The sequence below is a fragment of the Lactuca virosa genome, chromosome 5 (assembly GCF_052849685.1).
Source record: "Lactuca virosa cultivar CGN04683 chromosome 5, Lactuca_virosa_CGN04683_v6, whole genome shotgun sequence".
Classification (NCBI taxonomy): Eukaryota; Viridiplantae; Streptophyta; class Magnoliopsida; order Asterales; family Asteraceae; genus Lactuca; species Lactuca virosa.
Genome location: NC_136430.1, coordinates 119,119,622 through 119,191,710, shown reverse-complemented (window position 1 = coordinate 119,191,710; position 72,089 = coordinate 119,119,622). Strand labels below are relative to the sequence as shown.

The 72,089-nt window shown below is 39.1% G+C and overlaps 3 protein-coding genes across 3 annotated transcripts; 2 read left to right on the top strand and 1 right to left on the bottom strand.

The window, feature by feature from the left end:
• Positions 1-38,583: 38,583 nt before the first annotated feature.
• Positions 38,584-43,215, top strand: PTR2 (peptide transporter 2). The gene is made up of 5 exons (XM_079050785.1): positions 38,584-38,769; positions 39,583-39,685; positions 39,768-39,985; positions 41,022-41,578; positions 42,269-43,215. Exons 1-5 carry the CDS (start codon positions 38,719-38,721, stop codon positions 43,092-43,094), a joined length of 1,755 nt encoding a protein of 584 aa, XP_078906911.1. The 5' UTR covers positions 38,584-38,718; the 3' UTR covers positions 43,095-43,215.
• A 583-nt stretch (positions 43,216-43,798) lies between these two features.
• LOC145111674 (GDSL esterase/lipase At5g42170-like) lies at positions 43,799-46,424 on the bottom strand. The gene is made up of 6 exons (XM_079047931.1): positions 46,235-46,424; positions 45,968-46,098; positions 45,611-45,844; positions 44,394-44,649; positions 44,138-44,140; positions 43,799-43,989 (listed from the first exon to the last, which is right to left on the bottom strand). Exons 1-6 carry the CDS (start codon positions 46,422-46,424, stop codon positions 43,799-43,801), a joined length of 1,005 nt encoding a protein of 334 aa, XP_078904057.1.
• A 13,715-nt stretch (positions 46,425-60,139) lies between these two features.
• On the top strand, positions 60,140-60,733 carry LOC145111672 (uncharacterized). The gene has a single exon (XM_079047929.1). The coding sequence runs from the start codon at positions 60,140-60,142 to the stop codon at positions 60,731-60,733; it is 594 nt and encodes a 197-aa protein (XP_078904055.1).
• The last annotated feature ends 11,356 nt before the right edge of the window (positions 60,734-72,089 follow it).

Below are 72,089 nucleotides of genomic sequence, written 5' to 3'. Positions count from 1 at the left end.
GGCATCCCTCTTCCAAATTGTGAATTATTGTGTTGGGTCCTAGCCTTGATATTTCATTTGGGTGTTATCTTGAAAATTTCCTATCTAATAAAACTTGTCCTTCTTCTTTTTCAGATGTCTTCTTCAAACAACGTTTCCGACTCCTCAAACAACAACTCCTCCAACACTTTCTTGCTCTTGAGCATCTGCGCGAAGGTGACATTCGATGGGTCCAATTTCAATGATTGGATCCGCAACATTTGAATCGCCTTGCGATTCGAAGACAAAGAGTATTTCCTCGATAAGGAACTGAACGAGATTGATGAGTCCAAGTCAACTCCCGAAGAAATTGTTGAACATAAGGCCCATGTTAAGGACGCGACAAAGGTGTCGTGCATCATGGTCTCCACTATGACTCCAGAACTGCAGCGGTTTGATGAAGACTACTGGCCTTACGAGATGTGCCAAGACTTGATGGAAAAGTACCATCAAAGAGCACGTCAAGAGAGGTACGAGATAGTCATGCAATTCATCACGATCACGATGAAGGATGAAGAGTCCATCACGACCCACCTACAACGTATGCAGAGATACGTTGATCGTCTGCTCAAGCTGAACGTGAACTTTGACGAAGAATTGGCTATTGACATAGTCCTACACTCTTTGCCTCCCTGCTATGATCAGTTCAAAATGACTTATCATTTGATCAAGGACGAAGTCACCTTGAGCAAACTTCACGGTCTACTGAGAGATGTTGAAAGTGGTCAAAAAGGGAAAAATGTCGTTCCCACTCCTACTGCTGCCACGCCTGTCCTGGCCATTGGACAAGGAAAAGGGAAGAATATGAAAGCTCCCTCTAAATTGATCTGGAAAGGAAAGTCCAATGAAGGGTCCTCTAGTGGATCCAAAGCAAAATCTGGTTCTGCATATCCCTCTTCAGATCCGAATAAAGCAGCGTGCAATCATTGCCAAGACAAGGGGCATTGGAAGAGAAGTTGCCCGAAGTACTTGCAAGATATCAAGGATGGGAAGATAAAGCCCACCTTCGCATGTTTTTATACTATTCTATCTAAAAACTCATCATATGCTAGTTCTTGGGTCCTTGATACAGGGTGTGGTTTTCACATTTATTCTGATTTGCATGGACTAAGAAGAAGTAGGGATGTAGAGCATGGAAAGATGAACCTGATAATGGGGAATAGGAAATCGTCGCCTGTCACTAAGATCGGAGTTTATTCTTTAGTGCTTAGTAGTGGGTTAGGATTAGATTTGAATGATTGTTGCTACTCGTCAGAAATGACAAGGAATATTATTTCTTTTCATGGTTTGTACATACAAAGTTTTAGATTTTCATTTAATAATGAAATTGGTTCTATTAATGCTTATTATAATGGTTCATTTTAATTTGAAGCATTGTCTTGTAATGTTGTATATGAAATTGTGATGGTTGTAGATAACATAGGAAATAATGTGTTGCATATCGATTCGTCTAATGGTTTAGACAATGAATGCTTGTGGCATTGTCGTCTTGGACATGTCAACAAAAAGCGCATAGCCCAACTCCAAAAGGATGGAGTGTTGGAGTCATTTGACCTAAATTCAGATGACACGTGCGAATCTTGTTTACTTGGAAAGATGACTAAATCACATTTCACTAGTACTTGTGAAAGAGGTGAGGGATTGTTGGATCTCATACACACAGATGTGTGTGGGCCCTTCAGATCCACCACAAGGGATGAAAACCGCTTCTATGTGACTTTTACCGATGATTATAGCAGATATGGATATATCTACTTAATCAAGCATAAGTCAGAAACATTTGAAAAGTTCAAAGAGTTTAAGCAAGAAGTGAAGAATCAATTGGACAGGAACATAAAGATGCTCAGATCTGATAGGGGTGGTGAGTATCGTAGTATCGAGTTCCACGAGTACCTTCAGGAATGTGGAATTGTTTCACAATAGACACCTCCTAGGACACCGTAGCTGGTGTGGCTGAGAGGCGCAATCAAACCTTGTTAGACATGGTTCGTTCCATGATGATTTGAGCTTCGCTTCTGATATCGTTCTGGGGGTATGCCTTAGAGACTTCCGCCCATATCCTTAATCTAGTCCCGACAAAGAAAGTTGCCAAAACACCTCACAAGATGTGGACAGGGAAAGTTTCCTCGTTGGCTCATATCAAGGTTTGGGGTTGTGAAGCTTTCATAAGACGAGAGACTCACGCTAATCTTGAACCTCGAAGTGAGCGGTGTATTTTCATCGGCTATCCACAGAAATCCTTTGGATATCTTTTCTACATACCTAGTGACAACGTGGTATTCGTAGTAAGGATAGGGGTTTTCCGCGAGAGAGAACTCATATGCCAAGAGGACAGTGGGAGTTAAATTGATCTTGAAGAGCTTCAAGAGTCAAGTGATGAAGGAAACTCTAACACTAGCGCTCAACCAAAGGAAGAGATTCATGTTGAACCGATTGACGAGTCATTACCTCTTAGACGTTCCACTCGAGTTAGAATGGCACCGTAGTTTTCTGGTTTTCATATTACTACGGAAGGTGATACGTTTATGAGTGATAGTACACTGGTAATTTTGGATGAGCCTACTAACTACAAGGAAGCCATGGCGGGCCCTCAGTCTGCAAAATAGAAAGAGGCAATGGACAGCGAGATCCAGTCCATGTATGACAATCAAGTTTGGAACTTGGTTGACAATGTACCATGTCGAAAGACAGGTGGGTGCAAATGGATCTTCAAGAAGAAGACCGACATGGATGGAAAGGTGCATAGGTTCAAGGCACGGCTGGTTGCGAAGGGCTTTACTCAAACCCCAGGGGTTGACTATGATGAGACCTTCTCACCAGTGGCCAAGATCAAGTCTTTCAGGGTTATGTTAGCAATCGCTGCGCTTCATGATTATGAAATCTAGCAGATGGATGTCAAAACCGCTTTCCTTAATGGGAAGTTGGCTGAAGATGTTTACATTTGTCAGCCAGAAGGTTTTGTGGACACTAAATACCCCAATAGAGTGTTCAAGCTTGAGAAATCCATTTATGGATTGAAGCAAGCATCTCACAGATGGAATCTTTGCTTCGATGAGAAAGTTAAAGAGTTTGGTTTCTCTAGAAATGATGATGAGTCATGTGTTGGATTAGGTGTCTAAGCGCATAACTATAATTGGTATGTACTTGACCCGAGAGTAGCATGGTCCATTTTGGGTTGCATTTACCAGAACAATCTGATAGGATGGAGATTTGAGAAAGAGGTTATTTATGATTTATTGATATATTATGAGTATAATATATTAATTGAGGAATCATATTATTTAATTAGTATTGATCAAGAATTAATTTGGAATTAATTTAGTGATCAAAAGAGACTAATTAAATATACAGGGGCTGATTGTGTAAATCAATGATACATATAGGTTGGGCTAATAATCCATGATTGATTAGTGATGGGCTAAGCTTATGTAAGGATCCATATAGTGTTAGTCCATTACAAGCCTAAGAGTAAGAATTAGGGTTTACACATAACCCTTGGAATTCTTCACTATATATATATATATATATATATATATATATATATATATATATATATATATATATATATATATAACCCCTTGGCCTAAAATCGGATACACTAGTCTTCTTAGAGAAACTATAGCCGATTTTGAGTGCCTCCAACCTTTCTCTCAAGTTCTCCAATTGTTGGTGGTGTTTTGTGAACCATTTGAGGCATCACACTTGAGGTGCTAAGTTCTTAAAGGCCAAATACAACAAGCTACAACAAGAGGTATTCTTGTAACTAGTTTTTATGATTCATATACCAAATTTTGTATGCTAGTTAGGCTTCATGCTTTGGAAAACAATATTGCATGTATAATTAGAGAAGAATTAGATCCAAAGCATTAGGGTTGTATGTGCACCATAAGGTTGTTATAGTGCTCAAAACCCATCAGTGGTATCAGAGCCTATGGTAGTTTTCTGTTATATTGATTCATGGTTGATTGTTTAAACTTGAAGAAAAATGAAAAACTGTTTCTACCAGACTGAACTCGATGAGTTCATTAAGGAACTCGACGAGTTCATGATGAACTGAACGAGTCCAAAGCCTGGCTCGACGAGTTTCACTGTCTGGTGGCAGGTTTTCGGGTTTTTTTGGCCTAAATTGGATTAGGATCATTACCACAAACTATTTTATATCACAAAATTCATTTTTTCTGATATGGTAGTGATTATCCTCATCCAGTTAAAAGATAATTGTTAGTTTATATGATAATTACTTGTAAATTGTTGATTTAATATTATCTTGCCCTATGAGTTAGATTAGATCAATGACAAATTACATGATAATTTTATTGGTTAAAATTGATCTAAATGCTTTTAAAGAATTTCATAACTTGTCCTCAAGTTATGGAAAATGAAAAGTCTCATTCATAAAAATGCATTAACTCATAAGTTATGGAAACCAAGAGTTTTGAAGAGTTTCAAAACTTGCCCTCAAGTTTTGGAATTTGTAAAGTCTCATTCTTGAAACAATTTAATTCCAAACCCTAGGATTTTAAAAGTTTAAAATTCAACCCTTATATTATTATAGTATTAAAAGTTTGATAATTATATATATATATATATATATATATATATATATATATATATATATATATATATATATGTATAAGACAAGTCAGTCTTACCGTTAGTAGGCCTCATTCACGAAGCCAATCTATAAGGGGGTATAAGGATACTGCCTATAAAATGGTGGTTTAATGGGTGTCCACTCTCACCCACCGCTTCCTTGATTGGTGGAGGGTCGTTAGCCGAACAGGTAGGATAGGACATTAATTCTCATTAAAAGTATAATGATAATTATAAAGTAACTAAATGTTTTATTAAATTCCCAATCTTAGTTACTTTAGGAAAAATGTGAAAATGATGATATTTCATGAAATTGCACTTTGCACCTTGCCAAGTCGTTAGTGGAGTGTGTGTGGTTAACTGGCGCACTAACTTGGACTAACAAGGGTGGAAAGGGGTAGCTTGATGTTTGTCATGGATCAATGGAGCGTGTGTGGTTAACCAGCACATTGATTAGGTGATAAATGACATCAAGAGTACCAAGCACATTTGCATGGTTATTCACACCTTGTTTGTGATCCTCGGTATCCCACTCACAAACTTGAAGGGCATAATCGAGATTTAAACATGTCATTGAAAAGTTCAATGCATCTCAAAAGAATCTAAGAATTTCAATCCAATTAAAACTTAATAATCAATTTTGTTTTTCATGGTGGAAATTGGTAAATCGTCGTTTACCTACCTTCAAATATTTTGCAATTGGATTACGACATCCCTCTTCCGAATTGTAGAATATTGTGTTGGGTCCTAACTTTAATATTTCATTTGGGTGTTATATTAAGGATTCTTATCTAATCTAAACTTTGTTTTTCTTTTTCAGATGTCTTCCAACACTGCTTCTGGCTCACACCCTTCTGGCTCTTTCTCCCTCATGAACTTGTGTGGGAGGGTTATCTTTGATGGTTCGAATTTCAATGATTAGATTCGAAACATTAGGATGGTTACTCGTTACGAGGACAAGGAATATGTCCTCGACAAAGAGCTTAAGGAGGTAGATGAAGCCACTGCTACTCCTAAAGAGGTTGCTGAATTTAAGGCACGTGAGAAGGACGCCACAAAGGTGTCATGCATCATGCTTGCCACTATGACAGCTGAACTTTAAAAGTCCTATGAGGACTACTACCCTTTCGAGATGCACCAAGACTTGATGGAAAGATACCATCAAAGTGCTCGTCAGGAAAGGTATGAAATCATTGCCTCCATGATAACAACAAAAATGAAGGATGGAGAGTCCATCACGGCCCACTTGTAGAAAATGCAAAGGTTTGTGGACCGCTTGCTGAAGTTGAATGTTAACTTCGATGAATAGTTGGACATTGATATTATCCTACACTCTTTGCCTCCTTGTTATGATCAGTTTTGTATGACTTATCATATGAACAAGGAGGAGGTCACTCTTAGCAAGCTTCAAGGCCTTTTGAGAACTGCTGAAAGTAGTCTAAAAGGAAAATTTGTTGTATCTACTCCTACTCCTACTGCTGCTGCCCCAGTCCTGGCAATTGGACATGGGAAAGGGAAGAAGAGGAAGGCTCCTTCTAAGAGCCGCAATGGAAAGTCTCATGATGGATCCTCTTCTAGTGGGACCAAAGTTGGTTCTGTTAATCCCTCTACCAATCCAAAAGAAGCAGAGTGCTTCTATTGTCATGATAAAGGGCACTGTAAGAGAAGCTGCCCCAAATACTTGCAGGATGTCAAGGATGGGAAGATAAAGCCCACCCATGCAGGTATTTACACTATTCTGTCTAATAACTCGTCACATGCTAATTCTTGGGTCCTTGACACAGGTTGCGGTTTTCACATTTGTTCTGATATGCGGTGACTAAAAAGAAGTAGGGATGTGGAGCACGGGAAGATGAACTTGATCATGGGGAATAAGAAAATGTCGCATGTCACCAAGATTGAAGTTTATTCTTTATTGCTTAGTAATGGGTTAGAATTAGATTTGAATAATTGTTGCTACTCGTCTGATATGGCGAGAAACATTGTTTCCTTTCATGGTTTGTACAAACAAGGTTTTAGTTTTTCATTTGATAATGAAATTGGCTCTATTAATGCTTTTTATAATGGTGTATTTTATTTTAAAGCATTGCCTTGTAATGGTATATATGAAACTGTGATGGTTGTAGACAACTTAGGAAATAATGTGTTTCACAATGATTCTTCCAATGGTTTGGATAAGGCATATTTTTGGCATTTTCGTCTTGGACATGTCAACAAGAAGCGCATAGGCCAACTCCAGAAGGCTGGTGTGTTGGAGTCATTCGACTTAAAGTCGGATGACAGTTGCGAATCTTGTTTGCTTGGAAAGATGACCAAGTCACCCTTCACTGGTACTTGTGAAAGGGGTGAGGGTTTGTTGGATCTCATACACACCGTTGTGTGTGGACACTTCAGATCCACCACAAGGGATGCTAACCGCTTCTATGTGACTTTTACCGATGATTACAGTAGATATGGCTATATCTACTTAATCAAGCATAAGTCAGAAACCTTTGAAAAGTGCAAAGAGTTTAAACAAGAAGTGGAGGATCAATTGGGCGGGAAGATAAAGATGCTCCGATCCGATCAGGGTGGTGAGTATCTTAGTATCGAGTTCCACGACTATCTTAAGTAATGTGGAATTGTTTCACAATTGACACCACCTAGGACACCACAACTTAATGGTGTGGCTGAGAGGCGCAATCGAACCATGTTGGACATGGTCCGTTCCATGATGAGTCTAGCTTCGTTACCTGTCTCATTCTGGGGGTATGCCTTAGAGACTGCCGCCCATATCCTTGATCTAGTCCCAACTAAAAAGGTTTCCAAAACTCCTCACGGGATATGGGCAAAGAAGGTTCCCTCATTAGCACACATCGAGGTTTGGGGTTGCGAGGCTTTCGTGAGGCGTGAGACTCCTGACAAGCTCGAACCTCGTAGTGAGCATTGTATTTTCATCGGCTACCCACAAAAGTCTTTTGGATATCTCTTCTATAGACCGAGTGACAATGTTGTCTTCGTTGCGAGTAGAGGGGTTTTTCGAGAGAGAGAACTCATATGTCAAGAGGACAGTGGGAGGCAAATTGACCTTGAGGAGCTTCAAGAGTTAAGTGATGAAGGAACCTCAATCACTAGCGCTCAACCTAAGGAGGAAACTCTTGTTGAACCAGTTGACGAGTCCTTGCCTCTGAGGCGTTCCAATAGAGTTAGTGTTCCACCTATGTTATATGGTTTCCATATTACTACAGATGGTGATACATTTATCAGTGATAGCACACTAGTAAATTTGGATGAACCTAACAACTACAAGGAAGCCATGGCAGGTCCCGAGTCTGCTAAATGGAAAGAGGCTTTCGGCAGCGAGATTCAGTCTATGTATGACAATCAAGTTTGGAACTTGGTTGACAATGTACTAGGTCGTAAGACAGTTGGATGCAAATGGATCTTCAAGAAGAAGACCGACATGGATGGGAAAGTACACACATATAAGGCGCGATTAGTTGCGAAGGGCTTTGCTCAAACTCATGGAGTTGACTATGATGAGACCTTCTCACCAGTAGCGAAGATTAAATCTATAAGGGTTATGCTTGCCATAGCTGCATTTCATGATTATGAAATATGGAAAATGGATGTCAAAACCGCTTTCCTTAATGGGAAGTTGGCTGAAGATGTTTACATGAGTCATCCAGAGGGTTTTTTCAGTGCAAAATACCCTAATAGAGTGTGTAAGCTTGAGAAATCCATTTATGGATTAAAACAAGCATCTCACAGATGGAATCTTTGTTTCGATGAGAAAGTCAAAGAGTTTGGTTTCTCGAGAAGCGAGAATGAGTCATGTGTATATGTCAAAGCTAGTGGGAGTATAGTTAGCTTTCTGGTGTTGTATGTGGATGACATACTTCTCATAGGAAATGGCATCCCACCCTTGCAGGAGGTTAAGTCCTGGCTTGGGAAGTGTTTCGCTATGAAGGACCTTGGGGAAGCTGCCTATATTCTAGGGATAAGGATATTGAGAAACAGGAGTAAAATACTAATTGGACTTAGTCAAAGTACCTACTTGGATAAGGTGTTGAAACGGTTCAACATGGAGAATTCCAAGAAATGTGAATTACCTATCCTGAGCAATACCAAACTGAGTAAGACTAGAATCCGAGTACAGAGGCCGAGATAGCAGAGATGAGTCGAGTACCATATGCTTCCGCCGTTGGCTCGATCACGTATTCTATGACTTGTACTCACCCTGATGTGGCCTTTTCTTTGAGCATGGTCAGCAGATATCAAGGGAATCCTGGTAAAGCTTACTGGACTACGGTAAAGAACATTCTTAAGTACCTGCGGAGGACTAAGGACTGGGTCTTTACCCTCGGTGGGAGTGATGACTTGAGAGTGACAGGGTATAGTGACGCCAAAGGAGGCGATATGGCTGAAGAACTTCATCGGAGATCTTGGAGTTGTACCATCTATAAAGGAGCCTATGGAGATTTTCTGTGACAGCGAGAGTGCAGTCGCCTTAGCCAAGGAACCTGTAACACTCCGTTTATTTATTTAATAAATGAATAAATTAATGAACGAATAGTAGCCCTAAAATAAATAATTATATGTCGAAGGTTGGTCTCGAGGAGTTAATTGTCACACTTTAAGAGATTGGGGGTTAAAAGAGTAACATATGGACTTTATTTGAAAAGATCTTGAAGAGAGGGGGGCTGTTTGGTAAGTATTATACTCAATTTGTAAGGAATTTTAAGGCTGAGGGCTGAAAAGGTAAATATGGGATTTACTTTGAAATAATTTATAGCTGGAGGGGCTAAATCGTAAATTTTAGATGTTATTTGGAAAGAATAATGGAAGGAGGGACCATTTATGCGATTATGGGATAGATCTTAAGGGAACCGAGTATTTAACTGTTTCATTGTCTAATAACCCTAACCCTAAGGTGCAACAACTGCCACCCTCTCCATCTTCACTTCCGGTAGCCGCCATCATCATTGGAACCCTCATCAGCCACCGGTTGCATCACCGAGTCCGGCAGCCCGGTTCCGCCTGCTGCCTTGTCGACAAGCATTACCGAACCACCATCTTGCGCGGCCGACATTCCCTTTGCCTGTGATGACGAAGTCCGTCGCTGCTGCCGGAGACGTTGGTGCGCCGTTGGAGCCGCCAAAGACGGAGGAGGGAACCGCGAGCATCGTCGTCGCACGGACCGTGAACGATTTCCTTTCGGCGTACTCTCCTTCTCCACCTTCTTCCGCTGTTGTGTCATCACTGCCACCCCAACGGCTGTTCCCTTCCGCTGCCGACCTTCGTCAGTTGCACGCCATCATGTGGAGGTGTGTCCAAGTTAACGTGTGATGTTGCTACTGATTGAGTTTGCTGTGTGAGCATGAAAGCTTAGCCGGAGATCAAGAGATAAAACCCACCATGGCCGACCATGGTGGTTGTTGCCCTGAAACCGTTTTCCGTCACCACAGGCCACCGTGAGGTGGTGGCTGTGTGAGTAAACCCTTGGATCAGTGTGTTTTTGAAGTTGGTTGCATAGTATTTGGCCGGAAATCGCAAGAGTTGCCACTGCCACCACCGTAAGGCGGTGGCTGCCACCTTCTACCACCACCGGCCACCATAGGGTGGTTGTGTGTGTGTCTTTATGTTGTTTAGTGTGTGTGTTTATTTTGAGTTTCAGCATTGTAAAGTGTAAATTACAATTTGGATAATGGAAAGAAACCCTAACCACCACCGTGGGGTGGTGGCTGCCGCCACCGGCCGCCGTGTCGGGTGGCGGTGTGCTAACCTCGTTGAGTTTGATTCGTTTGGGGTGCTTGAAACCCTAATGGGCTTAATGATGTTCTAGTGGGTCTAATAGGCCCAATAAAGCCCTAATTGACCTAAAAGCCCAACAAGTTGATAAATGGGCTAGTATTTGGGTTGGAAAAACCCTAATGCCAATAAAACCCTAATTTTGAGAATTAATCGGGACACACACGCGGGAATTATTTAATAGTTTGAAATATTAGATAATAATCATTGGCAATGATTAATCTAAGCAATATTGGACTTAATGGATTAAGTCCATAGCATATTAAGTCCTTAATGGGTTAAGTAGGAAGCTTAACCCTAATCATCATTATATGTGAAACCCTAATTTCACTTGGGTTTATTGATGGGCCTTTTTATTGGGCCTTGATGATTGAGTATTAATGGGCCAAACAAGAACAAGTTAATGGACCAAAGTGATTAGATGGGTTTTAGGATAAAGGCCCATGTGAGGACTTGGGCCCAATTTGGAAAATTGGGCCATAGATGGGCCGGGGTTTGGGCCTTAATGATTATATGATGTTGGGCCATAGAATAAGACCATGTATAGGCTTGGGCCCAGTTTGGAAAATTGGGCCATATGTTTGGTTTGATTCCTAGTTGACTTTGGGCCTATGGCTTGGGCCTTGGGCTTGAATATGCCAGGCTTGGGGTAATGTAGTAATTATCCAAAGTAGGTACTTATGGTTATGTGTTGGGACCCGATTATTAATTGGGTGTTATTTTGGTGTTGACAGCTCGGGAATTTGTCATCCAGCAGCTAGGGTCGAGTCTGCGGGACTTCAGTAGTGTGGGGTTGAGTCTGCGGGACTTCAGCAGTGTGAGGTGAGTTACCTTCCAGTAGGGGTGGGTCTAAGGCCACAATGCCGGCCCACCAACAGTATTAGTTGGTAGATAATTGTCTTTGTGATAATTATCTTGGTATGCTTATGTGATATGCTAAGCTATCAATTGCACGCTATAGCGGCGCTATAGCGTTTTGCGGAGGTCGAGAACCGCTATTTTCAGTTTAGCGTTTTCATTTAGCGGTACCGCTATTTCAATTACCGCTATAGCGGCGCTACAGGCGCTATTCCATTTCGTTCACATTTTGGGCCATTTGGTTACTTTGTCAATGAAAAACTATTTTTAATGATCTCACTACACTTTCATTTTAAAAAGCCCCAACAACTACCATAATTAAAAGCATTCAAAGCAACTACATCTACCGACAAGTCTCTTTCTCATCTCTTTCTGTACCCACGACGACTTGAGCTGCTATGGTCGGACTCCACTAATGCTTTTTCTAAATCAACCCAAACATTTGAGGCTACAACGGACTTAACTCCTTAAACCAACCACGGCCTACTAATACGAGATTGAACCCGTGCAATGTAATTAAACTCTATTTGACACTTTGACACTACCTAGTTTCCATATTACTATAATAGAATATTGTGTTATGTTTTTATATGACTTTTTTGGTTTGATGATATTAATTCTATATAGACTTATAGTATTGATACTCAAATATATAAATTCTTTATAAAAATGATATAAAATTATAAATTATATGTAATATTAAAAAACCGCTATATCACCGCTATACCACCACGATAACCGCGATTTCAAATAGCGGCATGTGACCGCTATTGAAATTTTGACCGCGATAACTGCATAGGTGATATGCTTATGAGATATGCTTATGTGATATGCTTATGAGATATGCTTATGTGATATGCTTATGAGATATGCTTATGTGATATGCTTATGAGATATGATTATGTGATATGCTATGTGTGTTAGTGGTAGTAGCAGGGAATAGCTTTTCCCTGACTCGGTCGTTAGGACCGAAGGGTAGGTCAGTACCCCAGATATGCTTGATCGTATGATTATATTTTGTTATTGTATGATAGAGGTAGGGTGAAATAGTCCCCGTTGTCGGTTGAGATAGACCGGAGGGTAGTCGGCACCCCAGAACGGCCTGACATGGGTAGGTCAGCACCCCAGAATGGCTTGACATGGGTAGGTCAGCACCCCAGAATGGCTTGACATGGGTAGGTCAACACCCCATAATGGCTTGACATGGGTAGGTCGGGCACCCCAGAATTGCCTGGCAGTACGTATGTTGTTTGGTATGTGGTATGATAGGGGAACTCACTAAGCTTTGTGCTTACGGCTTTAGTTTTGGTTTCAGGTACCTCGTTTTCAAAGGGAAGGAGTCGGCTTGATCGCAGCGCATCACACCATGTTTTCCGCAAACGGGATCCTTGGGATTACACTCTGATATGATTTTATGATTCTATATTTTGATTATTGACACTCTGGTTTTGATATGAGATATTATTATGAACATTTTTATACTGGTGGTTTTATGTAATAACTTAATTGAAAACGAAATTTGTGGCCTGTATTTTTGGGATGTTACAAGTTGGTATCAGAGCCTTGGTTTGAGGGATTCGGGCATACTCTCGGGTGTGTCTGAACTCAAATTAAGGACTTAGTATGAAAATTTTCAAAAGTAAAACCCTTTTATATAAAGAAGTTTGAAAAGAGTAAAGAACTTTGAAAAGAACAAGGTGTGTGATGCGTGCAGTCAGCCGAGCTCAAGTAAGTTTTCCCCAAGATACCCATACATGTTATGTTATGATATGATATGATTATGAGAACTGCATGCTAGATTAGGGTTGAGGATCTAGGAAGGATGCCTTATATGCCTATTGTATGTGCTTCTAGACTTGCATGCTAGTACTGATCAGTCAGTAATAGGATAGCCTGTTTAGTTTATGCCTGATTGTAGAAGCCTTTGAATTGCATGTACAGATCCCTAAGTAAAGGATAGAAAGGTTTGATTGGAATATGATGGTTAGATTTTCCATTGTCTGAATGTTGCTTGCTTTGTGCTTTGTGGGACTCTTAGTAATGTGAACTAGCTATATTCATGAGGTAGCTAGTTGACATTACTGTGAATCTTTCAGCAGCTGAGGACTGGGTGAGTTCGGGAACCTAGGAAAGCCTAGGATATGTTTATGTGGGTTAGTAGTGAGGCTCAGTGAGACTTGGGTGTACCAGTTTAAGGAAGTGACTTGGAGGATTCGGGAGGATTGCTGAGGAAAGTATGGATAGGTGTGGAAAGTAGTATTAGGCCCGTACTACTGAAAGCACAGGATCCATACTCCAATCGGTGAGAGTCTTGGAGAATCTGAGAAGCTTCAGGGAGGAGTTTGTGACTTGGTTTGGGGACAGAGGATGTTCCCATTGTTGCAGCTTAGCCATTGGCAAGTGAGTTAGTGAGCGTGGCAGGGTGTCAGACCCTGAAGGGTATGAGTTCCACGAGGTTGCAGATGCGAGATCGATTCAGAGCACTTCGAGAAGAGGGGTTCATGCTAGGTGTGTATAGTAAAGGGTCCCGGGAAGAGACCCATGATTTCTGATCATCAGGAGAAAGGCCAGCAGGGCCGGAGTCAGTGCAGCACGTACGGGAAAGTGCACAAGGGAGTTTGTCGCTCCAAGGGTTTAGGCTGCTACAGGTGTGTCAGGGTTGGTCATGTCAGGAAAGATGATAAGGATTCTTGGGTATATTCGTATCTTTGGAATGTCAGTTTGGTATGGTGTTAAGCACCCAAGATTGAAACTCAGATTCTGGTTCCGGCTCAGGAGCAGAGCCTGAACTAGTTGATGCGTGATCGAAGAAGTTCATTTCATCGGAGATTACTTGTGGAGTTTTGGGAATGGACCTTGGTGCTCTTTCGTTCAGCCATGGAAGGGATTTGAGAGCATAGACGATTGTCTAGGGGCCTTTCAGGCCAGATTTGTCGCGGGACAGTTAGGGGTTCATCTAAAACCCAAGGTATGTGGATTCTTAGAATCCTTCAGAAAGGAGGAACCTATTGTTAGTTCCTGTCCTCGGTTCCGGAGAGAGTTTTGTACCGTGTTCTCAGGATGGTCTAAGTATCTCTGGAGAAGGTGATCAGTATTCCTCCAGATGTTGCGGGTATGTCATCTTCTACTGCTAATAGATGGATGATGGGAATATGTATCGCTTTGGAATTGTGAGTGAGTTTGGATAGGTCAGATCTCGGGTCAATTTTCTGCTAGTGGTTGGGTTATCAAGGATCATATATGCCATCCTGCATGCCGAAAAGTCGTTGATGAACCCATAGAGGGACGTACATTGCGGAGTGGGTTCCGTGTGTATCGTTATCATTCCAGATCTTGGTCGGGATCTGTATAGGAGTATCATTTAGAGGATATACGGTCGGGGTTAGAGCGATAGTTCTTCAGCGAAGTCAGCGTTCAGTGGTTCTATCATGGTTCAGGTATGGTCGACAATTGTCTATGGATGAACCTTGGAGTTCAAGGCACCACTGTTGCTAGGACAGGATTGGTAGCATGAAGATGGTAGTGTCAGTAGCGGGTGTTAGATGCATGAGTGTTCGGGCCTTGGAGGTTCAAGAGAAATGCACTTTCGCACGGGTGTGCTTGTTTAGAGTTCAGTGGTGTTTCAAGATTTTAAGTGGGAACGAGAATTCGCCAGACAGAGTGGGAATTAAGGCCACCAATGGTCAGCATGAGAAGTGGATTGAGGTGTCAGACTGGACCAGATTTCAAGAGTGCTCATCAAGATTTCCGAGTATGGGCGATCTTAAGGTTTAACCGGTGATTAATCATTAGCATTGGTAAGCACAGGTTGTCGTCAGTGGGATACTAGAAAGCGAGAAGGATTGGGAATCCCTCAATTCTCGCATGCCGTGAAGACTTAGTTGAATCTAAGTGGGGGAGAGACTTTTTATAAAGTTCTCCAAATGTGAGTTCTAGTTGCGCGGGGTGCAATCCCTTGGGCACCTTGTCAACCAGAAGGGTATTCTAGTTGATCCGGCCAAGATAGAGGCCATGATGCAGTGGGAGATTCTGAGGTCTCCATCTGAGATTCGGAGTTTCCCAGGTCTAGCAGGTTATTACCGGAGATTTATACGGGACTTCCCGAGATTGTGGTTCCTTTGACCCCTTACTGACCAAGAAGTCGATGGCTTTTTGTTGGGGGCCTGAGCAGCAGGCAGCCTTCGAGACTCTCAGACAGCGGTTGTGCGGGGCACCGATTCTCACCCTGCCAGAGGGTGTAGATGATTTTGTGGGAGACTGTGACGCTTTGATCACGGGCATGGGTACGGTACTGATACAGTGGGGTCACGTGATAACAAGTTTCGGGAACCAGGTTAGAGTTCCGGTTAGGACTCAAGTTCAGTGGTGTGTTAGGTCGGGTGCATGTTCGACCCGGTTTGGAAGGTGTTGTAAGACTACGGGGGTAGTTGTAGCATTCACTAGTGGTCAGTTAGTAGGGAAGGTGTTGTAAGACTATGGGGGTAGTCGTAGCATTCACTAGTGATCAGTTAGTATGGAAAGTGTTGTAAGACTACGGGGGTAGCCGTAGCGTTCACTAGCAGTCAGATAGTATTAGAGTGTTGTAAGTCTGTGGGTGTAGCCGTAGCATTCACTAGCAGCCAGATAGTGTTAGAGCGTTGTAAGTCTACGGGTGTAGCCGTAGCATTCACTAGCAGCCAGATAGTGATAGAGTGTTGTAAGTATGTGGGTGTAGCCGTAGCATTCACTAGGTTGGTAGATAGCATGAGTGCGTTGTTAGGACGCGGAAGATACAGTAGTACCCACCAGTTCGGGTGTAGCAGTGAGGATACGGAAATCCACAGATTGGATTTCGGAATTACCCGGATGGATTAGATCCGGTTGCGCCAGTGATGAGACTGTGGGAGCGCCACTATAGTTATGAGATCAAGGAAGCAAGGGATTGCTTAAGGTCATTTGTGAGATAAGTCTACTGTTGGTCATGTAGAAATCACTTTTAGCCTTGGATTTGGTGACGTCAGGATGCGACGCATGGACCCGATTGGTTGGACCAGGAGGTTGTTAGAGCCACAGTGGCAGGATAACTAGTGGCAACTAGTTCCAGAGAAGGATTCCGTTCAGGAGTTGTGTGAGACGACTATGTGGGAGCCATTTTAGCTCAGCGACCAGGCTAGAATCTGGTATTTCAGACGACTGACAGATGAATTGAGACCAGGGAGGTCTCGATAGATTTTGGGAAGCAACTATGTAGCAGCATACTGCTTCAGGCAGCCCAGTGTTCAAGCAGTTTCAACGTTTGGGCAGTGTTAGCATTTGTGCTTCAGGTTGCGAGTACGAACGGAATAACTAGAAGATTGGGGAGTGACAAGTCACTCACAGCAGGAGTATCTGAACCTTGGCCAGGTACAAGTGATCTGCAGAGATAATTAGGTCTGTGATCCTATTTTATAGTGGGAACCTCGAGTTATTAGAAGTTAAGTAGTCAATTGAGGGATAAACACACTAGATTCAACAATAATGATCCATTATGAGTAGTCTGTCAGGGATTCAGACCGTCTCAAGACAGCAGATTTCAGACCGAGTAGATGTGATCTTGTTGCGAGAGATTCGTTCATTTACGGATTTTAGGGCTTTGCGAAGATTGGTCACGGTTACCCTGGGAAAAGTTAGGGTGTGCCCAGGATGGTGACCATATTACTCGAGTGGTATGGGGCGTAAGAGATGGTAAGGAATGATTTTGAGGACGAAATCTAATTTAAGTGGGGGAGAGTTGTAACACTCCGTTTATTTATTTAATAAATGAATAATTTAATGAACGAATAGTAGCCCTAAAATAAATAATTATATGTCGAAGGTTGGTCTCGAGGAGTTAATTGTCACACTTTAAGAGATTGGGGGTTAAAAGAGTAACATATGGACTTTATTTGAAAAGATCTTGAAGAGAGGGGGCTGTTTGGTAAGTATTATACTCAATTTGTAAGGAATTTTAAGGTTGAGGGCTGAAAAGGTAAATATGGGATTTACTTTGAAATAATTTCTAGCTGGAGGGGCTAAATCGTAAATTTCGGATGTTATTTGGAAAGAATAATGGAAGGAGGGACCATTTATGCGATTATGGGATAGATCTTAAGGGAACCGGGTATTTAACTGTTTCATTGTCTCATAACCCTAACCCTAAGGTGCAGTAGCCGCCACCCTCTCCATCTTCACTTTCGGTAGCCGCCATCACCATTGGAACCCTCATCAGCCACTGGTTGCATCACCGAGTCTGGCAGCCCGGTTCCGCCTGCTGCCTTGTCGAAAAGCATTACCGAACCACCATCTTGCGCCGCCGACGTTCCCTTTGCCTGTGATGACGAAGTCCGTCGCTGATGCCGGAGAAGTTGGTGCGCCGTTGGAGCCGCCAAAGACGGAGAAGGGAACCGCGAGCATCGTCGTCGCACGGACCGTGAACGAGTTGCTTTCCGGCGTACTCTCATTATCCACCTTCTTCCGCTATTGTGTCATCACTACCGCCCCAGCGGTTGTTCCCTTCCGCTGTCGACCTTCGTCAGTTGCACGCCATCAGGTGGAGGTGTGTCCAAGTTAACGTGTGTTGTTGCTACTGATTGTGTTTGTTGTGTGAGCATGAAAGCTTAGCCGAAGATCGAGAGATAAAACCCACCATGGCCGTCGACCATGGTGGTTGTTGCCGTGAAACCGTTTTCCGCCACCACAGGCCACCGTGAGGACCGAAGGGTATGTGAGTGTGTGGAACTTCAGCAGTGTGAGGTGAGTTACCTTCCAGTAGGGGTGGGTCTAAGGCCACAATGTCGGCCCACCAACAGGAGTAGTTGGTAGATAATTGTCTTTGTGATAATTATCTTGGTATGCTTATGTGATATGCTTATGAGATATGCTTATGTGATATGCTTATGAGATATGCTTATGTGATATGCTTATGAGATATGCTTATGTTATATGCTTATGATATATGCTTATGTGATATGTTATGTGTGTTAGTGGTAGTAGCAGGGAATAGCTTTTCCCTAACTCGGTCGTTAGGACCGAAGGGTAGGTCAATACCCCAGATATTCCTGACCGTATGATTATATTTTGTTATTGTATGATAGAGGTAGGGGTGAAATAGTCCCCGTTGCCGGTTGAGATAGACCGGAGGGTAGTCGGCACCCCAGAACGGCCTGACATGGGTAGGTCAGCACCCCAGAATGGCTTGACATGGGTAGGTCAGCACCCCAGAATGGCTTGAAATGGGTAGGTCGGGCACCCCAGAATTGCCTGGCAGTACGTATGTTGTTTGGTATGTGGTATGATGGGGGAACTCACTAAGCTTTGTGCTTACGGTTTTAGTTTTGGTTTCAGGTACCTCGTTTTCAAAGGGAAGGAGCCGGCTTGATCGCAGCGCATCACACCATTCTTTCCAGAAAACGGGATCCTTGGGATTACACTCTGATATGGTTTTATAATTCTATATTTTGATTATTGACACTCTGGTTTTGATATGAGATATTATTATGAACATTTTTATACTGGTGGTTTTATGTAATAACTTAATTGAAAACGAAATTTTTGGCCTGTATTTTTGGGATGTTACAGAACCTGTTGGGTTTTATGTACTACAACACTCCTATGGTGCACATACAACCCTAATGCTTTGGATCTAAGTTTTCTCTAGTTATACATGAAATAAAATTATCCAAAGCATGAATCCTACAACTAGCATACAATTTGATATTTGAAACATAAAATCAAGTTAGATGAATACCTCTATATTGTATCTTGTAGAATTTGGCCTTTCAAGAGCTTAGCACCTCAAGTGTGATGCCTCAAACAAGTCACAAACACCATGAACAATGGGAGGTTAATGAGAGAGAGGTCATGAAGCACTAAAATCGGCTAGGGTTCAACTAGGAATCATTCAACCAATTTTAGGTGCATTAGGGGTTACATTTATAGTGTGGAATTCCTAGGGTTTCAACTTGTAAACCCAAATTCACTTCCTTGGGCCTAGAATCCAATAATCTATCTGATAAGCCCTTTGGACTAACTATTAGTCCATTCTAATCAACATGGATCATTAGCCCAAACTATATGTAATACTGAGTTACCTAATCAGTCCCCGTTAATTTAATTAGTCTCTTTTGATCACAAAATTAATTCCAAATTAATTCTTTATCAATACTAATTAAATAATATGATTTCCCAATTAATATATTATACTTATAATATATTAATAAATCACAAATAACCTCATTCTCAATTATCCATCCTATCAGATTGTTCTGGTGAAGGCAACGCGAAATGAACCATGCTACTCTCGGGTCAAGTACATACCAATTATAGTTATGGGCTTAGACACCTAATCCAACAGTCTCCCACTTGGATAAGTCTAATAACTATTATTGCAAGTACGACTCCAAAATCCGATTAGCAATCGTAGCTCTCAAAAGTCGTTGTTGAACTCTGATCTTATCAGCAACGCGTCCATTAGATAAGGGATCATATATTCCTCCATTCTAGATATCGTATGGACATGAGACATGGATTATAATCATTCTCTCTGTCCATGTGTTGTTTCCCGATTTCCGATTTATGACGACCGACTAATTGAACAAATCAAAATCAATCCAGGAATTGCCAAGCGCTTAGGGTGTCATCACTAAATCATCGAGGGGCCCATAGATATCGCTTTTATCCCTCTTAGGGTAAAAGGAACGGATAAACTACGACTCATATGCTTGCTCTATTTACTCATCAAATCACACACAATGATATGTTTTACAACACCAAGTTACTGGTGCGTTTACATATCATCAATGTGCAACCGACTTGTAAACTGCAACTATATGTCTCCATTTCGAGAATATAAGATATTATCGTCTCAAAATCACTCGTGATGAAATCCATGAAGTGATTTATATGAGCGTATGTTTAATCCAATACTCAAATCTTATTACAGAAGTACTCATGAATACTGTAGCAAACTTGTGTTATGTCTAACACTTAGACAATCTACAGACGGATTCATGACAGTCTTGCCTCAATACCTACTTCCAAAGTATGATCGACTGTGGATGGTTTGAATAATCTTATTATTCGGGAAGTCAAAACATGCAAAGTGAAACACAAGAATAATTGAATCCAATATGGTCTCAAAACTTTTGAATATAAATAAAACACCTTTTATTTAATCACCATATTGATTACACATTATTCGTTGTATAATGTTTCGATTAATCAACTTAATACTTGAATTAAAACAATAGTTATCCCATGCTCCAATCATGCACACTATGATTATATATGGTCTTTACTTTGTGAAACAGATCAATTGAAAACATTTCAATGATGCTCATTTCACAAATCCAAATCCTTATTACTTAGTGTAAGAATACCTATATCTTGCCACTATAAGAATGTGTTAGATTCTAAATTGTCATGCAATGTATCTTTTGTAATGTCGAGGTATCAATGTCACAGAGACTTTGCCAACGATATTACTAAACTTTCCACTGGAGATTGATAACAAAACAATTCCAAGGAAGCGAAGTCTCAAAATTCAAAGTACATTCCTTTGAACATCCTTATTGCATAAATAGATTCTTAATATCCATCTCCCACTATGGAAACATTTCCATATATTCCATATGACAACTCATTAGCGAGCCTTAGATCGTCCTTGACAGTTGTTTAATAACTTTAGTCATATCCGGTTCTCGTCCTTTTTCCCTCTTAATGCCCTAGGCATTTGGAAAATTAGATCACGTAAATATTATAACATATGCAATTGATCCTATACCCGGAGCATTTGGGATACGATCCATAATGTCTTACATAAAGACATGATACTAGACCAATATCTTGCTATAACACTTCCATATATAGAATTCCCATGTTGAAACATTCCAATATGGTAATCATATATATATATATATATATATATATATATATATATATATATATATATATATACATATATATCCATGACTAAGTCTAATTAATACTTCAATCTAAACTTTCAGATTCGAAATAAAGTATAAGTATCCTCTCCCTTATTATAGCGAAACAACTTTTCAAACTTTGCAAATTTGCAAATTTGTAACCTTTGTTTCCGATAACTAGTATTGCTAAATTGCAACATTTCACATAATAAGCATGCTCCCACTATCATGATAATTATATTCTTACTAGCATAACACTTATGCTCCCACTAGCTTTGGCATGTACTCAGATTTCAGCTGGACTTCTAGAAATCATTACTTATTGACTTTCTTACCAGAGTTTAGATTTCTGATACTAGATGCTTCGATAAGCCTTTATCTAAGCTCATACACCTTTTATTAGAAAGCTCATACGTGTGTCTAAACTATTCAAAACTTACAAAAATAAGTTCCAAATGTTCAAACTATTTGCCATTTCTCACAATTCGAACTATGAAGAGGGATGTCGTAATCGTAATCGAATTTGAGAACGCAAATAACACAACTGCTATCTTCTCAAAATCTACTTAGTGAAAGTGTTTGCTCACAATCATTTTCATGAAGTGGAGAGAAACCTTATGTCACTTAGATTTTATGGTGTATGTCTTCCTATCCATGTGAAAATGTCATTTCCAACCATTATCATAAGACAAGGTTTATGACAAAATCAAACTCATATGGATTGAACTTACTCAATCTTAATTTCTTGCCACTTGGTAGCACAAGGGCCTACCATGTCTTCCGAGTTGTTGAGAGATCACCCTTACTGATCAATGAACTTTCATTGATCAAGGTGCTTTACCTTATGCAAACAATTGAGAACTCATATAACTCACATGCATAGTCAACTTTAACTAGAATGAGCACAGAAACAAGAATGTGTCAAAACGATAGATTACAAACCTCAAGTCGTGTGCTAGTGATAAACGCAATAGGTTTGTTCTTGATTAGTTCCTGAAACTTTTCAAGATCTTTAGGACTCCCACTGACTCCTTGACATATAAGATTCTCTTGTCAAGAAACACTCCTTGACAAACAAATATTCAAGAGTTAGTGCGGATTCTCATCAAGGAAAAACACTTCATACAATTGGTCTTAGTTGGTCTTTGTCTTATAGACATCACAACTACCAATTCTAAATGTGTTATAAACCTACTTAAGATACGTCACTCAAGGAACAATCTTGGAGTATGACTCTAAGACTTGATTTTGAAACAAACTATGACTCACCTTAATTGATTTAACCATTTCAACAATTTCTGATTCCTCTTCTTAGCCATACTTATGTACTAAGGTGTCCTTAGAGGATCAATTGTGATATGGTTTTCATAATCATTAAGATGATCATAAAACACGATACTTAAGTACTCTCCTTTCCTTTCAGATTGGAGAAACTTTTATCTTTCTGCCTAATTTGATTCTTCTTATTCGTTCTGCCATACATTGAAACTTTTTCAATGATTCAGAATTACACTTAATCTTGTAAGCATAACCATATTTACTAAACTTTTAGTAAATCATGACGAATAGTCTTATCGTTCTTTGTGGTGGACCTGACCAGTGCACAACCAAGTGTACTCGATCCCCTAGTCCTTCACTTGACTCACATATACCTGTGAACAACGAATTAGTCTTAATTTCCTAAAGACAAAGGTTCTCATTCATCACACAATGCAAGTCGCATGATTCCAAGTTTCTATCCAATTGAAACTTGGTGATGAGAATATTTCCTTATTTGGTAAATTTAGACACTACCACAAACGAAAGAATCAAATCCATATTGCTAAAAATAGAAACATACAAACATCAATTTTCACAAATGCCATTGCAAGGAAGTATAAAATAAGACAAAATCAAAATTTTTATTTTATTTATAAAATGCGGAAAACTTGTTCTTACAATACAAATACATATGAAAACTATGTTTCTAAATATTCCTAAGCAATCTATCATAACTCCTAAGCAGCAGCTCAAAAATCTGATCATCGAACCATGCGATCGGAATCCACTTCTTCATGATCAGACACATCATGTTATTTCCTTTAAGCTTCCTTCTTTCTCTTTGATTCCGCAAAACATCACAATGTAATCTTATCACATCATGTTATTAAGAATCTATAAGTAAGAACTTAATAGAGTTAGATAATTGGACTACCTGGAGTAGAGTCATACATTTTGACTTTACCATCCTTGCGATCTTTCAGGTAGACACGGCAGCTTCGCATCCAATGCCCCTTCTCTTGGCAATAAAAACAAACAGACTCTCCTGAAATGGTACATGGGACAATCACAGACTTAGCCTTTCTCTTTACCATTTGGTCAAACGGTTTGACCTTGGCCGATTCCTTTCCATTGGGAAGAGAATAATTTTCTAGACTTCCAATGTCGCCATTGTCAATGTCTATGGAAATTTAGGAAGTGGATCTTCCAATCAAATTTGAATTACCAGTGCGCCAAATCATTTCTGATTCAGCAGCAATTAGAAAATAGGTAAGATCAATAAGGGTCACGTCGCGGTCTGTTATATAGTAATCTCCAATGAACTCACTATATGACTTAGGAAGTAATTAAAGAACCAAGTCAACAGCAAACTTTCTCGAGACAACGACACCTAACATTCCCAGCTTGTCAATGTGTGAATTCATCTCCAAGACGTGTGCACACAAAAACTTTCCATCTTCATGTTTGCTTGCCAAAAGGGCTTGAGTGACCTTGAACTTTTCAAGTCGATGAAATTGTGGGTCAGGGATAATAATTGGAGGTGGTGGAGGAAGTGAAGTATGATATTGTGAAATATCATCTTCGTGTGGAAAGCTTTTTCCAAAAGATTCGGGAAGACCATAGTTGTCAGAACTAGACATCTACAAGGGGGAAATTCAAGTTAGTTGGTTTAAGTCCTTAATATAACACCCAAAATGAAATATTAAGGCTAGGACCCAACACAATAATTCACAATTCGGAAGAGGGATGCCGTAATCCAATTGTAAACTATTTGTCGGTAGGTAAATGACGATTTACTAATTTCCACCATGAAAAATGAAAATGAACATTAGGTTTTAAATGAATTGAAATTCCTAGATTCTTTTGAGATTCATTGAAATTTTCAATGGAATGTTTAATTTCGATTATGCCCTTCAAGTTTGTGACTGCGATACCGAGGATCACAAACAAGGTGTGAATAACCATGCAAATTAGCTTGGTACTCTCGAAGACATCTATCACCTAATCAATGTGTCGGTTAACCACACACGCTCCATTGATCTATGATAATATACGGGCTACCCATTTTCATCCTACATTAGTCCCATATTAGTGTGCCGGTTAACCACACACGCTCCACTAACGACTAATAATGTGCAATCTGCAATTTCATGGATTAGCACCAAATTCACATTTTTCCTAAGTAACTAAGATTTGGGAAATTATGAAACATTTAGTTACTTAAAATATTCATATACTTTTAATGAGGATTTAAATTTCCTGTCAAACCCGTTCGGCTAACGACCCTCCACTGGTCAAGGGTGCGGTGGGTAAGAATGGATACCCAATGGCAGACATTTTACATGCCGCTTCCTTAAACACCCCTTATAGGCCAGCTTTGTGAATGAGGCCTACTAACGGTAAGACTGACTTTTTTAACTTATACATATATAATAAAATAAATTAGACTTTTAATGTTATATAGTATAAGGGTGTATTTTAAACTTTTAAAATACTAAGTGGTTTAATCTATTAATAAATTAAACTTTTAATTTAATTAAACTTAAACCATGTCATTATGGATTTATTAATTCTCTCTTTTAATTAAACACTTAATTAATTTAATAAACTCCATAAGGTTGTAATTTGAACTATTCAAAGCACCAAGGTTCTACATTTAAGATTTCACAATGTTGGGTCTAAAATTTGGTTTATACTTTAAATTTTCTAAGCATTTGTAGTTTTCGATCTTGGGCCGAAAACCATCTTGGGTTTAATTGTAGCTTGGACCGAAAACTCATGTGTTTTCGGTCCAGCCTTTGAGTTGTGGGCTTCGGTTTTCGGTCAATTTGTATAAATAGTCTTTAGGGGAGTGTTTATGTGGTGTCACTAGAGTCTAGGAGGGGAGGGGCGTTCTAGAGGAGCATTCATTCATTCATTCATATCATGTTCTAGAGAGAGAAAGTTAGAGAGAAGAAGTGTGTGTGTGTGTGAATCTTATGTTGGATCATCATTCATATCATCGATACATTGAAGATTCATCAAGTTCTTCTTATTCTTCTTCTCCATTCCATCATCCACTTGATTGGGATTCCGCACCATCAAGTGGATCTAATTGATACGTCAAGCAAATTTCAGGGACTTACAGTTGGTATCAGAGCTTGGATTGTATCAATCATTTTGGCAAGATCTTGAACGTTTTTGGATTTTTTTCTTAAAGGATTTTACGTTTTTGATTAGTTTTGGACAAAATATTGGGGGTTTGTTCTTCGTGTTCTTCATAAAAATGGCTTTTTGATCGAGTTTTGGAGCTAAAAAGGTGAAAAATTACGTTTTTTGGTCGTAACCAGCGAGGGTGTGGCGGGCAGATTTCGGTCAGCAGCTAGGGTTTGCGAGGGTTTGCAGCCAAAATCATATTTGCGGTCAGTAGTTCTTGGCCGAAATCGCGTTTACGGTCTGCGGTGTGTGCGGTCCGAAGAGTTTACAGCCGATAACGAGGGTTTGCGGTGGAGCGTGTCCGAGTTTGCGGTCTAAAGCGAACGTTTGCGGTGGAGCGTGGCCTCAACGTTTTCGGCTTCCGAAGGGTGTTCGATCTTCGCAAGTTTGCGGTCAGCAGCTCATTTGCGGTCAACAGATTGTTTGCGGTCAGCAGTCCGTTTGCGGTCAGCAGCGAGGATATAAAATAAAATCTGGGGTGGAGCAAGGATCGAACTCGGGTCTCCCACACACACAACCCACAATCTTACCAAACGATCTAGCATGCCACATGTTTGACATTTTCCCGATCCAGTTCAAGTAGCCTCGCGATTTCGGTCATATTTTCGGAATTTTGACATTTTTTGCCCAAAAATCATTTTTTCGAATTTTTAAGTTTCGTTTTTGACATAAACCTTTGACTTTTTAATTTTTGACTATCAATTTTGACTTTTGACCTTAAAATTTGACTTTGACTTTCAAGTTTGACCTTTGACTTTAAACTTTGACTTTCTCGTTTAATTTTCAAGATTTCACGTTTGGCTTTTAAGTTTGACTTTTTAAATTTGAGACTTTCAAGGTTTCAAGTCAAAGGGCATTTTTGGCAAACAATGAGTTCCTCAAACACCCCAGTCAATGAAGTTTCATGCTCTCAATCTTGTGAAGTTACTATTAAGTTTCTCGGTGATCAAATCGATTTATTAAAAAGAGAAAATGAGGACCTTAAGTACGAAGACTATACTCTTAGGAAATGTCAAAAACCCTTAAAAGCACAACTAGACGCCAAAATCAAGGACTTTAGAAAACTTCAGGAAGAATATAGTAACAAGTGTGAGAACTATAATTTTGTTAAGAAACAGCTTTCCAGTTTGACTGCCAAGCTTAACACATTGAAAAATAAATTTGAAAATGCAGATTTTACCTTTGAGAAATTTGATGTGTCGAGTGAGGTAGTTGCATCGATGATTGAAAAACAATTAACATTCAAAGATAATCAATCTAAGGGTCTAGGGTATCATAGTGTGTAACCTCCTTTCAATGACAACTATAACCCACCCATTGAAACCAACGAGGAAGAAATACCTGCTCAGTATGGCCAATCCCCTATGCCCGCTTCAGTTAAGACTGAACAATCTGGGCCAACTGAGAGTGTTGAGGTAAAGGATTCTAATGTTTCTACTTCTTGTGCAGGTAAAGTAGTGGAAGATGAGGACAAGTAGAACATAATTAATTCCAATTCTGATGATTTTGTTGATTGTCAAACAAATGTCTCCTTGAACTCTGAATCTGTTGCTTCTAATTCATTCACCTCTAATAAACCTGTTGTTGGTAAATACAGGCCACCAAAACAAGTGAAACAGTCTGCTTGCTGCAAGTGTGCTTGTGGGAACAATCATAGACAAGGCAAGGGCACGCCACCAGGGGCAGGACGAAACAACTCCTACGTGAAGAAACATACATGTTTTCACTATGGAACACCTGGACACATTGCCAGAATTTATCCAAATCGCGCCTATGTTCCCTACTATGCACAAGGATGGCAGAATGCGCCAAGAGGGAGATTTTCTTAAAGAAACCCTTCGAAGTCACAATCGCGCAATGGTGACTGGAATGCGAAGAAGGCCAAGAATCCAACTCCCAAGGTCAAGAAGGGAGTGTCGGCCAAGAAGTCCAATTCAAGAGATGCTCCAGTGAAACCAAGACCGGTTGGATCAAAGTCATCTCGGAAATCGGCTTCAAGTTCAAAAGCAAGTGATAAGGCACCCAACCGATCGAACAAGAAATGGGTTAAACCTGACTATAGATGGGTACTGAAGGTTCACACTCCCAAATCATCAAATGATTCTAACATTTCTTCATCTTCTGTTTGTGATAAGCAGGATATGTCATGGGAGAGAGTACCTTCCGTTGATGACAAAGGTCAACTCAGTTTCAAAATGGACTGGGTTCTAAAGACCAGCTGATCTCGCTCTATGTGCTGGAGCAGCTATGGAGGCATATTATCAGACTTCGGTTTGTTGATAGTGGCTGTTCCAAGCACATGATAAGGGACATCTCTCAACTGTACAAGATTCAGAACTTTGTTTGAGAGTATGTGTCTTTTGCGGGAAAGGAAGAAAAGAAGAGGATCACAAATGGGGTTTGTGCTTAATGATGTGAAGAATTTTAGGATCTATTCTGAGATTGAAATATGCGTGTTGTTCTCAGATCATCTGGATGCAACTTCAATTGGTGAATTACGATTTGAGTTTTCTTCTCGATACTCCTGAGTTTTTTCTTAAATTGATTCGTTTTGAAGACAATCTTTTACTTTCTTATAGTTTTTGGTTTATAGGCATTGTTTGGGAAGTGATATAAATCTTAGTGTTAAAGGGCAGTCTGAAATTCGTATAATGCACTAAAGTTGAATTGTCTAGACTATGTGCTCAATGTGCTGGTAGGCACGAAGGATTCAAAAGGACTAGACATAGATTGACAATCAAAAGGACTTGACAGTATAAACTTAGATAGTCTCATTTGGACTGACAATACGACGCTTGGGTAGATTGAGCAGTGAGATAAACATGAGAATTTGCAGGATACATTAAAAATCATATGTATCTAGAACTGTGGCTTAACATTTCCTCGATGTACAGACTTATGTCCTTAATTCTGGTTCTGATAGGGCGACTGGGGGGTTCTGATAAAGTAGGTCTGTAGGAAATTATTTTCTTGCTTTCTATCTGTTAGACATATGTTGTCGCCTTTGTGCGATTGGAACATATCTGACCTGGAATGCAACATATGCAACTCTATCTATATGCATATCCTTATATGTGCAATTCTTTCTATCTGTTAGCCATATGTTGTCTCCTCTGTGTGGTTGGAAGAGATCCGCCCTAGAACACAGCATATGCAACATTCTACCTCTCATTCCCTCTATCTATGTTAGTCATATATTGTACCCTCTGAGTGATTGGAAGACATCCGATCTGGGATACAACATATGCACTTCTATATTTGACTTCTTTCTTAATGATTGTCTACTCACCTAAAGTAAAGAGTTCTTTGGAAGTTCTTGATTACCGGGGTATATCAGGAAATGGGGAACACATTCTAGTACACTTAAAATTAAACAATTTAATAGGTTGTCTATAGATCTCGCTGCTGAATTTAAGTGGACAACAATATCCTTGGTCGTCGTCAGCTAAATGGTCTATTTAGGAATATATATCACAATGACTTGTCACTTAAAATTTGTCCAATTTGTCAATATCCTTTGTGTTTAAGTGGATCACAATACCGGTGATTGACCAGATCTAGACATGCAGGTGTGTGCAGATAAACGATATTGGATTGTCTGACAACTTTGATCCCAAATTACTATTACTTTTAGTTATTTTTTTTTGTTTCTGTTAAATTTGTTCATAGTTTTCCTCTATGCACAAATTTTAGGGGGGGGGGGGGGAATTAATTTTTTTTTTAAAATCAAACAAAAATCAGAAAAAATAAAAATCATAAAATAGTGTTATTTCTATTTTATTTATTTTTCATAAAATTCAAAAAAAATCCAAAAATATTTTTGTTTCTGTTTTTATTTTTTCAGAAAATATGAAAAATCCAAAAATATTGTGTGTTAAGTTTTCTTTTAGTTTTGTTTTTATCTCAAAATTTTCTTTGTCTTGAAAAGCGAATTCAGATGTAGATGAGACTCATGGAGACTGTATCGAGATTTTTTGAGCCAAAGTTTCATCCGTGATTGTCGAAGAATTCTCATTCGAAGGAACAAGAAATGAAGATTATTCTTTCAACATTTAATCTTTCAACCCCAGAAGCAAGGTGAAGCTGTACTTGAAGATTATGTGACAGATTGCATTGAAGTCTCCTCAATCAATTTGCTGCTATCTATGTACCTGCTGAAGTGATCCAGAAGATTCGTTCTCTCTGTTATTCTCTCTAAAGATTCTCAAGCTGAAAGTGCTGATTTTCAAGAATCTCTATAAGAAGCCTCCACACTCCAAACGTGCATTCAAAGTCAAATTTGTAAGAAATGCCCAACTGTTCAAGATGAAGTCATTCACGCAGAAGATTCATATGTTCATCTTGAAAGTTGTGAAGAAATCGAAGATTAACGCTAAAGCCAAGCACAAAGTGAAGACTGTCAAGCAAAGCAAGCTACAAACCTAGGGGGAGGTTGTTAGGTCAAATAAAAAGAAAGCTATAAACCAAGGGGGAGATTGTTGGGTCTAAAATTGGTTTATACTTTGCTTTTCTAAGCATTTTTTGTTTTTAGTCTTGGGCGAAAATATTATTGGGTTTATTTGTAGCTTGGACCGAAAACTCATGTGTTTTCGGTCCAGCCTTTGAGTTATGGGCTTGGATTTTTGGTCTATATGTATAAATAGTCATTAGGGGAGTGTTTAGTGACAGTCTAGGAGGAGAGGAGCATTCATTCATTCATTCAGATCATGTTCTAGAGAGAGAAAGTTAGAGAGAAGAAGTGTGTGTGTGTGTGTGTGTGAATCTTATGTTGGATCATCATTCATATCATCAATACATTGAAGATTCATCAAGTTCTTCTTCTTCTTCTCCATTCTATCTTGCATCATCCACTTAATTGGGATTCCGCACCATCAAGTGGATCTGATTGATACGTCAAGCAAATTTTAGGGACTTACACACAATTAAAGCCGTTTAATTAAATTTTAAGTTATAAAACCAAGAGGTGCATTTTATGAACCTTTTCAAATTACTAGGGTTTTAGAATTCAATATTTCAAATTAAAACCTTTCAAATTAAACTTTTCAAATTCCAAAACTTGAGGGCAAGTTTTGAAACTCTTCAAAACCTCTTGAATTCCATAACTTAATGAGTTAATGTTCATGAATGAGACTTTTCATATTTTATAACTTAGGACAAGCTAGGAAACTCTTCAAGAACCGTTTAGATCAAATATAACTAATAAAATTATCATATAATTCATAATTTACCAAATTGACCTAATTTAACTCATAAAGCTAGATGATTCAAATTCTACAAATAATTAATTTTTTCACAAAATCAAGTAATTATCTTAAAAATTTGACAATCATCATTTAATTGAATGAGGATAATCATTGCCTTATAAATAAAATTGAATTTTATGAGCCAAAACAGTTTGTAGTAATGATCCTAATCCAAATATGGCCAAAAAACTGAAAAATCTGCCTAATGACCAGCCACCACGTCGTGGTGATCATGCAGATTAAAAAAAATCGATTTTTTTCTTTGAACAATTACCAATGCATCAATATAACAGAAAACACTCATGTCTCTGATACCATTGTTGGGTTTTATGTACTGTAACACTCCTATAGTGCACATACAACCCTAATGCTTTGGATCTAAGTTTTCTCTAGTTATACATGCAATAAAATTATCCAAAGCATGAAGCCTGCAACTAGCATACAATTTGATATTTGAAACATAAAATCAAGTTAGATGAATACCTCTATATTGTAGCTTGTAGAATTTGGCATTTCAAGAGCTTAGCACCTCAAGTGTGATGCCTCAAACAAGTCACAAACACCATGAACAATTAGAGGATAATGAGAGAGAGGTCATGAAGCACTAAAATCGGCTAGGGTTCAACTAGGAATCATTCAACCAATTTTAGGTGCATTAGGGGTTACATTTATAGTGTGGAATTCCTAGGGTTTCAACTTGTAAGCCCTAATTCACTTCCTTGGGCCTAGAATCCAATAATCCATATGATAAGCCCTTTGGACTAACTATTAGTCCATTCTAATCAACATGGATCATTAGCCCAAACTATATGTAATACTGAGTTACCTAATCAGTCCCCGTTAATTTAATTAGTCTCTTTTGATCACAAAATTAATTCCAAATTAATTCTTGATCAATACTATTTAAATAATATGATTTCCCAATTAATATATTATACTTATAATATATTAATAAATCACAAATAACCTCATTCTCAATTATCCATCCTATCAGATTGTTCTGGTGAAGGCAACCTGAAATGGACCATGCTACTCTCGGGTCAAGTACATACCAATTATAGTTATGGGCTTAGACACCTAATCCAACATAACCGAGGGATCATGACAGATCCAGACACATCGACAGAAAATATCACTTCATAAGACATCGGATAGAAGAAGGACTCCTCGTAGCAAAGAGGGTATCGTCAGAGGAGAACCCAGCAGATCCCCTTACGAAGGGACTGAGTAGGGTTAAGCACTTGCAGCATGCGAGGAGCATTGGGTAAAAGGATGATATTAGTTTTAATGATTAGATAGCTGTTCAGAAACTTGTAATAGATAAAATGTAATTGACATTTGATGATTAAATAAAAGGAGTTTTATTTATGAATAAAGTTACTATCTTGTGTCAATTGTTTACTATTGTTTCATTTTGCATGTTTTGAATTCCAGAATAATAAGATTATTCAAACTATCCACAGTCGATCATACTTTGGAAGTAGGTATTGAGGCAAGATTGTCATGAATTTGGCTTGTAGATTGTCTAGAGTGTTTAGACATGGCAAAAGTTTGCTACAACATTCATGACTGCTCATAAGGTCTGAATATTGGATTAAACCCACGCTCACATGAATCACTTCATGGAATTTATCACGAGTGATTGTGAGACGATAATATCATATAGTCTTCAAACCGAGATGTATGAGTTGTTGACTATGAGTTGGTTGTACATTGATAATGCGAAAACGCATCAGTAACTTCATGTTATAAAACGTGCTATTGTGTATGATTTAATGAGTAGTTAGTACAAGCATATAAGTCGAATTTTATCAGTTCCTTTTAATCCTTGGAGGATTAAAAGCGATATCTTGGGCCCCTCGATGATTTTGTTTTGACTTATGTGTCGGGCCCGGTCAGAACTCAATTGATGTGTTCAATTAAGTTATATGTCAAACAAATCAGAAATCGGGAAACAAACTGCTGGACAATAAGTATGACTATGTTCCATGTATTTGTCCGCACGATATCTTGAAGAATAGAGGATTATATGATCCCTTATCTAAAATGGCACGTTAGAGTTCGACAACGAATTTTAAGAGCTACGATTGCTAGTCAGTTTTAAGTCGTACTTGCAGTTATAGTTATTAGACTTATCCAAGTAGGAGACTGTTGGATTAGGTGTCTAAGCCCATAACTGTAATTGGTATGTACTTGACCCGAGAGTAGCATGATCCATTTTGGGTTGCATTCACCAGAACAATCTGATAGGATGGATATTTGAGAAAGAGGTTATTTATGATTTATTGATATATTATAAGTATAATATATTAATTGAGGAATCATATTATTTAATTACTATTGATCAAGAATTAATTTGGAATTAATTTAGTGATCAAAAGAGACTAATTAAATATACAGGGAGTGATTGTGTAAGTCAATGATACATATAGGTTGGGCGAATAATCCATGATTGATTAGTGATGGGCTAAGCTTATGTAAGGATCCATATATTGTTAGTCCATTACAAGCCTAAGTGTAAGAATTAGGGTTTACACATAACCCTTGGAATTCTACACTATATATATGTAACCCCTTGGCCTAAAATCGGATACACTAGTCTTCTTAGAGAAACTATAGCCGATTTTGAGTGCCTCCAACCTTTCTCTCAAGTTCTCTAATTGTTGGTGGTGTTTTGAGAACCATTTGAAGCATCACACTTGAGGTGCTAAGTTCTTAAAGTCCAAATACAACAAGCTACAACAAGAGGTATTCTTCTAACTAGTTTTTATGATTCATATACCAAATTTTGTATGCTAGTTAGGCTTCATGCTTTGGAAAACAATATTGCATGTATAATTAGGGAAAACTTAGATCCAAAGCATTAGGGTTGTATGTGCACCATAAAGTTGTTATAGTGCTCAAAACCCATCATCATGTGTGTATGTCAAAGCTAGTGGGAGTATAGTTAGCTTTCTAGTTTTGTACGTCGATGACACACCGCTCATAGGAAACGACGTTCCGACCTTGCCGAAAGTTAAGTCCTGGCTTGGAAAGTGTTTCGATATGAAGGATCTAGGGGAAGCTGCTTATATTGTAGCGATAAGGATCTTAAGAAATAGGAGTAAAAGACTAATTGGACTTAGTCAAAGTACTTACTTGGACAAGGTGTTAAAACGTTTTAGCATGGAGAATTCCAAGAAAGGGACTTACCAATCCAGAGCAATACTAAGCTGAGTAAGACTCAGAGTCCGAGTACCGATGTCGAGATAGCAGAAATGAGTCGAGTGTCATATGCTTCCGCCGTTGGCTCGATCATGTATGCTATGACATGTACTCGCCCTGATGTGGCTTTTGCCTTGAGCATGGTAAGTCGATATCAAGGGAACCCGGGTAAAGCTCATTGGACAAGAGTAAAGAACATTCTTAAGTATCTGCGAAGGACTAAGGACTGGGTCCTTGTACTTGGTGGAAGTGATAACTTAAGAGTGACAGAGTATAGTGACGCCAGCTTTCAGACCGTCCGAGACAACTTTCGTTCTCAGTCAGGCTGGGTGTTAACCCTTAATGGAGGAGCAGTGACTTGGAAAAGTTCCAAGCAGGAGACCGTGGCTGATTCAACGTGCGAATCAGAGTACATAGCTGCGAGCGAAGCGTTAAAGGAGGCTATATGGTTGAAGAACTTCATTGGAGACCTTGGAGTTGTGCCAGCCATAAAGGAGCCTATGGAGATTTTCTGTGATAACGAAGGAGCGGTTGCCTTAACCAAAGAACCGAGGGATCATGGTAGATCCCGACATATCAACATAAAATATCATGTAATCAGACATCGCGTAGAAGAAGGACTCCTCGTGGTCAAGATGGTATCTTCAGAAGAGAATCCAGCAGATCCCCTCACAAAGGGTCTGAGCAGGATTAAGCACGTTCAACAAGCGAGGATCATTGGTCTGAAGGACGATATTAGTTTTAGTGATTAGATAGATAGTTAGAAACTTGTAACAATATAAATGTAATTGACATTTGATGATTAACTAATGGAAGATTTATTTATGAGTAAAGTTTATTATCTTTTGTCTATTATTTATTTTGTGTTTCACTTTTGCATGTTTTACTTCCTGAATAATTGGATTGTTCAAATTATCCACAGTTGTTCATACTTTGGAAGTAAGTTATGAAGTAAGGCTGTCATGAATTGGCTTATAGATTGTCTAAGTGCTTAGACATAACAAAGGTTTGCTGCAACGTTCATGAGTACTCCTGAAATAGGATTTGAGTATTGGATTAAACCCATGCTTATTTGAATCACTTCATGGAATTTATCAAGAGTGATTGTGAGACGATAATATTGTATAATCTTTAAACCGAGATATATGAGTTGCGGTTTACGAGTTGGTTGTGCATTGATAATGCGTAAACGCATCAGTAACTCGGTGTTATAAAACGTATTGTTGTGTATGATTTGATGAGTAAATAGTACAAGTATATAAGTCAAAGTTTATCTGTTCCTTTTATCTCTAGGGGTAAAAGCTATATCTTGGGCCCCTCGATGATTTTGTGTTGACTTATGTGTCGGGCCCGGTCAGGACTGAATTGATGTGTTTAATTAAGTTTCTATGTCAGGCAAATCAGAAATCGGGAAACAAACTGTTGGACAATGAGAATGATTATGTTCCATGTCTTTGTCCACACGATACCTTGCAGAATGGAGCATTATATGATCCTTTATCTAAAGGACGCGTCATTGACTAGGTCAGAGTTCGACAACGGCTTTTGAAAGCTACTATTGCTTATCAGATTCTGAAGTCATACTTGCAAGTTATAGTTATTAGACTTATCCAAGTGGGAGACTGTTGGATTAGGTGTCTAAGCCCATAACTATAATTGGTATGTACTTGATCTGATAGTAGCATGATCCTTTTGGGTTGCCTTCACCATAGCGACTTGACAGGATGACTTTTGGAGAGAGAGGTTATTAAATGATTTATTAATATATTATAAGAATAATATATTAATTAGAAATCATATTATTTAATTAGTATTTAATCAGAAATTAATTTGGTATTAATTTTGGGATTAAAGGAACTAATTAAAAGTACGGGGACTGATATTGCAAATCAATGATAGTTGCGGTATTGGGTGATGGACTCCCTTTGAAAGGGTTGGACGAAATCTATATGAGGCCCTATAGAATTCGTCCAAGGCCTTCTAGAAGGAGGGTTCATGGGCTGCTTGGAGCCTAAGCAAGGATTAGGGTTTCCACCTGAAAACCCTAGCAGTCACAACTATTTAAAGACCCCCTGACCTCCCAAGTTTGGCCACTGCTTCCAAGAGAAACCCTAGCCGAAATTTTTCCCTCTCTCTCACTCATCATTTGCTTTTGGTGTTTGTGACTCCATTAGAGGTGCACCACTTGGGGCACTCAAGCTTTCAAGAGTCAAGATCATCCGTGGATTACTTGTTATTACGAGATAACAAGAAAAGTAACAATCAAACCCTAGTTTCATATTGCTTTTCTGAAAATTGTATGCTAGTATTAGGGTTATTGCTTTGGATGATCTATTTGTATGTATAACTAGAGAAAAATTTAGATCCAAAGCAATTAGGGTTGCATGAATACATATGAATGTTCTTATGCTCAAACACCCAACAATAACAACTAAAATACATGTTGTATCTTAAAAATAATTGTATATTTTTATACCCTGAATGGCGCCGTAAATCCTGACACGGAGTATTTGAAAGGTTGACGAGGCTCAAGTAGTGATAAATATTTATTGATTTTGTTCCATGTATCGTCAAGGTCAATCGGAGGTGAAGTCCCCCAAATAGCTACCCCAAGTAAAACTACAATAAAATATTTTTAATTATAATAAAGTTTATCATAAAAAATATAAAACTTTCAAAGTCAACAAATAATACATATTCCGCCCATCCAAGTTCTCAGCCAAAAAAACCAGTATTGTGGCACACGATCATTTGCTTCTTTTCGCAAAAAGCCTTCACACAAAACGTATATCAGACATGCTCTAACTACATCATCGTCGGTAGCTGCTAAGAATGGCTGATTTAAAATATAACCTTTCAAATCATAGATTTTCACCGAACTATTTGTGTGGTTCGGAAAGAGACGTTCCCGCAATAAACATCTTTTTTTACTACTAAATTTTTTTTCTGAAACTTTTTTTTCCAATCATTTTTGGATAAACTCCAAAATTAAACCCGGTTATCAAACAAAACTTTTTCAGGACATAAACCATTTTAGTATCCCCCAATTTAAAATATAATCGCTTTATGCCATCTGGGGATACTACTGCGTCTGGGCGTAACCGATGAAGAAACATCTTATGAAACAGCAATCCGTCCCATTGTAATTGAGCGAAGTCCAACAAGTAACCAAAAACAGTGTTTCTAAAAATTTCCCGTCGCACACCATGCAATACTTCAAATATTTGTCATATGTTACATCCCGATTCTTTTAGGTTAACAACAACTTTAACATTTATATTTCTATAATCATGTTGTAATACAACATGTTACAAAACATATTATTGTAACAAAAACTCAACAACTTAAAAACTATTATATTTAAAAAGATCCGGCAAAATTTTGGCAATTTAAATCGCAAAATAAACCAAATATCTATTTATAAGCAGGATAACTAATCCAATTATATATAAAAGATATTTCTATTTATAAGCATTTTTATAACAATACCAATTAAATAAAAACATTTTTTTGATAAATTATATGTTCAACATCAAAATGTAAAGGTACAACATAAAACAGCAATAATAATTATTATATCAGAATTTCATATTATTAAACATATTAACAAAAATATACAACCACAAAATGCACAATTTACGCATTACGCACTTGTACAATCATACATCTACTTATCAAATATCATCAAAACTTCAAGGCTACTAATAAAATCTACTAACTATCAAATATAACACATAGATCTAAGAAAATAGACTAATAAAACACAATAAAGTTTCGTTTTTTAACAAATTTTCGGAATAAATAGTACATAAACAAGGCATAATGTTTATAAATGATAATTAAAACACAAAATAAATAAAGATCTTACTATATTATCAGGATTGTTTATGAAATCATCCATAATCGCAGATGGGTTAAGAAAATCGTTTCGCAAAAAGAGTTTTCCAACAAAAAAGAGTGAAAAATGAACAAAAAATAAATTATGTTTTTATAGTTGGCTAGGCTATGTTCGGGTATATGATCGATTACATATGTTATAATATTCTCCTATTCCAATTTACCAAATGCACCGTTGGATCGATTACAAGCTGTGCTTTAACGACTTGTACGTTCGTAGATGGAATAGTCCATCTATGAACATAGCAACCCCATCTGCGATTTTGATGGCTAAAAATGTAAATTAGGTTTTTTTTTTTTGCTATTTTTCCACAAAATAATTAATATTTTTAGCTAAATTTGCATTTTTATCTTTTTAATATTAAGAGGGTTTATAAAATAATATCTTAACATAATATTGTTTCTAACCGAAGGATTTCTAGATTCTATCTTCTTTTCAAATCAAACAACAAATATTTTTTGGATTTTAGATTCAAATCCGTGAAAAACCTTAAATAGCGATTAATCGGAGATTTAAAACTAACACTGATCTTATAAAACTAACCCGTTTAAATTATTTGCGTTTCTGAATCGTGATCTTATCATATCCATTGAGTGCGGAAACCTAGGTTGCGTGCGTCAATACCCTTACCCACTACCGCTTTCTTTATGTTTGAGCATTTTCTACTTTTGATCCTCAACCAACTCCAGTTTTCTTGATTTGGGGGCCAAGTTCCTCCGGCGATTAGATTTGTGGCTTGATGGGGCGCCATGAAGACGAAAGATTGCTCTTAGAAGGCAGACTTGTAGAGGTAATACTCATTGTATCTTTTATTGATCAATTTACTCTGTTCATATTTTTACTCAGAACAATCAAACATCTTTAAGTTTTTCGAGGTAAATTTGTATTGGGGTTTTTGGAGTTTGGTGTGAGCAATTCGGTGCTATTACCTTTCGCTGCTTCGTTTTCATCATTGGAGCTTGATTTTATCAAAAGATTTTTTGATTGTTAAGTCATGAACTTTGGATTGCTAGTAATTTTAAACTAATTTATATGATCCGTTTTGTTTCCATAACTTTATCTGACTAGTTTCTTGATATCTTGATTATCATGGATTTTATCACAAGTTTTCCAATATTACATTCTTGAGTATCATTTCTGCAATAAGCTTTAACTGACTAGTTTTCGATAGAAAGGCTTATTATCGGCTATCTGCAATCTAATTTGAAAACAAAAACAAACGCCTTTATTCTTGGGTACAGGTGATTAGGCATCGAGTAAACATAATGAATAACAGATCAGTGTGGAAGATAAGTCCCTGTAAGATTAATATACACACACACATACATATAAAAAGCCTCTTTTTTCTTGACTTTTTCTATTAAGTCATTCTTTCTGCCTTAAGTCAAAAAGAAATATTAACTTCAATTTTCTGGGATCAAGTCATGTCTAAAGAGAGCTCCCAATTCTTATGTTAACTTCAATTTTCTGAATTTGGAAAGATTCCATCTTAAGACATTTCCATTTAAGTCCTACTTTCTTACAAGATTTCCCCAATTTATCTTCTCAAATATATTCTTAAACATCATTTAAATCTTGACCTCTATATTTTTTGTTTTTTTAGAATGAGGACAGCTTATACACAGGAGATGGTTCAGTTGATGTAAAAGGAAGGCCTGTTTTAAAAAGCAATACAGGCAATTGGAGAGCATGTCCTTTTATTCTTGGTATTCCATTTTGTGTTTTTTATTTTATTTTTTATTTTCATGCATTATGAAATATTAATAATACAAATTTGAGTTGACTCAGGCAATGAGTGTTGTGAGAGGCTTGCGTATTATGGAATATCTACAAATCTTGTGAGCTACCTCACTAAAAAGTTGCATGAAGGAAATGCTGAAGCTGCTAGAAATGTTACCACGTGGCAAGGCACATGCTATCTTACTCCCCTCATTGGTGCTGTGTTGGCAGATGCTTATTGGGGGAGATATTGGACTATTGCTGTCTTTTCAACTATTTACTTCATTGTAATCACATCCTCTTTTTAAACTTTTCACTTTCAATACACGTTGTGTGTGTTTGGCATGCATTGATTTGGACAATGACACAAAAATTGTAACTTTTTGTCTCACACAAAATGATGAGACATGGGTTTGCTCTCAATCTCTTGTTTGTGCAAAAGACATCAATGCCCTTCTTATCTTTATCATGACAAATATCCCTATCAAGCTTGGAAAGGTTTTCTAGGGGTATTTTTTTTATAATGAGGATGAGGAGGGCATTCGCGTCTTTTGCACAAACAATAGATTGAGAGCGAGTTCATGTTCCACCTTTTTTAGTTGGCCAAAATTTAATTTTCAAAGTTTGTCCCATCGATATTTTTGCTTTTCCAAATCGAATGCATGTCAAACACAGTACAATGTGTTTTATTGTGTCCTCTTCTGTGTAACAAAGGTTGAGTTTGTTACATGGGATAGTCTTTCTAGGGCTATTTTTGATGATGTAGATAAGGAGGGCATTCACGTCTTTTGTCCCATTGATATCAACCCCAGTTTCAATCCAATGTATGCCAAATTCACTACTTTTTTTTTTCTTGTATGAATAGGTTGCACTACATTTGGCATTCATTAGGACAAAAATTGCAACTTTTTGTCCCACCCAAAAACTATAAAGTATAACATGGACTTGCTCTCAATCTCTTTTGTGTGAAAAAGACATGAATGCCCTCTCCATCTTCATTATAACAAGCTTTAATGGCAAAAATAGCAACCTGCTTTTAGTAGTTTGTTCATTATTGAATCCTACTTTTTTCTTCTATTACAACATTGTATCTTCAAAAACCTATCCAATATATAATAATACCATCATTTTACAAACCAATTTCCACTTTTATAATTGGATAAAAATTTGTAATGTATATTGTTTTAAAAGTACAATGTTGTTATATAACAAAACAAAAGTAGGATGCTATGATAAATAAATAAACAAATAAATGGAAGTAAGTTGCTATTTCTCACATGCTAACACAAACAACACTTTATTTTGTTTCCTATTTTCCTCAAGGGAATGTGCACATTAACACTATCCGCATCAATCCCATCTTTAAAGCCCATTGAATGCGTAGGCCCCACATGTCCTCCTGCCACACCAAGTCAATACCTATTTTTCTTCTCGGGACTTTACCTAATTGCCCTTGGGACCGGAGGGATCAAACCTTGTGTCTCGTCATTCGGAGCAGACCAATTCGATGACACGGACCCTAAAGAAAGGGTAACAAAGGGATCTTTCTTCAATTGGTTTTATTTCTCAATAAACATCGGGGCATTAATCTCAAGCTCTTTGATAGTTTGGATTCAAGACAATAAAGGGTGGGGCCTAGGGTTTGGGATTCCGGCTTTGTTCATGGGTGTTGCTATTGTAAGTTTCTTTTTGGGGACCCCACTTTATCGATTTCAAAAACCGGGTGGGAGTCCGATTACACGAATGGGTCAAGTTTTGGTTGCTTCGTTTAGGAAATGGAGTTTGCCCGTTCCCATTGATAGCTCGCTTTTGTATGAAACTCCCGATAAATTGTCCGCGATTAAAGGGAGTAGGAAAATTGGTCATACAGATGAATTGAAGTAAGTTTTTCTTTTTTTTTTTACTCGAAAACTTAGTTTGGCTGTGAAAATTTTTCTAGTTTTCCATGAAAATTTTCAAATGAAAATAAAAAATTTTAAAATGCATTTGGTTTATTAAATTTTCAAAACTTTTCCAAGAAAATGAAAATTTTCTATTTTCCAAATTGTATGTAAATTAGGAAAGTGATTTTTATAGTTTTCCAAAGTTTTCTAAATTTCTAAAATGGAAAATGAAAACTCCACCGATTCAACCAAACGTGTTCTCTAAATTTTTCATCGAAAACTCAACTCTATTTTCTGAATACGTTTTCTTGGAAAATGAAAAGAGTCGTTTGGTTGTGGAAAATTGTTTTTATTTTTCTAGAAAACGTTTTCAGAAAATAGAGTTAGAGTTTTTAATGAAAATTTTAGAAAACGCGTTTGGTTGAAACCGGTGGAGTTGTCATTTTTCGTTTTAGAAATTTAGAAAACTTTGTAAAACTATAAAAATCATTTTCCTATTTACATACAATTTGGAAAATAGAAAAATTTTCATTTTCTTGCAAAGTTTTTGAAAACCGAATCAACTAAACACGTTTCCAAAATTTTCATGGAGAACTATAAAATTTTCCACAACCAAACACACTCTTTAACGTCTTTCATCCTTTGTATACTTTTTTCACGAGTTCTTATTTTAAATTTTTTCGTAAGGTTCCTTGATAAAGCCGCAATACTCACACCACACGAAACCACAACCGGAAACTACTCAAACCCATGGAGACTATGCACCGTAACACAAGTCGAAGAACTCAAAATCCTAATCCGAATGTTTCCAATTTGGGCAACCGGAATCGTATTCTCAGCGGTATACGCCCAAATGTCAACCATGTTCGTCGAACAAGGCATGATGATGGACACCAAAGTCTTCTCCTTCACAATCCCCGCAGCTTCTCTCTCCACTTTCGATGTCATAAGCGTCATCTTCTGGGTGCCCGTCTACGACCGCATCCTCGTGCCCGCTGCCCGAAAAATCACCGGGCAGGGCCGCGGCTTCACCGAGCTTCAACGGATGGGGATCGGCCTCTTCCTTTCCATTCTCTGCATGTCCGCCGCCGCTTTAGTTGAAATAAAGCGCCTCGATATCGCGGCGTCCCTCGGATTAATTGACGAAAATACCCCTGTCCCAATGAATATCCTTTGGCAAATCCCGCAGTATTTCCTCCTAGGGGCGGCGGAGGTTTTCACGTTTATCGGGCAGCTTGAGTTTTTTTATGATCAGTCGCCGGATGCGATGAGGAGTTTGTGTAGCGCGCTTTCTTTGTTGACCACTTCGTTGGGGAATTATTTGAGTTCATTTATTTTGACCGTGGTCACGGTTTTGACTACGCGAAACGGGCGGGCGGGTTGGATACCTGATAACTTGAATGAGGGGCATTTGGATCGGTTTTTTTGGCTTTTGGCGGGGCTTAGTTTTTTCAATATGGTGGTTTATATCTTTTGTGCCAAGATGTATAAGTCGAAGAAAGCGGCTTCTTAGGTTTGGTTTAGGTGCTTTTATACAAAAAACATTTTCGTTTTCATTTTGTATAAAACAATTATATGTTTCTGGTACTTTTTACATCCAAGTTGAATTTTATCAAACCGAAAGTTGTTAGAAACAGTGTACGTTTGTTAATTTACTCTTCATAATTATGTTTCGACTCCACAAGTTATTGAGAGCCTTGTATTCGCAATCAAGGTATTTCACAACATCTTTTGATCATAATCGTACATTACCTTGAGTCACTTTGATGCATAAGGTACAATACTTTAATGCATATTTGATTCTCGAGTAGCCCAATATAACATGACTACTTATAATCATGTTGATTAATACACCTCTTAGTTTATCAATATTTTAAGTGTGTTACAATGTAACTATTAAAAAAATACCCTTTACATCGTCTCTTCAGACAACACTTCAAGTTGATTGGATTTTTTAATAGTAATTGGTGGTTTTATAATAAAATTGCTTCATGTTGCAAAAGTTGAACTACTGAATAGATATGGTTTATTCCTTTTACAAGGTGAAATAGTTCACGTTTATTACTTAGAAAGTTGAATAGTTATGCTTTTTAAGAATAAAGGATTGGTATACGCAACACAATATTAAAAAAACACTCTCATGTTCTCTTTATATAGGAGACATTTTCTCTTTCCTTTAGTCCACTGAAACTAACATTCACGATAGGGTTCATGATTTTAGTGCAAACATTGCATCAATTGTGGGAGAGCATGATCTACAACGATGTTGTATCCTTTGTCTGTTAAATGGAGACTATCCCAGAATAAGAATTTTGAGTCATTGGGACATACTGGGCTGAGTCTGTTACAAAGAAAGGATGTCTCATACAACCCTGTTCCACAACAAGCATTGTCTACATCTTCCAAGCCTAAGAAAAGAAAAAGAAAAAGAAACAGATGAAAAATGTTAATAGGCATCATCTTCCCTAAATTTGTGTCATGAATTTAAAACCAAAACAATATACGAAGATTATGATTATGGGGAAACTCGATGGCTTTTAGCTTTTAAGAAAAAACCTGCTATTATTTTAAACAAAAAAAGTTTTTAATCTAAAAGTTACTTCAAATAGCTTTCGAGAACGTTTAGTTTTTAGCTATTGAGAATAAATGTCAACCTTGTAGAGGAATATAAACTCACACATTGTTGTTGGTTAATTAGTTACCTCTTCCTTAGAGACAAATTCCAATAAAATTTTGAGAAATATAAATTTTAGAAGTATCATAACCAATTATTTCGGTATTGTACTATAAGGTGGAATCTAGTGCATAATACCATATTGGAGATGGTTTTGAATGATTTCTCGTGAGAGATTGAAGTAATCAACATAGCAAATCGTGGAATGTGGTAGACTGCTTCGAAGATATTCGAGCTGACTTTTTAGCATTTTGTTGAAGGTTTCTGCATCTTCATTGAACATGTTGACACAATTTCTACGTACTCCTCCAAATACAGTTCTCATTAGTGGAAAACAACCAATATAGGGTGTACCGAAGACAACTAACTTCCTTGCTCCCAGTTTGTATAATTCCTTAAACAGATTTTTGGAAACATTCACATGTAAATTAAAAGATATAATAACAGAGTTAGTATTTCTATAGGTAAAGTCGGTTTACAATTAATTGAACTCTACATAGTTGAATAGATTTCCATCATTTCATTTTCCATAAACTTTACCGGTTTTTTTTCTACACTTCACTAAACTCTACAAAAGTTCAGTGATACATATTTAATGAATAAAATCATTTGCTTGTTATTCATTTAACAATAAAATTTGTGTATTTATTTATATTCATCGAACACCAATATGTCATCCTATTATGGTTGAGTTTAATCCGTTTAATGTAAACTAAATATTCTACCTCATTTAATCATTCCATTAAACTATGCATTACGGACAATCATATGTTTTTTGAAAGAGTAAATTACACGAATAGTCCCTATGGTTTAGGTAAAGTCGGAAGGTCCCTACTGTTTGTTTTTGTTATGCGCTTGGTCCCCGTCTTACCTAAGAAGACTATTTTGCCCTTAATTGTTTGATTTATTTAAATAAACACACCCTCAACCCCACCCTCTCACTTTACCTTACCTACCCCACTATTTTTTCCTATTTAAATAATAGTCTTAATTTTTAGGTAATATAGGGACCAACCGTGTAACAAAAACAAACAGTAGGGACCAAACGCGTAACAAAAACAAACAATAGGGACCTTCCGAGTTAAAAAAATAAGTTAGGGACCAAGCGCACATATTACCCCAAACCATAGGGATCATTCTGTAATTTACTCTTTTTGAAATGAGAAATATACTATGATTATAGTATGTACAACTTTGTCAAATTCTTTATAGAAAGCTATGAAATCTTTCAATATATTTTCTAGCATGCTAATTAGTTGATGCAAAATTTTAAACCATAAATTAAAGGAAAAGCTAGTAATGATATTTGAGCATGTTCTACAACTAAACTAAGATAAATATATGCATGGGATTACCTCAAAAAACATTCTAGCATTGTTTGCCAACAAATTAGCATATTCAGTCGCATTGGACTGCGATCTTCTAACTGGAACAAGGCCATAACTTATACTCCAATCATTGGAGCTTGATGATACCAAATACACACCGTTCTTGATTATATGGTTTGCTGCTTCTTCTCCAACAATTCTATTAAGCTTCCAAATGTATTCTTTGAACATCTCCAGTTGAATCGATAATGGCATGACATTCTAAATGTCATATGCCCATAAAAAATGAACAAAATACACACAAACATACATGAATGTTATTTAGTTCGACAGTTAATAAATTAAAAAAGGCAGACATGAGGAATTATATATACGCATGCATACTTGTATTTGGGAGGTTACGCCATCATACCCAGAGCCAGCAGAAGCAAAACATACACCAGTAGGAAGATCTTTTTCTCGTATGTAAGGGTCTAAATATGCTGGAAGGTAGTTCTTCACTCCTAGTTTCTTAACTATAAATTTAGTATCAAAAGATAGCAAATTTTAGTAATGCATGGAAATGATTTGAACGTACTTGTGTAGATATATGATAATTAATAATCTGATCCCTCAAGATTCTTGAGGTTGATCTCTTTCGTTCTATATTACCTATGTAGTCGCTAATAGTTCTATCATTGGTGAATCTTCCTGATGATACTCCTCCCATAAAATCCTTTCCATATGGGGGGAAGTCAGCTTTGATCAATGTATTTAGAAAGTTATTGTTCCCGCTATCAAAGAAGGAATCTCCGAATGCCCAGACTGCTTCTACCGAGTCATGTTTTGGTCTGTTTACCATTGCATTACTGCAAAATAAACAAAGAGAAACATAGAAACAAAGCTGAACTGCCTTATAAAGTGAACGTATCATTCTACAAATAATAAAGAAACTTAGAACAAGATCAATGGATAGAGATGTTATATATTATGCCAAGTATTTTGATTGATTGATTATGAACGGTTGTAAATGGAAACATTCACCCCCATTATAAAGAGATGAAAGGGTCTATTATTAAGAGTAATCAAGTCTTTATTATTAATCGTGTGTATTTGTAGTTGATGTTTTCAATCGAATGATCCTTTTGGGCAAAGGGTAAGTGGAGTGGTGGTGAGCATTTGTAATTCTCCCATTTATAGTTGCCTTTATCCTTTTTTCTTTCACCTCCTAAGCCATGAGAGAAATATCACAAACGTGAAGTTTGTATACAACATTCGTAATGGGATGAAAGAACACCAAGCACGTATTCTTAATTTCTTAGAATGTTTATAAAATTTCATCCGTAATTAATTATTACTATCTAAAGACATAGGAAGGTTTTCTTAATTTCTTTATAATGAGTATGTATTTATAAATTTTAAGTGGGTACTTTTTTTAATTTATAAACGTGAAATGTAATATTTATTAATATAAATCTGGTTTTAATAAACTTTAAAAATTTAGTAAATTATGTTTTTTAGAACCGTTGAAACAAAAATAAAAAATGAGGCTCTAGCAAGAAACTAGAGCAAAAGATCCTCAACTATTCACCGGTGGGATCAAAAGCCGGTGAAATCACTTCTTCAATACGATGGGAGATAATACATGGACGACAGTCAGTCACAGGAATAGGAACGTGCATGGAAATCGTAGGGTTCCGCATATCAGCCATGATTCAATAAACAGTCACATAAGGTCAGATATAACCTCTCTCTTTATCACCAATTTTTTGGATTCTGTTCAAGTCGGAGACATTAAGAGGGTATGTGGTCGAGCTTGTAATCGTTTGGGTAAGATAGTCGATGTGTTTATTGCTAAAAACTATCAAAATTGGGGAAACGATTTGGATTCATTAGGTTTTCAGGTGTTACCAATTGTGACTCTCTGATTAAACAACTTCATGATGTTTGGTTTGGTTCATATAAAATGTTTGCCTCCTTACCCCATTCCTTGGAAAACAATGTCCGTACACCCCAAACCGTTGTTAACTCCACAGCGGTTCATCGAGATGTGAGTGTTAAGTCCTATGCGAATGTGGTCAGTGGCTCAGCCAATGATATTAGAACCAGTAAAAACATGGAGGAGATCATTGACCTTAATTCTGGAGACTTCATAGTTGAAAAAAAAACAAAGGGCATGCCTTGTTAAGGCAAGAGACTTTTCTACACTTCCCAATCTCCGGGTGCTCTGTCTGGATGAAGGTTTTGATAATTTTGAAATGAGATATGTCGGAGGTTTGTGTTGGATTAATCGGTTTGTTGTAATCCAAACGTGCAACAAAAGATCTGGTATTTATCTTTGACCGAGTTTTGAGGAAAATAAAAGGGATAGTGGTTACACTTTAGCATGGATACGTGGGATAGCTAGATAGTATTTCTAGTATAAGTAGATGTACTTTGTTTTGTTTAGAATATATAGGAAGATGTAGACTTTCAAATATTCCATGTTTTGTAATCAGTTTCCATTTTGCAAGTTTACTTTTGTGAGTAGTGTGTGTTGTGTGTGTGTTTTCAAGGACTTGTACCAACAATTGGTATCAGAGCAACCAGCAGTAGATTCTGGACAGTTTCAACAGGGATGGTTGAACAGGTGGATCTTGTCAAAAATGAAGTTGCTTCGGTTGTGGTTCGAAGTTGGTGATCTTCAAAGAGAAGGTTCAGCAGGTAGCGGCTATGCATAGTGTCTTTCGGTGAAGAGAGTGATAGATTGTCGGTAGTGGGTTGATCACAGGAGGTTACCAGGTGGTTATCAGGAGCTGTTGTGTTAGGAAACATATGTCGGTTTCAAGTGGGTTGTTGGTGTTCAGCAATGCAGAAGATGATGCAGCATGTGGTTGCGGTTTACTATGGTTTCCCAGAGAAGATGGTCGACGGGTGCTATGGTAGTGATGGAACGGTGATGATAGCAGGTGGCTATCAATAAAACAAAGGGAAGAATGGTCCCGGTGTAATAGATGACTAATGTAGTTCAGTATGATGAGTCTAACCAGAAGCCGAGAAGACAAGTCTGAAGAAATCAGAACAGGTGGTTTTTTTGGTTTCGCTTGTTTGCATGTAAAAGAAAACAGAAAAAGGAGAAGCTTGGTTTTCTTGATTGGTAGCGGTAGGAGAAGACTCTTGGAACAGGTAAAGGATTGAAGTTGTCAAAGGGAGGTCTCTGATGGGTTTTGAGCATTCTAACACTTCCTAAGTGTACATGCAACCCTAATAACCTTGGATCTATGTTTGTCTAATAATCATGCAAAGTTGAATTCCAAGGTTATATTCCTATCTAGCATACATGGGGAACATTTTTTAACTTGAATGAAAGATAGAATAACTTACCTTGTTGTTGATTATGATCCTTGAAACCTTGTGAGCCTAGCACCCCAAGTGTGATGCCTCAAATGCTTCACACAACACCAAATGCAAAGGAGTAAACTTTGAGAGAATCTTACACTTGCAAAATCGGCTCTAGCCCTCTTGTTTCTTATGTGTCGCCGATTTTGGTGGAGAACATGTTGCTTATATAGTGTGTCACATCTAGGGTTACACCATGTAAACCCTAATGTGGCATGACTCTTCATTTCCATGACCCATGGGTTTGTAACTCCCATGGAGCCTCCATGGAGCATTCAATGAGTTTAACCCAACTTGATTATCCATGGAGCCTTGTAGCCCACTATACAAGTTATGGATGATTTACATGATCAACCCATATATTTAATTAGTCATCTTTTGATCACTTAATTAATCCTAGAATAATTCTTGATCAATACTAATTAAATAATACTATTAATATATTAGAACTTATAATATATTAATAAACCACAAGTGTTATTTCTCTCATTTAGTCTATCCAAATGCATGATGCCATGCAACCCAAATGGACCATGCCAGGTCGGGTCAAGTACATACCAGAAATAGTTATGGACTTAGACACCTTATCCAACAGTCTCCCACTTGGATAAGTCTAATAACTATAACTGCAAGTATGACTTCAGGAACCGATCAGCAATCGTAGCTCTTTTCAAGGTTTCTCGGAACTGAGAAGATGATGATACGCCATTTCAGATAAGTGATCATATAATCCTCTGTTCTAGATATCAGTCGGACAAATACATGGAACAGTGTCTTACTTTGTATCCAGCAGTTTGTTTCCCGATTTCCGATTTGTTTGACATAGAACTCAATTGAACACATCAACTTAGTTCTGACCGGGCCCGGTACATAGGTCAAAACAAAATCATCGAGGGCCCAGATATCAGCTTCTAATCCAAGAAGGAACAGATAAACTTCGACTCATATGTTTGTTCTACTACTCATTGAATTATACACAAGAGCACGTTTTATAACATCGAGTTACCAATGCGTTTTCGTACAATCAATGCGTAACCAACTCATAAGTAACAAATCATATATCTAGGTTTGAAGACTTATATGATATTACCGTCTCACGATCACTCGAGATAAATTCCATGAAGTGATTCCAGTGAGCGTGGGTTGAGTCCAATGCTCAGAACTTATGAGCACTCATGAGTGTTGTAGCCATGTCCAACAACTTAGACCTCTGCAACCAATCATGACAGTCTTGATTCATACCTACTTCCGACATATGACCGACTGTGGAGGTTCGAATAATATGATATACCAAACATAATTATTCTGGAAGTCAAAACATGCAAAAGAAATATAGTAAACGATCGACAAGAGATAGCAACACTTTACTCATAAATAAAACACCTTTTATTCATCATCTAATGTCAATTACACTTTACAAATTTCAAGGTTATCTAACTGCTAAATCTAATATCATCCTCCAGCCCTATGCTCCGAGCATGTTGGAGATGCTTAACCCGAGTCAGTCCTTTCGTGAGGGGATCTGCTGGATTCTCATCCGATGATACCCTCTTTGCCACGAGGAGTCCATCTTCTATTCGATGTCTGATGAAATGGTATTTTCTGTCGATGTGTCTGGATCTCCCGTGATCCCTTGGTTCCTTGGCTAAGGCAACTGCACTTTCACTATCACAGAAAATTTCCATTGGCTCTTTAATAGCTGGTACAACTCCAAGGTCTCCAATGAAGTTCTTCAGCCATATCGCCTCCTTTGCTGCCTCGCTAGCTGCTATATACTCTGATTCGCAAGTTGAATCAGCCACTGTCTCTTGCTTGGAACTCTTCCAAGAAATTGCTCCTCCATTTAAGGTAAAGACCCAGCCTGACTGAGAGCGGAAATTATCCCTATCAGTCTGAAAGCTAGCATCACTATACCCTACAACTCTCAAGTCTTCACTCCCACCGAGGGTAAGGACCCAGTCCTTAGTCCTCCGTAGGTACTTGAGGATATTCTTTACAGCAGTCCATTGTGCCTTGCCAGGGTTCCCCTGATACCTGCTAACCATGCTCAAAGCAAAGGCTACATCAGGTCGAGTACACGTCATAGCATACATGATCGATCCTACAGCTGAAGCATAAGGTATTCGACTCATTTCTGCTATCTCAGCCTCAGTACTAGGGCTTTGTGTCTTACTCAATCTGGCATTACTCTGGATAGGTAACTCTCCTTTCTTGGAGTCCTGCATGCCGAATCTCTTCAACACCTTATCCAAGTAAGTACTCTGACTAAGTCCAATTAGTCTTTTACTCCGGTCTCTCAAGATCCTTATCCCTAGAATATAGGCAGCTTCTCCTAGGTCCTTCATAGAGAAACACTTCCCAAGCCAGGACTTAACTTCCTGCAGAGTTGGGATGTCATTTCCTATGAGTAGTATGTCATCCACATCAATACCAAAAAGCTAACTATACTCCCACTAGCCTTGACATATACACAAGATTCATCTTCACTCCTAGAAAAGCCAAATTCCTTGACTTTCTCATCAAAGCAAAGATTCCATCTGCGAGGTGCTTGCTTTAACCCATAAATAGATTTCTCAAGCTTACACACTCTATTAGGGTACTCTGTGTTGACAAAACCCTCTGGCTGACTCATGTAAACATCCTCAGCCAACTTTCCATTAAGGAAAGTGGTTTTGACATCCATTTGCCATATTTCATAGTCATGAAATGCGGCTATGGCTAACAGAACCCTAATAGACTTAATCTTGGCCACTGAAGAAAAGGTCTCATCATAATCAACTCCCGGAGTTTGTGAGAAACCCTTTGCAACCAGTCGTGCCTTATAAGTGTGTACATTACCATCCATGTCGGTCTTCTTCTTGAAGATCCATTTGCACCCTACAGTCTTACGACCTGGTACATTCTCAACCAAGTTCCAAACTTGATTGTCATACATGGACTGTATCTCGCTGTCCATTGCCTCTTTCCACTTGGCTGACTCAGGGCCTGCCATGGCTTCCGCGTAACTGTTAGGTTCATCCAGACCTATCAGTGTATCACCTTCCGCAGTAATATGGAATCCATAGTAATGCTCAGGTGCATTCCTAACCCTTGTGGAACGCCTCAGAGGTACAGACTTGTCAATTGGCTCAACAGAAGTTTCCTCCTCAAGTTGAGTGCTAGGGTTTGAAGTTCCTTCACCACTTGACTCTTGAATTTCTTCAAGGTCAACTTGCCTCCCACTGTCTCCTTGGCTTATGAACTCTCTCTCTCGAAAGAAAGCCCTCCTAGCTACAAAGACCACATTCTCACTAGGTCTGTAGAAGAGATAACCAAAGGATTTCTGTGGGTAGCCGATGAAAATACACCTCTCACTTCGAGGTTCGAGCTTATCATGAGTCTCGCGTCTCACGAAAGCCTCGCAACCCCAAATCTTAATGTGGTCTAGTTTGGGTACTTTACCAGTCCACATCTCATGAGGAGTTTTGGCAACTTTCTTTTTGGGAACTAGATTAAGGATATGGGCGGCAGTCTCTAAGGCATACCCCCAAAATGAGATTGGTAGCGAAGCTCGACTCATCATGGAACGAACCATATCCAACAAGGTTCGATTACGCCTCTCAGCTACACCATTCAACCGCGGTGTCCTGGGAGGTGTCAATTGTGAGACAATCCCACATTCCCTAAGATAGTCGAGGAACTCTGAACTAAGATACTCACCACCTCGATCGGATCGAAGCATCTTAATGTTCCTGCCCAATTGATTCTCGACTTCCTGTTTAAACTCTTTAAACCTCTCAAAAGTCTCTGACTTATGCTTGATTAAGTAGACATATCCATATCTACTGTAATCATCAGTAAAAGTCAAATAATAACGATTAGCATCCCTTGTGGCATGTTTGAAGGGCCCACACACATCCGTGTGTATAAGATCCAACAAACCTTCACCCCTCTCATAAGAACCTGTGAAGGGTGACTTTGTCATTTTTCCAAGTAAGCATGATTCGCAACTATCATCTGACTTTAGGTCAAATGACTCCAATACTCCATCCTTTTGGAGTTGGCCTATGCGTTTCTTGCTTATATGTCCAAGACGACAATGCCATAATGATGATTTATCCAAGTTATTATCATTAACAGAATCAATACACAATACATTATTTCCTAAGTTATCAACCACAGATACAGTTTCATACACACCATCACAAGGTAATGCTTTAAAATAAAGAACATTATTAAAGACAGCATTAATCGAACCAACTTCATTATCAAATGAAAAGGTGAAACCTTGTTTATACAATGCATGAAAGGAAATAATATTTCTTGCCATTTCTGGCGAATAACAACATTTATTCAAATCTAAACTAAACCCACTACTTAGCGATAAAGTATAAACTCCAATCTTGGTGACAGGTAAAGCTTTCCTATTCCCCATGATTAAGTTTATTCTTCCATGCTCTACATTCTCACTTCTTCTTAGTCCCTGCAAATCAGAACAGATATGAATACCACAACCGGTATCAAGGACCCAAGAGTTAGAATGGGGTGAGTTATTAGATAAGATTGTGTAAATACCTGCATGGTTGGGTTTAACTTTCCCATCCTTCACATCTTGCTGGTACTTTGGGCAGTTCCGCTTCCAATGTGACTTTTCATGGCAATAGAAGCATTCAGCCTCTTTAGGGTCAGAAGAAGGAGTGACAAAACCTTTCTTGGTTCCACTTGAAGAAGAGCCATCAAGGGTCCTAGCCTTGGTACCCTTCGAAGAGCTCTTCCTCTTCTTCCCTCTACCTTTCCCGATTGCTAAAACCGGGGCGGAGTTTGGAGTAGGAGTGTTAACAACCGACTTACCCTTAAGACCTGTTTCTGCGGTCTTGAGGAGTCCCTGAAGTTTGCTGAGTGTGACCTCTTCCTTATTCATGTGATATGTCATGCGGAATTGATCATAGCACGATGGTAAGGAGTGCAAAATGATATCTATTGCAAGCTCCTCAGGGAAGTTCACATTAAGCTTCAGCAACCGATCCACATACCTTTGCATTTTCTGCATGTGGCTCGTGACGGATTCCCCGTCCTTCATCATGGTTGTTATGATAGAGCATATGATTTCATACCTCTCTTGTCGTGCACTTTGATGGTATCTTTCCATCAGATCTTGGTGCATTTCAAAAGGGTAGAAGTCCTCATAGGACTTTTGGAGTTCCGCTGTCATGGTGGCCAACATGATGCATGCCACTTTTGTAGCATCCCTTTCATGTGCCCGGAAGTCAGTGATCTCCTGGGGAGTTGCAGTGGTCTCATCAATCTCCTTCAGCTCCTTGTCAAGGACATATTCTTTGTCCTCGTAGCGGGTAATCATCCTGATGTTTCTGATCCATTCATTGAAGTTGGATCCATCAAAAGTGACTTTCCCACACAAGTTCATAAGGGTAAAGGAGCCACTAGGATTAGAGCCAGAAGCAGCATTGTTTGAAGACATCTGAAAGAAGAGAACAAGATTAGTTTAGATATTAAGAGAGTCCTTAATAAAACACCCAAATGTAATATTAAGGCTAGAATCCAATCACAATATATTATAACTTAGAAGAGGTATGCCGTAATCCAAGCTATAACATATTTGAAAGGTAGGTGAATGACGATTCACCAATTTCCACCATGAAAAACGAAATATAGATATTAGGTTTTTAATTGGTTCTTAGAAATTCCTAGATTCTTTTGAGATTCAATGAACTTTTCAAAGGCATGTTTCAATCTCGAGTGTGCCCTCCAAGTTTTGTGACTGGGATACCGAGGATCACAAAACGAGGTGTGAAGTAACCATGCAAATCACTTGGTACCCTCAAGGTTTATCACTCAATCGATGTGCCGGTAAACCACACACGCTCCACCGATGCTATGGTAAACCTTAAGTCACCCTTTACCTACCTTGTTAAGTCCAAGTTAGTGTGCCGGTTAACCACACACACTCCACCAACGACTTAAACAAAGTGTAAAGTGTAATTTCATGGATTAACACCTTATTCACATTTTCCTAAAGTAACTAAGATTGGGAATTTAATAAAAGCATTTAGTTACTTTATAATATTCATCATACTTTTAATGAGAATTTATAAGTCCTTGTCTTACCCGTTCGGCTAACGACCCTCCACCGATCAAGGAAGCGGTGGGTGAGAGTGGACACCCATTAAGTTGCCATTTTATAGGCAACAACCTTATACCCCCCTTATAGACCGGCTTCGTGAATGAGGCGTACTAGCGGTAAGACGACTTGACGTTATACATATATATATTAGTAACTTATAATATTATAAAGTATAAGGGTTGAATTTTAACTTTTAAAATTCTAAGGGTTGGAACTAAAGTTTTAATCAAGACTTTACATGTTTCAAAACTTGAGGGCAAGTTTTGTAAACTTCCAAAACTTTTCATTTCTTATAACTTATGAATTAATTGAGTGATAAAAATGAAGACTCTTCATTTTTATAACTCTTGTGTTCTTTTATTGGCTTTAATAAAAGTGAGACTTTTGGTTTTCCATAACTTGAGGACAAGTTATGGACTCCATTAAAACACATTATGATCATGAATTAAACTACCATGAAGGTTACAAACAATTCCTATGATCATCTAATCTTCATAAGTTCAAGAACATGAATATGAACACTTTCAAGAATAAAAAAATTACACTTAAAAAAACTTGTAATTTTAATAATTGCCATTGTAAATGGATTAGCATAAACATTACACCATCTAAAACAAGCTTTAAAACATCAAAACAGTTTAGGGTAATGTTTCTAGTCCATTTCCAGCAACAAATGTGCAAACTTTCATACGAGCAGAAAACAGAAAAACGATTTTTTTTCAAGCTGTTTGCACACAAAAAAAAAACAACAAACAAACCTAGGCTCTGATACCACTGATGGGTTTTGAGCATTCTAACACTTCCTAAGTGTACATGCAACCCTAATAACCTTGGATCTATGTTTGTCTAATAATCATGCAAAGTTGAATTCCAAGGTTATATTCCTATCTAGCATACATGGGGAACATTTTTTAACTTGAATGAAAGATAGAATAACTTACCTTGTTGTTGATTATGATCCTTGAAACCTTGTGAGCCTAGCACCCCAAGTGTGATGCCTCAAATGCTTCACACAACACCAAATGCAAAGGAGTAAACTTTGAGAGAATCTTACACTTGCAAAATCGGCTCTAGCCCTCTTGTTTCTTATGTGTCGCCGATTTTGGTGGAGAACATGTTGCTTATATAGTGTGTCACATCTAGGGTTACACCATGTAAACCCTAATGTGGCATGACTCTTCATTTCCATGACCCATGGGTTTGTAACTCCCATGGAGCCTCCATGGAGCATTCAATGGGTTTAACCCAACTTGATTATCCATGGAGCCTTTTAGCCCACTATACAAGTTATGGATGATTTACATGATCAACCCATATATTTAATTAGTCATCTTTTGATCACTTAATTAATCCTAGATTAATTCTTGATCAATACTAATTAAATAATACTATTAATATATTAGAACTTATAATATATTAATAAACCACAAGTGTTATTTCTCTCATTTAGTCTATCCAAATGCATGATGCCATGCAACCCAAATGGACCATGCCGGGTCGGGTCAAGTACATACCAGAAATAGTTATGGACTTAGACACCTTATCCAACAGTCTCGACATTGACAGCAGTGGCAGTTAAAGGATACTGTGACAGATTTGGCTTTGGATGTGGTCGAGGAAGAGGTCAGGGGTCCGGGAAAAGTCGAGAGAAGACTTTGGATGTGGCCAAGGTGGAGGGGGTGATTGTTGGATTAATCGGTTTGTTGTAATCCAAACGTGCAACAAAAGATCTGGTATTTATCTTTGACTGAGTTTTGAGGAAAATAAAAGGGATAGTGGTTACACTTTAGCATGGATACGTGGGCTAGCTAGATAGCATTTCTAGTATAAGTAGATGTACTTTGTTTTGTTTAGAATATATAGGAAGATGTAGACTTTCAAATATTCCATGTTTTGTAATCAGTTTCCATTTTGCAAGTTTACTTTTGTGAGTAGTGTGTGTTGTGTGTGTGTTTTCAAGGACTTGTACCAACAGTTTGTGGGTGTTGATTGAATTTACTTCCAATAATACATGTAAAAACTTTTTGGGTAGTAAAGCAATAGATCATTGGATTTTAGAAAAGAGAGTATGGGATCGAACCTTTGTTCCATCAGAACGTATAGTGTGGGTTGATGTTGAAGGATTACCTCTTTCTGCTTGGAGTAAAGAGTCTTTCAAAAAATTCTTTCTAAATGGGGAACAAATGCTCAGTTAGATGATGACCTTGGGGAAGATATTTATAAGAACAGAATATGTTTACTAACATCTAATCAAAGTATTATTTTAGAGGTGATCAAAGTCTGTGTTGATGGGGCTACATACTGGATTAGAGTTAAAGAAGCTCCGGGGTGGACTCCCTCCTTTGTTCATGATCTTCCTGCACCTGATCTGGACGAAAGTGAATTACAAGACAATGACCAAAATGAAGAACACTCTGAATATTTTGATAGGAATGAGGATGTTTCATCGGACCCGTTTGGTATTTATGATGCAATTGAAAAAATGAAAATGGATGAGGTCAACAACGATATTAAAAAAGGATTTAATAGTTGGGGTAATGGAAAAAAGCATAAAAATAATAGAGAAGGGCTTCAGGGGCAAAATGGGAATTCAGCAACAGAAAATGTTTTTTACCCTTCTCCTGCTGAATGTCGTGCTTCAAGTTCTCCTGCTGCTTCACAGTCAAATTCTTCCACTGCCCCTGGTCCGGCTGTCAACATTCCAGCTGACGATGCCATTGTTCATGCCTCTGCTGCTGTTCCAATTGCTGCTGTTGAAGAACAGCAAGCAGCCCCTGCTGCTTCACCTAACCCGACAGCAGTTACTGCTGTGAATTTCAAGAACTCTTCAGCACATGCTGCTAATTCAGGGTCATTTCAAATTGGAACAGATGCTTCTAATAATTCGTATGTCGGGTATCCAATCTAAGGATGATTCTCTATCTCATCCGCCTGGTTTCTCAAATATAATTCACAAAGAGAAAGATGTGTTCTCAGAAGGTTCATTCAACACTGACTCAAATGTGGTTGAATAAAAAAAAACAATTTCAATGGGAGGGATTATTGGTCTTAATATGAATGGTTGTTCTGAACATGTTAAAAATACTATTCAAGAGGAGCGATCTAAAGAAATTTAGATATGAATTGTTTATCTATCATTATTCAAGGAGCGGGTTCTTTAGAGAAACGGGTGTGGATAAAATCTCTTTGTGTTAAATTAAAAGCTAACTTTTTGGCTATTCAAGAAACGGAAAAGGAGTTAATTGACCTTTCTCTTGTTCGTTCTTTTTGGGGTAACCTCGCGTTTTCTCATGCATTTTCTCCTTCTCGCGATGCTTCGGGAGGTATTTTGGTTATCTGGGACCCAAATATCTTTGTTCATAATAAAGTAATCATTTCTGATTGGTATGTGGCGGTGGAGGGGGTTTGGGTTGTCGCTAGAATGGATGTCTTGCTGATTTCCGTCTATGCTCCCCAAAGAGACGATTGTAAAAGACAACTTTGGGATGAAATTTCTATCTTTATTGCTTCTTTCTCGGGAGAATGTGTGGTCATGGGAGATTTCAATGAAGTCAGAAATGAGTCTGAGAGATTTTGTTATCAGTTCCAACATATTCCCGCTAGAAATTTTAATCAATTTATTGATCGGGCTGAGTTAGTTGATATTCCTATGGGTGGGCCTCGTTATACTTGGAGTGATAGATGGGGATCCAAGTTTTCTAAACTTGATCGGTTTTTGGTCTCTGAAGGTCTTTTGTTGCGTTTTCCTCATATTATGAGTTTGGTCCTGGACAAAAATATCCAAAACCATCGTCTTATTGTTTTATTAGAGCATCGTGTGGATTATGGTCTGTCTCCTTTCCGTATATTTCATTCTTGGTTCGAGCTGGAAGGTTTTGATGAAGTGGTTCATATTTCTTGGAACTCCATTGTTGTCGGGAATATGATTGATAATCCTTGGGTTATTTTTAAGAAGAAGCTTCAACTTCTTAAATCTAACTTAAGACTATGGAACTCTAGTGCTCGAGATCGTTTGATTAGTAAAAGGAAAACTCTTCAAGATAAGGTTGAAGAGATTGATACTTCTCTTATGCTTGACGGGGGTAGTGCTGATCTTCGTGAACAAAGAGTTTCGGCTATTAAAGAATTGACGTACTTGGATCATCTTTCTAGAGCAGAGTTGGCGCAGAAAGCGAAAATTCAGTGGGCCATTGAAGGGGATGAGAACTCTGGTTTTTTCCATGGTATTATTAATTGTAAGAGGCGTCATCTTGCTATAAGAGGTATCATGATTGATGATGTTTAGGTGGATGATCCTGGGAGGGTTAAGAAGGAGTTCCAAAATTATTATAAAAATCTTTTCTTGAGAAAAAAAGGAAGACGCCCTTCTACTGATCCTAATATGTTTCATACTCTCACGGAAGATCAAGTTCTTTTTCTTCAAGCTCTTTTCTCTCGTGATGATATAAAAAGGGCTGTTTGGGATTGTGGTTCAGATCGGGTTCCTGGGCCGGATGGTTTCTCTTTTGGTTTCTTGAAAAGATTTTGGGATCTTATTTCTGATGATTTGGTGGCTATCATTCAACATCTTCATAGTCACTGCTCGATTCCAAAAGGTTGCAACGCTTCTTTCTTTACGGTTATCCCTAAAGTTCGAGACCCTAAGAATATTAGAGATTTTAGACCTATTAGTCTAATAGGTTGCCAATACAAAATTATTGGTAAATTATTAGCTTATAGGTTGGCGGAGGTTATTGGTTCTATTGTTAGTCTGGATCAGTCTGCTTTTGTTAAAGGTAGACAAATCTTGGATGGTCATTTTCTTCTTAATGAGGTGGCTGCTTGGAGTAAGTCTTCGAATAATCCACTTATGATTTTTAAAGTGGATTTTGAGAAGGCTTTTGTTTCCGTCTCGTGGGAGTATCTTTTGGAGATTATGCAGATTATAGGCTTTGGTAAGTTGTGGTGTGATTGGATTATGGAGCTTCTCCGATCTGCTAGGGCTTCTGTTCTAGTTAATGGCCCCCTACTGATGAATTCCAAATCCAACGTGGCCTGAGACAAGGTGACCCCTTGTCCCCTTTTTTATTTATTCGGTGATGGAAGGGCTCCATGTAGCTTTACTTAAAGCTCATATTGCAAACGTGTTTCGAGGCATTTCTATTAGTGGGATTGATATCTCACACTTTTTTTATGCTGATGATGTTGTCTTGATGTCGGAATGGGACCCTGAAAATGTTTCCCGTATCATTCGTATCCTGCGGTGTTTTTATTTAGCTTCGGGTCTCAAAATCAATTTACAAAAAAGCAAGCTGATTGGAGTGGGAGTTCCTTTTGCTCAGGTTGAGGTGGCAGCTCGTAAGGTTGGGTGTGCTCCTGATTCTTGTCCTTTTATTCATCTTAGAGTCCCTGTTGGTCAGAATATGTCTCCGATTTCAACTTGGTCTTCAGTTGTTGATCGTTTTCGCTCAAAACTCTCGGGTTGGAAAGTGAAATGCCTTTCGTCTGGAGGTCATCTCTCTTTGATCAAATCGGTTCTTGGAAGCCTCGGCAGTTACTTGATGTCTATCTTCATGGTTCCGATCTCTGTTGTTAACACCTTGGAGTCTCTTCGAGCTAGGTTTTTTTGGGGTGCTGACTTAGATGAGAAAGGCATGCACTGGGTTCGCTGGGATAGAGTCTTAGCTCAATAAAAGGATGGGGGTCTTGGTATTGGCAGTTTGTTTTCCTTCAATCGGGCCTTACTCTACAGATGGCGTTGGAGATTATTTCATGATCCGGATTTGATCTGGGTTAAAATTGCCAAAGCTCTTTATGGTCCTGACGGTGGTTGCAGCTCTCTCTCTCTCCCAGAGAAGAGTATCGATTGGTCCTTGGAATGGTGTTATTCGGATGCTTGTGCAGCTTAATAATCGTGATTTTGATCTTAGGCCTTTTTGTCCTATTAGGGTTGGTGATGGGAATATGACTTCTTTCTGGCATGACGTGTGGAAGGGGGATACCCCCTGGCTACTTCTTTTCATAGGATTTATGCTCTCGATCTTCATAAATCTCTATCGGTCCGTGATAGAGTGCTTCTTGGATGGGATTCTGCTTTTCTCAGGCGGAAACCTAGAGGGGGTATTGAGGAGACTCAATGGACTGCTTTTACTTCCTTAATGCAGGATGTTCTTCTTCATTGCATCCCAGATCCTTTGGGGTGGACTATTGACGTTTCGGATTCCTTTACTGTTTCTTCTCTTATAGCTTTTTTGGATAGTCACATGTTATATTCAGGGGGTCCTAAAACTCGTTGGAATAATTGGGTGCCTATCAAGGTGAATATCTTTATTTGGAGATTGCAGTTACGAAGTATTCCTACTAGAGAGAACCTTTCTCTCCGTGGGATTACTATGGACTCGATTCTTTGTCCCGTTTGTTCCAATACCGTTGAATCTATTGATCACCTTTTTCTCCATTGTAACCAGCTGACTGAGATATGGACTAGTGTTGCTGTTTGGTGGGGCGTCCAAATTCCTCATTTTTATTCAATTGATCAACTCCTTTCATGGTCTGATTCTCTTTCCTTAAAAAAAGGGCAACGTCAAGCCTTTGACACGGTCATCTTGACTACCTTATGGTGTTTATGGAATTTTCGTAATTCCACCATTTTTGGAACGACTCAACCTAGGAAATATTTCATTTTAGATGAAGTGATAGATAGATCTTTTTTTTGGATTTCCAATAGGTGTAGAAAAGTTAAAATTAGTTGGACCTCTTGGCTTCATAATCCTCTCTTAGCTTGTAATTTGTTGTGATGGCATTCTTTTCTAGCTTCTTGCTAGTTTTTTATTAAAACTTCTGCCGTTCTAATAAAAAAGAAACTAGAGCAAAAAACGTTCAATTCACAACTAAAATCGTATATCGTTAAATTATGATACAAATATGCAACGAATGAACTTGTTTTCCAATTTAGCAACGAGATAGTGTGCTAAAACGTCGAAAATTAGCAAGGGATAAGAGAGAATAGTGACATTTTGGTGGTTGTCACTACATAATTCAGTTTCTTTCGGGCTGAAACCATTACTATATTTTGTACTCAAACTTTTTAAAGTTTTTGTTCCATTATAGAACTATATTATATTAATAATCGAAATTGCATAAAAACCAAACTGAAATTGGGGAAAAAGGTACAAAAACTAAAAGCAAAAACCAAAAAAGAAACGAGTCAATTTTTTTGCCTTTTAAAAAATGATATTTTTTCGGTTCGTTTCGTTTTTTATTTCAAATCCAACTGAAATAACCGAACCATCTCTCTCTCTCTCTCTCCCTCTCTCTCTCTCTCTCTCTCAAGCGACATACAATTGGACACATTGGATGTCGCCACTAATACTACAAAAAAGTATGATCTAATTTTATGTAAATTTATGTTTTATCTCTTTGATTGATCAATGAAACAGGGTACAAGAAAATGGCTTAAGTATTCAACAAAATAAAAAACTTAGAAAGAATGGTATTGTATCTCAAAGATATACACCTATATATAGATACAAAATCAGGTGTGGTACTTGACCAATCATACATAGACGCTTAAGTTATACATACATGATAAATACATCTACCAAGTCACACTAACATACACACCATGTTATGAGCACTAAGATATGCCTGCGCTATAACTAAATACGAAGGAGCATAATATGCTCTATGAACTACTTCAAATTCAAAGCACAAACCTTCACTTCGGAAATAATATTCATAGCTTTGGACTGTCGTAACAATAACCTCGTATAGTTCGGACGATTTTACTTTGTGAAAGGTGAAGATGAGGGCCGTAACGTCCGATGGTTCCAAGAAACGCGGAGGCATGCACGTACGCTTAGCCTGGTGTACGCTGGGCGTAAGCCTGGTATACGCGGGGCGTAAGTGGGTCACTAAGAAACGCGGAGGCATGCACGTACGCTTAGCGTACGAAGAGGTACGCGCAACGTACGTGGTCAGGACCAAAAACCCTAATTTTTAGGGTTCAAGCCCTATATATTGTCATTAAGTCCCATGGGTTAGCCTCCTTATCAGCCTCTATTGTCCAGAAACCCTAAAATCGAACCCTTTATCATCTTGGTGTGTTCTTGACCTTGTGGAGTGCATTTTTTGGTAGTTTGGTGCCTTGGAAGGAAGAAGAAGAAGTTGGTGAAAGAGATTTGTTGGAGTTTGAGCTTGAAGATCCAGATTATCTTCATCATTTAACACTCATTTGAGGTATAAAGCTCAGAACATGCTCTGTTTATGCTTAGATCTTCTTTGTTTGAGATTTTGGGTCTTTTTGGTCCCATAGATGAGATCTTGTGAGTTATTGTCATTTATGGAGCTTAGAGTCGCTACTCTTGGTGTTAATTTGGTCCTTGAGTCATAAAGTTTTCATCTTTGAGGCTTTGAATCATCCATGCATGCGTTTGGGTTCATTTTATGGAAGTAATGTTTGATATTTCGAGATGTGGTTCATTTGGGGCATGCAAAGCCACCAAGTTTACGACTTTATGGTTTAAGACACTTCATATGACTCAGATCTGTGATTGGAACCATAGGTCTTAAGGATTTAAGTGCTTATTGAGATTATGGCTTAATGGGTGAGTATGTTAGGCGTACAAGCTAGTACGCGCAGCGTACAAGCCGTGCAGCCTGTACGCTTAGCGTATAGTTAAGTAAGCCCCGCATACTCAATGGATTTGGGCTTTGCGTCGTTTGGGCCTCGAATGGGCTACTTTCTTGGACTTTGTGTCTTGGGCCTTAGTGGGCCATTTCGAATCGAGTCTTGGGGCTAGGGAAGCATTATTGGGCCTTAGGCTAAGGCCCATGCAAAGGGATTGGGCCCAATTGGAAATTGGGCCATATGTTGGGCCTTAATGGATTGTTTAACTTTTGGACCATTGGATTGTGATTTAGGGTTTCATTCTTGGACCAAGTTATGTTAAGGGTAAAATAGTCTTTTTACCCCCAAGTAGGGATTTTTGGTTAATGATGAAGATCCCAAATGTTAATTAATTGTTTTTGGCAATTGATAGCTCGAGGAGTTGTAGGACCGGCAGTCAGGGATCATTTGTTTCTTTCAGATTTTCGAGGTGAGTTTTCCTCACCAGGTTTAGCGGGTCTAAGGCACCAAGGTCGACCCTTGATGATTATGCTGATATACTTGTTGTCTGTGTGATACTTGTATGTGTTTGTATATGTTTGCTTATTTGGGCGGGCCCCGTATTACGAGTGTGGGCGGGGCCCATTATGCGAGTGTAGGCGGGGCCCATATCTCATTGGGTGGGGCCCGTTATGCGAGTGTGGGCGGGGCCCGTAACTCGTTGGACGGGGACTGTTATGTGATATGTTTGGTATGTGGTATATTGGGGAACTCACTAAGCTTTGTGCTTATGTATTTTAGTTTGTGTTTCAAGTACTTCCGGTTCCAAGGGGGAAGGATCGAGTTGACTGCACCGCACACACCGTGGGGATTCCACATTTGATATTTACTCTGATTTTGATAACATTTGATACACTGATTTTGTTGAGATGTATGGATGATATTTGAAAATACTATTTCATCTATTACAAAAACGAAATTTTTGTGACCATATTTGTGGATGTTACAAGTTGGTATCAGAGCCTTGGTTTGAGGGATTCAGGCACACTCTCGGGGGTATCTGAACTTAAACCGAGGATTTGGTAAGTTTTCAAAAGATAAACATATTTAAGAAAAGGTTCTCTAAAATAAGAAAGGGTGTGGTGTGTGCAATCAGCCGAGCTCAAGTAAGTTATCCCAAAATACCCATACATGTTTATGATATGTTTGAACTGTGAATTGTGATCGCATGCTAGTTTAGGGCTAAGGATCTAAGAGAGATGCCTTTGAATGCCTGCTGTATGAGCTTATAGATTTGCATGCTAGTACTGATCAGTTAGTAATAGGAAGGCCTGATTAGGGTATGCTTGGTTCTGATTACTTAATGCTCGAATGTTGCTTGCTTTGTGCTTTTAGGAGTTTTAACTAGCTTCAGCTAACTAGTAAACGAATATGCTAAGTTACATATTATGGGAACTAAATAATTTTAGAAGGTTAGGCTTTACCTCTATTTCGCAGCTCTTGTTTGAGTCCAACCGTTGTAGTATGAGACCTCTCATTCAAAGAATTATCTAGTTTTTGTAATATGTAATTGTATTCATGAGCTAGTTAGAGGAAGTTAGCGGGAGTTCCTTCTGCAACTAATGGCGGAGAGTGGTGTGGAGTTTTCCCTAGGAAAACCTAGGATGAGATTTAGTGCTGGGAGCCTTATTTGTGAGGGAATTGTTGGATATAAAGTAACTTGGATGAGTTAAGGCACTTCTTGAGGAAAGTACGGATAGATGTGGAATGTAGTATGGGTCCGTACTACTGGAAGCAGAGGATCCGTACTCGTTTCAAGGAGGGCTGCAATGAAGCCAGGGAGCTTGTGGAGTTGTGATTTCCCCGATGTGTATATTTGATGTGTATTATGATGGTTTATATGGTCTATTTTCAGTATGGTGGTATTGCGAGGCAGGCCAGTGGGCAGTTCCGGTGCTGGGGAGGGTTCAGGCTCAGGATCTGGAGCCGGGCAGCTTGATGACTAGACCAGGGAGATCATCTCGTCTAAGATTACGTGCAGTATCCTTGAGCATACTCCTGTGATCTTTGGCTCGGTCAAGGATGGCATTCTGGAGCTTCTTGATGAGTGGTTGAGCGCCTTTCGCGCTGAGATTGTGGCTTTGGTCGGTACGTGCTCTTTGACTTTCAGGGAGTTTCGGACATGTGGAGCACTAGATTATCCTGGGGCGAGGGATGCCATTGCTAGCAGCAGGTGGTTGGCAGATGTTGTTAACACCTTCCGTACCAGCCGTTGTCCCGAGGGGGACAAGGTTAGACTAGCTTCCTGCCTCTTGAAGGACAGGGCGCGTGACTGGTGAGAGGAGGTAGGGCGTGCTATCGGAGATGATGCTGCTATTGATTCGATGACCTGGAGTGATTTCTTGACCAGGTTCCGAGCCAAGTTTGCACCGGTGATTGAGGTGCAGCAGCTGGCGCTAGAGTTCCAGGATCTCCATCAGACTACTGAGACGGTGTCTGAGATCACCGCTATGTTCAGGGAGATGGCACTTCTGGTTCTGCAGTATGTGGCGAACGAGGAGATGAAGAAGGCCTGGTACCATGAGATACTGAGGAGTGACATTTGGCAGTTTGTTAGCCGATCCAACTACAAGACGTTGGAAGACATGATAGCGAGGGCTAGGGAGAGGGAGATTGATTTGGCGATGGAGAAGAAGAGGAAGCCAGATTATGTGTCCAGTGTTGAGGGTTCAGGCAAGAGGCCCAAGTTAGTTAATGCGAGGGGGAAGGGCCAGCAGGGCCGAGGCCGTTGTTGCAAGTGCAGCAGGTTGCACGAGGGGACGTGCAGGGTGGGTGGTTCTGGCTGCTTCATGTGCGGCTGGACTAGTCATATCAGCAAGGATTGTACTGCTACCACCACCATCACCCCAGTATCTGATCTGATTTTCTTTCAGTGCAATCATAGGGGCCACAAGAAAGACCATTGTCCGAGTTTGGCTGCAGCAGGACCGGTGTCAGCACCCGCTCCTGCGACATTGAGGATTACTGACGGTCGTCAGGGCCGGGCAGATGCACCTGCGACAAAGAGTAGGGCTTTCCAGCTGACGGAAGAGGAGGCGCGTGCAGCTCCCGATGTGGTGACGGGTATGTATCTTCTCCTTATCTCTTCATTTATATTGAATTGTTGCTTATGTTTATATGTATTATTTTAGGATTGCTCCTGGTGAACGGTATCTCTGCTTTAGTATTATTTGATTCGGGGGCTACCCGATCATTTGTATCTCTTGCGCTTAGCAAGAGATTTGTTGGAGCAGTGGGGGAGTTGGATTGTCCTTTAGATGTTGAGATTGTTGATGATAGGTCTATTCGGGTTGCGAGGGTTCATCGAGGTTGTACTCTCCAGTTATTCAGCGAGCGGTATCCTAACGGGGCAGTGATCGACTGTGAGCAGCAGTTGGTTCGGGTTCGGACCCCAAGTGGGGGAGAGTTGGTGATTCAAGGTGAGAGACCGCATCGTGGGCCGATTATGTGTTCTGCAGCGAGGGCCAAACGCTATCTTCATCAGGGCTGTTTGGATTTTGTCGCCTATGTCATGGATACCCGGGATAAGGGTAAGGTGACCGTGGATGATGTGCCAATCATGTGGGAGTATCTGGATGTGTTCCCAGAGGATTTTCTGGGATACCTCTGGAGAGGCAGGTGGAGTTCAGGATTGAGTTAGTTCCAGGTGCAGCTCCGATAGCCAAAGCACTGTATCGGTTGGCTCCTCCCGAGATGCAGGAGTTGTCTACATAGCTGCAGAAGCTGTTAGACAAGGGATTTATCAGGCAGGCAGTTTGCCTTAGGGAGCCCCGATTCTGTTTGTGAAGAATAAGGACGGGTCTCATCAGATGTGTATCAATTACCGGGAGTTGAATAAGGTAACGGTGAAGAACCGTTATCCCCTCCCAAGGATTGATGATCTTTTAAACCATCTTCAGGGTGCATCTTGGTTCTCCAAGATTGATTTGCGATCGGGTTATCATCAAATGCGGGTCCGGGATGATGATGTGTAGAAGACGGATTTCCGGACTCGATATGGTCATTATGAGTTCGTGGTGATGCCATTTGGGCTCACCAATGCTCCAACTGCATTCATGGATCTCATGAACTGAGTGTGCAAACCAATGCTGGATCAGTCTGTGATAGTATCATCGATGATATCTTGGTTTATTCCAAGACTCAGGAGCAGCATTAGGAGCATTTGAGAGAGGTGCTGAAGACTTGGAGGAGGGATAGACTCTTCGCAAATTTCTCCAAGTGCGAGTTCTGGTTGCACAAGGTGCAGTTTCTGGGGCACCTTGTCAACCAGAAGGGTATGCTGGTCGATTCGGCCAAGGTCGAGGCTGTGATGCGGTGGGAGATTCCGAGGTCTCCATTTGAGATTCAGAGCTTTCTTGGTTTGGCTGGTTATTATCAGAGATTCATTCAGGATTTCTCCAAGATTGTTTTTCCCTTGACCCAACTGACCAAGAAGTCGGTGACTTTTCGTTGAGGGCCTGAGCAGCAGGAAGCTTTTGAGACTCTTAGGCAGCGGTTGTGTGAGGCGCCGATTCTGACCCTGCCAAAGGGTGTTGATGACTTCGTGGTTTATTGTGATGCCTCGATCACGGGTTTGGGTGCAGTGTTGATGCAGCGGGGTCGCGTGATCACTTACGCTTCGAGGCAGCTGAAGCCTCATGAGGCGAATTATCCGACGCATTATTTGGAGTTGGGGGCTATGGTTTTCGCCCTCACGGTTTGGCGACATTACCTCTATGGGGTCCGGTGTACCATCTACACGGATCACAAGAGTCTGGGGGTACTTGATGGATCAGTCGAATCTGAATATGAGGCAGCGTCGATGGTTGGATTTGGTGAAGGATTATGATTGTGAGATCTTGTAGGGAAGGCCAATGTGGTGGCCGATGCTCTCATCCACAAGACGGTCGCGGCTCCGATCCGAGATATATGCTTGAGGATGACAGTGATTACTCCATTGTTGGAGCGGATCTGCGAGGCTCAAGTCGAGGCTATGAAGGAATAGAACCGGAAGAGCGAGCAGATTGTGGTTCAGGCTGCTTCCTTCGATTATGATAGTCGCAGATTGTTGACTCTGCATCGGAGAGTCTGGGTTCCGTATTGGGGCGGTGTGCGCCAAGTTCTGATGGAGGAGGCTCACAAGTCGAGATTCTCCATTCATCCCGGGGCGACGAAGATGTATAGGGATCTTCATCCTGATTATTGGTGGACCTGCATGAAGCGGGATGTAGCATGGTTTGTGGAGCGGTGCTTGACCTGTAGGAAAGTCAAAGCCGAGCATCAGCGACCTCACGACAAGATGCAGCCGTTGGAGATTCTCGTATGGAAATGGGAAGACATCACCATGGATTTTATCATGAAGTTGTTGAGAGAAAAACTTAGAGATACACTTGAACAAAACGTTAGAACAAGTATATTGCGGAATAGTTAATCTCAAAGGATCTGAAAGCTCAACAATAATATTAATAAGTTAGAGTTAAATAATTAGAGAGTTAGTTGCGGAAATGTAAAGAAATAGAAATGACGACAATTGTTATATCAAGAAAACACACAAGTTGATTCATAACAAGGAATGCATTCAAACCGAGTTAATAAGGTAGATCAAACTTGGTGATTAAGTCTCAAAGACTTGCTTCGAAGAGAGGTTATAATCAGTTATGTTCCAGTAACAAGTAAGAAGTGAAGAGTAGAAAGATAGAGAAATAGAGAAGATAACTTCAGAGAAATGTATTTAGAATAGAAGCATAAATTATCCGTATTGGATACAAGAGAATAAGTCTCTATTTATAGAAACTCAGAAATATACTAGATTACATCTCTATACGTAGCCATGCAAGGCATACTGGATAATAGAGTGTATTACAATAAAGACAAATGAAGTAATCTAGCTAAGTTGACTGTGGTAGCAAGAGTCCGGTTGCGGTTGCGGTTGCTGATGAAAAGACTGACTGCGGTTGCTGAAGTGGCTGAGGTAGCAAAGTTCAAGAGGGTCACTTTCATGATTCAACAATTGCCCCCTAAGTGACCTCTTTAACTTCGGTTCAGCTATCAAGTTTGAGAAACTTGATCAGAATCCACCAAAACTTCCTGATGTTTTCCAGCTAGCTGATTCTTCTTGAGATCTCGAACTTGACTTCTGCGGTGGTGTGCTTCGATCTTTCGACTGCGTTTCAGCAGATGTCAAGTTGTTTTCTGGTGAGGCGATGCATGGCAGTCATAGGAATGAAGTATTTGACATTGTCGGTCTTCCTTTTGAATATGACTCCAAGTTCAGGAAAGTTTGTTGCGCCTAAAGATCTTTCTTGAAATCCTTCAGTAGGCATTGGCACAGGTTCAAGAGGTGGGAGATCAAACTTCTTGAGGATGGTGGGGTAGATATCCGCATCTATCTTGGCAAAATCGCAGACAGTTTCTTTCAGAAAAGTGTTGGCCTTTTCAAGCGCAATTTTCATTTTGGGGTGCTTTTCTGATTTGTTTTGAAACACCTTGGCAATGAGGAAGATTTCTTCCGGATTCATGAAAGGAAAATCTGCCTGGCTGCGGACGTAGTCATGTTCCCTTCTTGTGAGGGTGTACTGGATGTATTCAGCCTTCATAAATTTCCGGACTTTGTAGTTCTTGACTGCGGATGGTCTGTCGTTAGACCATATGTTCTCAATGGAGGAGGCATGTTTAGCGTGAAAAAGACTAAGTCTCTCAAACTCCATTGGCAGTCTCTTGTGGTCAGGAAGGCTGCGGTCGAATGGCTCAAATACTGTGAAGTACTTGGCATTTGGAGAAATTGGTACATCCCAGTACCCGTCCGAGGGAGGTTTAGCGTAGGTAAGGTGGGGTCGATAGTCTTCATCCAGCAACCTGCGGTGAGGATTGATCCAAGAATTTATCAAGGATTCATCCATCATGGTATCAAAACCGCATTCTCTCCAGATAAGCTCTGCCAGTTTGGCTGCCTTCCAGTCGTGTTTTCTTTGTGCGGTGGCAGGAGAGTCTGTTGAGCTTGGAGATGACATGTTCTCCGCAAGGTTTTTGAAGTGGGGAGGAGTGTCTGGCTTGTTGGGAGTGAACTCCTTTCGAGGTGAAGTGTGAGGAGATGGAGTATGTTGAGATGGTTGCGGTGAAGGCTGCGGTGTGTGAATTTTTTCTGTGGTGATGGGGGGACTCTGATGTTGAGAAATGGATTCAGAGTGATGGACTTCCTCTTCTTCTTCTTTACTTCCCCCTCTTGAGGGATGCAACGGAGGAGCTTCCTCAAGCCATTGCTTAAGTCCATCAACCTTGGCACAGACTTCTTGGAATTGAGCTTTTAGAGCTTTTGCCAATTGTTGATTGTTAGGTGTGGAGGAGCTGAAGAGCAGCTTGTGGATTTCCTTTGTGAGATGGAGGATCTCTGGACCATGGAAGTTGGAGGACAGGGATTTCTGCAGTCTGTTAATTGTGGCTTGAAGAACAGAGATAGTGGACTCATAAGTAGTATGAGTCTCATCTATCAATTTCTTAGACTGAGAGGCTTGATCCGCGATGGCCGCTTGGAGATCCGTTTTGATTGCGGTCACCTCAGATATGAGGCGTTCCGCTGCAGTCATAAATTCCTTGTGGTCCGCCTTGCGGTTGTTGTCAAGGGACCGGATTCCCATCTCTACTTTGAGAGAGATTCTTTCAGCAGCCATGCGTTCCCTTGTTTCCAGACGTTCAATACGTTCGATCAGGGACTGCGGTCCTGGAGTATCTTTAGGTTGCGGTTGAGTGGGCTTGACCGCAGCGAAAATCTGATCAACTTTGGCTCGTAGGCTTAGGAACTCTTTTTTGGAGACCGCATTCTTCTTCTTTTTCTTCTTTTCTTTAGGCTTGGAAGTTGAATGGTGGGAACCGCTGGACTCCTCTTCCTCATCAAACATCATTAACTCATCATCTGAGGGGCTGGGCTTGTTGACCTCTTGGATATCTTCATCATCAAGACCAAAGGTGGGTGCAGAACTGACTTCGACTGCAGTACCTTCGTCTTGGGATTCACGAACTGTTGGAGTGGGAATTGGATTGGGAGTTGGAGTAGGAGGGACGTTGGAGGTACCCGTGGCTGCACCTGAAGCTTGAGCTTTTAAAATTGTTTCAGCCATCTCATCCATCCAAGCTTGAACCTTTTGAATGGTGGCTACGGTACTGGCATTGCTGATGGCATTTGCCCAATACTTAGCCACGAGCTGGATTTCCTGCTCCTTTTGCTGCTGCTGCTTGATCTGTTGTTCCTTACGGGCTTGGAATGCCCTTCTGAATGCATCATATTTCTTTTTATCTGACTCAGTTACTGGTGTGTACCGTAACCAAGAATCATTTGAATCTTCTCCGTCAAATCCTGAAAAACGCACCGAAGTGTCCTTCGGGTCCACGGATCCTAGCACATTTGT

What these genes read in the sequence shown, in the direction of transcription:
- LOC145111674 (XM_079047931.1), bottom strand. Translation starts at nt 46,424, where the DNA reads ATGGTAAACAGACCAAAACATGACTCGGTAGAAGCAGTCTGGGCATTC. An exon ending in GCGTAACCTCCCAAATACAA is followed by an intron (nt 45,845 to 45,967) that starts GTATGCATGCGT and finishes TATGACATTTAG; the next exon opens with AATGTCATGCCATTATCGAT. An exon ending in ATGCTAGAATGTTTTTTGAG is followed by an intron (nt 44,650 to 45,610) that starts GTAATCCCATGC and finishes AATCTGTTTAAG; the next exon opens with GAATTATACAAACTGGGAGC.
- LOC145111672 (XM_079047929.1), top strand. Translation starts at nt 60,140, where the DNA reads ATGGAAGGGCTCCATGTAGCTTTACTTAAAGCTCATATTGCAAACGTG.
- PTR2 (XM_079050785.1), top strand. Translation starts at nt 38,719, where the DNA reads ATGGGGCGCCATGAAGACGAAAGATTGCTCTTAGAAGGCAGACTTGTA. An exon ending in TAGAAGGCAGACTTGTAGAG is followed by an intron (nt 38,770 to 39,582) that starts GTAATACTCATT and finishes TTGTTTTTTTAG; the next exon opens with AATGAGGACAGCTTATACAC. An exon ending in AGCATGTCCTTTTATTCTTG is followed by an intron (nt 39,686 to 39,767) that starts GTATTCCATTTT and finishes GAGTTGACTCAG; the next exon opens with GCAATGAGTGTTGTGAGAGG.